The sequence below is a fragment of the Apteryx mantelli genome, chromosome 6 (genome assembly GCF_036417845.1).
Source record: "Apteryx mantelli isolate bAptMan1 chromosome 6, bAptMan1.hap1, whole genome shotgun sequence".
NCBI classification, from domain to species: Eukaryota; Metazoa; Chordata; class Aves; order Apterygiformes; family Apterygidae; genus Apteryx; species Apteryx mantelli.
The window spans coordinates 11,844,871-11,916,655 of record NC_089983.1 but is presented as its reverse complement, the minus strand read 5'-3'; the positions used below and the strand labels follow the sequence as shown (position 1 = coordinate 11,916,655).

The 71,785-nt window shown below is 41.9% G+C and overlaps 1 protein-coding gene across 1 annotated transcript; it reads left to right on the top strand.

The window, feature by feature from the left end:
• Positions 1-11,234: 11,234 nt before the first annotated feature.
• Positions 11,235-45,742, top strand: PTH2R (parathyroid hormone 2 receptor). The gene is made up of 14 exons (XM_067298503.1): positions 11,235-11,309; positions 11,840-11,887; positions 18,267-18,369; positions 21,877-21,987; positions 22,073-22,194; positions 22,902-22,999; positions 26,707-26,893; positions 27,791-27,944; positions 31,825-31,885; positions 38,574-38,640; positions 39,984-40,078; positions 41,751-41,889; positions 43,463-43,504; positions 44,324-45,742. Exons 1-14 carry the CDS (start codon positions 11,241-11,243, stop codon positions 44,699-44,701), a joined length of 1,674 nt encoding a protein of 557 aa, XP_067154604.1. The 5' UTR covers positions 11,235-11,240; the 3' UTR covers positions 44,702-45,742.
• Positions 45,743-71,785: the final 26,043 nt, after the last annotated feature.

Below are 71,785 nucleotides of genomic sequence, written 5' to 3'. Positions count from 1 at the left end.
TTTCCAGTGACAGTACCTTGTTTGTGACTTACCTAAGTCCTCAGAGTTGTACTGGACTGTGATCTAACTCGTGCACAGGGGAAAATGTGCTCCACCAGGGTGTAAGGACATTCTGTATCTTCACTGTTGACACTTCACTGCTAAAACACCTGGTAAACAAACCTTTTAAAGGTCATTTTACTGTGGAAAATTCAGTGAGCAGCCATTTTAAGAACAGAAGAAACTAAAAAATTAACGTTGGCAGAATTGGTTTATTTTAATTCTTGACTGTTATTTTCCTATAAAACATAATAGCACTGGATTTATTTTTAATGGTTCCTTTTCTTTCCCTATTGTACTTATCCCTGCACTTTGTACTGCTTTGGGGCCCGCTCAACTGAAAGGCATTCACTACAGTGGCATTTTTAACAGAATTACAATGTACATTAAGGATTTATTTTTCAACCAGCACTGTAACTTATATCAAGCATAACACTTGCATCTACCTCTCTGACCAATTACATTCATTTACCATGTGACAGTATTTGCAATATTTTATTTGCTCTCCACCAAAAAATTTAAAAGACTGCCCACAGTTCAGAAAAGCACATAATCAATGCAGACTATAATTTTGAGTCATTTACTCCTTTTTAGGGTGTTTTTAATACAGTACATACCATTATCTGCAGTCTTCACTGTTTACTTGAAGATATTTCCATAAAAAAAACTTTCCTCCCAGCTTTTTCCAAAATGCCCTTTATGTTGCATTTTATAGCACTGTATTTACTGCATTCTAATATAGTTAATTTCTATTCAACAAGCTGAATAGCAAACACTGTTAAAGTGGGAAAATCAGTGGTAGATTTGGGAAGTGGCACAAACACCAAAACACCAGCATTGTAGGAGCTGTGAACCAAGTCTTCAGTATGTGTCAATCATCATAGTACATGTTCATGGCATTAAAAAGGCAATCAGTGTTTCTACATGTAAATATGAAAAAATCCAAAAATTCATGAATAAGTAAAGTAAGTGGGTGACAGCTAATAAACTTGTGACACTTTATCCTGCTGTTTCAGTTTGTGCTTTTGACCACCAAAGCAATGCTATTCCTCAGACAAAACTGGGATACTGTAAAAAGGAAGATTATCTGAAAGAGGAAGACCTCACTGCTGGTAGCTCTGGAGAGCCTTTTCAGTGAACAGTCTGAAAGCCTGGGATCGAGCCAAGTGCTCTCCTATCACCAACTGATACTTTCTGTTCAGTTCCAGAGCTTCACCAGTTTACATCTGGATCTTCCAAGCTTCACACTCTCATTTTTCTCACCTGGAAATGAAATAATCTCTTGGCAAGACTGTTCCAGACATTTTAAATAATATGGCAGCACTATACAACAAGCTGGGAAAGACAGAAAAACATTGTAGTCAGCTGAAATGGAGAGAGTATCTTTAGGAGGAAGAGAATATGATTTAGTAGAAAAGGAATATAATTGCAGTAGTTAAAACTTGGCTAGAACAGATGTCATCCTTACTCTTCGCAAACTCTCCATGGATTTGTATTGGTCCCTGAAAGTCACTGGGACCTCAGTTTTATGTCTCATCTGACATATGGCACTTCTGCCAACTCAGTATCTCATAATTACAGTACACGTCTCAATATATTAAATCCAGTGGCAGTTTGTTCTCAACATGTCTGTGATCTACAACCTGTGACAGCACATTAGCTAATGCTAACTTAGAGTGATTTTTTTTTCATATCGATGGGGGGAGCACAGCTTTACCCACATGCAAGACAATGGCAGAGATTTTCAGGGTTGCTGTAGGTAAAATATTTTAAGTGTTTTACCAATACCCACAAATAAACTTTTTATTTTAATAAGTATACTTAGTTTTAATGTGAACAGCAGTTATATTTGATATAATTTTGGGAAAGAATTGTCTCAAATAAATTTGTTGCAAAAATATAGAGAAAAAAGCAGTGAGTACCAAAAGCCAATAGCGCTATACTTTTTCACAAGGTCTGATTTAAATTTTAGAAGTTTGTAAGGAAAAAGAAAAAGAAGTCAAGGATAACAGAGATTTCATTTACAAAAGAAACAAAAATTTTAGCTAGTTCCAGCCACATGGAATGATTTGTATATGCCAGGTCTCCTCTGCAGGATGAGATCTCTGGATTTGACTGAACTGATGTCTCATAACCACCTGGACCACAACACAGGAAACTTTCATATCTTTTGCCTTGGTGAGCAGAAGTTAAAGGAACCAATTACTCTGTCTTCTAACTGTGATTTCGAGATTTTTTAGCTATCAGTGAATTTTGCATGTTGAAATGTGTTTTATTTACAAATGAAACTGTGTATCCCACTCCTCAGGGAAACTGGAACAGTGCGTCTTACCATTACCCTGATTGGAATTCAAGGTCAGGTACAACATAACAATTCCTTTTGAACTCTGTCACCCAGAGTTCAGACACTTACAGAAGACAGATCGTAACTCATTTGCAGCAGGACCATGGGGAGATAGCTGTCTGAGATATCTTACACTTGTTTTTTGTAGGAGCTCAGCTGTGATGACCTCTCAGGACTGTGGCTTTCATTTGGGTTTTGCAAGCAGGAAAAAGCCAGGAATGACGATTGGAGCAGAAAGTTTAGATTCTGCTCTGAATTACAATGGTGCAAAGCAAGATTAGCTTTACAGAGCACATCTGGGCAGAAAGCCTTGAAATACAAAGGAGCTTGCTGGGCTGAGGGCCCGGCCCTAGGTCTCCCCAGCACTGGATCAGCTCCTTGCTCACAAAGCTGGATAAAGGAGGTTGTATTATGTTGCCATGTAATTCTGCTGCTCCTTGCAGCAATGTCCCTTATGGACACTGTCCAGTCTAGATGTGTTTGGAGTAGCCTTGGCCAGTGAACCCTGAGAGAGAGGACTCAGCCTCTGGGAAAGAGATCTCAATTTTTCCTTTGGGTTGTGCCATCACCAAACCACCTCCTGCGCCTGGGTTGTAGAGAGATACGAGAGTAAGGGGAGCCTCAGGCTCTGGGAAGACCTGTTCCCTCTGCCTGGCCCTAGAAGTTTCCAAGGATTAACAGCAATCCTATCTAGCCCAGCAGGAGCAGAGAAAGTTTTAAGTATGAAACTGAGTTTGAAAAAAATTGGTTTGCTTGTTTTCAATATGTGTGAAGGATTTTTCTTGCCCTCACCATTTCTGAGGCTCTGTTAAAGTATGGATGATAAGGAGATGGATTGTGGTGGTCCAGCTCAGAGGCAGGCCCAAGCTAAAGAGGGCACCGTGACATTCTTGTGCAAAATGGGGATATTGTGTGATTATTACTGTCCTTTCAGATCTCCATCAGGGCCAAAGCCTTGCCTGCCCCTCAGGTCATGTTAGTATATATAAAGAGCCTTACCAAACACAAATACACACAAATACAGTGGGGATGGTAAGCACTGCTGCTCTGGCTCAGATTGTCCTATCTAGGCTAGTTTGGGATCTTATTTTCAGTGCTGGGCTGAAGATAATCTTCAGTTCCCAGGCTGAGGGCAGTGCTCTATCCCTGTCCCTGCACTGGGGCAGCCCTGCCCCAACTGCTTAGAGTCCAGATTTGCACGCTGGATGGACAGCAGGAGAGGAAAGCAGAAGTGCAAAAGGGTCATATAGCCATACGGTGGCACAGAGCTGAGCTGAGCAGTCTGGCTGGTTTTTGCACTGTCTGGCAAATACCAGCAACTTCAGATGGAGTGAGAGCCCCCCTTCTCACCTGCCAGATAAGGGGTATTTCATTATCGACCTCTGTTCCTCCATCTAACACAGATCTAATCTGTTTAGAAAGCCCATTAAACCCTTGGCTTTTCTGCTACCCCATGGTAACAAGTGCTCAGGCTTGCTATTCATGCGTGTTGCTCTGTTTCTTGAGGATACATGCACAGACATTGCACTCCCATGTGTATCTGATCTCCTATCAGGCCATCTTGCTTCCTCAGTGTAAATGAAGTTAAGCTGTGAATTATGATTTTAATTAATTTTTACACTGACATATCCCAGATTCAGATCCATATTCCACGCATAGCTAGAGCAATAGGTTTATCTGAGGTTAATTATGTTTTAAAAATACTATAGCTGCACCTAACAAAAGTTGAATTTTCTCTACATTCAAAGGAGACAAGCGTTTTTGGCAGGAATTCTGCATAATTTGGTCTTTAGGCAAGAGTAAATCAATGCATCATTCATTTGCTGGAGGAAGCTCTGTATCAGTAGCAAACAATAATATGATATTCTGCTGCACTGTGTATTGTTACTGGCATTTATGAGCTTGTTGGCTATTACCTCTAGAAGTCAGCATTGTTCACTCAGATTTGTATATAGCATATTAGAAAAATCAGTTAATTTTTTGTGCACATCTGCAGGGGATCAGCATATGTGAATCAAGTATTCTAGCCCTGCTGTAAATGTAGCTAAGTAATCAGTCTAAGGGAAATCAATAATCCAGATCCCATCTGTTAGTCTATATAAAAACATACATATACACTTGAAATGGTTAGCGTGTTGGTGACAAAAAAAAATCTTTTTTTGTTTCTTTAAATTTAAAGAAAGCTTAAAACTACTGGTGCACATCATGTGAATTCCATTCCCTGAACTGCACAGTGCTTTCAATTCCACCAGCATAAAAGAAGGCGGCACTCAGCATCATGCAGAATATGGTTCCAAATGCTGCATGGGCAAACAGAAAGGAATGAACCCTAGTTTATATCATTCAAACTCAGGTGAAGTGTGTTCCAGAAATAAGATTTCAAAGTTAAGGCAAGAAAGAGAAAAATAGATTTTGGCTATATGACCTTCTTTCTTGTCCTTTCCAAGCTTTATGCAGACACTATCTACTAAGAATCCCTTTTGATGCCAAATACATTTGCAGAGCTCCTAGATCAAGCCTCGGCAAGCAAACTGCATGCTTTAAGATAATGTACTAGAATAATTATCTAAGGAGACTGTGTACTGTTAGGTTAATTCAGAAAACTGACAGTGTAATTTTAGCTAAGATATAATACTATCAAACAGCTATCTGACACAGTTGTGTAACTGCTGGCATTGTATACACTGTTCAGTTACCAGGACATGGGAAATGGAAAATTAATCCATATAATCTGTTCATGTCATTCCATACTCAACAAACTAAAGAAGCCTTTTTTTTTTTTAATAGATCTGTGCTTACAATCTATCTATGAGCTCTGATTAGAGTTTTTCCTACAACTGCCACCTTTATAGGGCTTCTCTCATGCTGCTTCTTCCCTTTTGTGCGTTTGTACCTTTGAAGCCTTTTCTTTGGATAAGGCATTTATAACTGTCACTAGTAGGATTTATCTCCTCTACCTCACTGCCTGTTTTTATGAAACTTACAGAAATTTGATATTTGTTTGTTAAAATTGCTTGAAATTGGCCAACTGGTTCAAATGTTATTGGAGAGAGGGAGTGGAGAGTACGAGGGATAGGCAGACAAACAGCCATATGAGGCAGGCAGACGTGCATGCACACGTGCGTGCGGTGTGTACACATCAGCCTTGTTTTTCAGGAAGCCAGTACAGGAAAACATTACTCAGGTTGTGATCTCCCTGCAGTTTCAGACCCCACACCCTAATGTCAAGCAATTACATTAAGATAGCCCCTATTATTCAACAAATCAACTCTTCCACTGTATTCAGTCAAATCTGATATTACTGAAACGTTTTGCAGCTTCTTTTCAACTTTCCATCTTGCTTCCTACCCCTATGAAGCTGTCATGGCTGCAGTAGCTAGAACTGGATCTCATTAGTTTTACTTTGCTGTCAAGAGCACTGCCCAATGAGCATGGGCAGTTGCACTGCCTCACGCCCACGGATATCAATAAAAATAGCAACAGGCTTGCAGTGACCTGTGCCAGTTGATAATCTGTTTAGTGTGTAGCTAATTTACACCATTAGAACTAGCGTACCGAGTCACACTGGTGATACACCTAGGCTAGTAATGTTTCTGGTGGCATTTAGCTGCAGATGTTTAGGAAAAGAGGATATATGTATTATATACAGAGCATGTAGGCAATGATCCTTCCCCTAACTCATCTCCCGAGCTGTCAACTATTAACGACCTTCATGAGCCGAACCACTGAGTTTAGCAGTCACCAGTGGATCTATCTTTTGTGAATTGGTCTATTCCCTTTTTGAGCCCCCTTGCATTTTCTGTGTCCACAATGAATTCCACTGTAATGGTTACACAGGAGAAGCTTCCTTCTGCTTGTTTTTAGCTTGCTGTTTTACAGTTTCAGTGGGGCCACTGTTTCGTGCTGGGTGAATAGAGAAGAATTCCTCATTTGTTTTCTTTGTACCATTCAAGGTACTTCTAGCCTGTCTCCCTTAGGAGCTGGAGAGTTTAATTCCTGCTCACCTGGAAGCCACTCCATACCTCTACTCCTGCTATTTGTCCAACCTGTATTTTTTCTAGTTCTGCTGTAACATTTTCTAAAAGGACAACCAAGCTTAACACAGTAGCCAATATGTGGGAGCACCACAGATGTACACAGTAGCATAATGGTAGTTTTTATTTAGTTCATCTTTTCTGTCTTTGATCTAAATCCAGCAAACCCACCAAGTATTTAAGAAACCTCTTCCACTGCAAAAGTGTTCTTCAGTGGCACATCCTGTGAGTTAACTCTACCCATTTGGCATCTGTGCGCAAGAATGAGCATCCTATCATCTTCACAGGAAGTTTTCAGGTAAATGTCTGCATCCCTGTTGCCCCAGTGAAACAGACTGGACTCAGTCATTCTTTTGGCAATATGCAAGATAGAACAGATTCCAGCTCTCCTGGTCATCCTTGGGCTACAGGAGGAAGGAAATAGCAAAAAAACCAGGCTTTCATCATTGTAGTCAGCAGATCTATCTGCATCCACAGAGGGAGCAAATTTACCTTGCAGGAAAGTACCACTTTACACAGGTCTCACTGCATAGACTATCCTTTCATGACAGGTCTAAACAAAATTAGCTTCCTCAAAAGCGGCCCAGTTAGAATTCGTGACAGATCATTCCACAGAGTATTGGTACCCAGACCATACCTAGGGAAACCAGGTCCCTCTTTGCTGCCCATCAACACATTTCTTTGTTTCTCTTTCCTCTGGGAAGAATCATTGTTACTGATGAACAAAAAAGCGCAATAATAGAGAGTCTGAGAATTTCTAAAGAATGGCACCTTCGAACTGAAGGTTCACTACTTCACTCTGCTGTTCACTTTATTCCCTAAACAAAATTCCTTCTTGATCAGACAATTTTGGTTTTGGAAAATGAGCTCTGGCTCAGCCTTCTGCTGACTTCATTGTATTTGAGAAATATGTTAAAAATCTGTGAAATGTAACAGATACTCTGTTAAAAATGAATTGTCTCAAGAGTTATTGCAAGAGATGGACCTGAGGAGAATGGTAACAAAACCCAAAGGAAGAGAAATGCTGTGGAATGGGCACATAAAAATGGTTAGAAAGTGGTGACTTATAATGACCAGACCAAAAAACCAGTTGTGATTAGTTAGGATAATTATATTTCCCTGTGGAAAGACAGGGGCAATCTCAAGTACTGTGCAGAACAAACACATAGATCTGGGTCTCAAGAGGAGAGAAAGGTATCTGCACATGAGGGGCTGCCTGCAGCAATGCAGGGCGAAACGAGCTAGAGATTATTGCCCTCCCATTGCAAATTAACAGCAATGCTGAATGGAGGCATGGCATTGTCAGTCTGCCCGATAGCAGCTTTTTTCACTCATTCTGCATGGGTACAAGCCGCTGTAAATAAGAATACAAGATGTAGGATGAGAAGGATACAAGCCTAAAATTAATGTCGGTGAATTATAGGAACATCACAACTGAGGCACTCAGCTGTTCAGCTTCAGGAAAAAAGGTACTCTTTCTCCTCACCTATTTTGTCTTGGTGCTGGTGGAGGAATTCCTTCAATTGAGACTGCTATCACAAATGAGAGTTTGGAAACAATTTCCCGTGTAATGCAAAACAGACTAAGTGGCAAGATCTTTTTGCTATTTTATGAATGCAGATTCAACGTACAATTTGGCTGTCAATCTTGTCTCAATATAAACCTCCCCTTTACACTTGCATACACAAATAAACCTGCTTTTGCAGGTGCACCAAACCTGAAGAGATTTTCATAAGTGACATTTTTAAGCTGGTAGTCCCTGCAACTCCTTGCTAAATCAAGAAGAAAGAACTATTTGCACTTTTAGAAATATGCTTGGTTGTATAAAATATGAAACTGAACAATGTGTGTGAGGAGAAATTTGCTTGAATTGTGATGAACCATCTCTTTAAAGGAGCAGGGAGGAAGAAAGTGCATGCTGCTTTGTGTCTTATGGGCGGCCTGTTCCCCCCAATATAACTTGTTGGGGCTAGATCCACAAAGATGTGGAACAACTGCTGGAAACCAACTCTTCCCACAGGGCTGAAGAGGCATGCACCTACTCACTGTCACACCAAGCAGAAGCACAGTCAGAGCATGGTTGCTTGACCCACAGAGGAAACATTTCAGGAGAGAGATTGAGGCAGCTACTACTCACGTGAACTTCTAGCGTTGCACCCGCGTCATGCCACAGCGTCCTCCCTGTCGCTGCTTCCTCCTGTGGCTGGGTTTGTGTGGAGCCTGAGGGGCTAAACCCGCTGGGGAGCGCATACCACATGGGAACCCACCAGGGCCAAAGCCCCTCTGTGGGTCTAGCTGCTGGGAGCTGCAGGAGCTTGAAGGTAGGCCTGCGCCCCAGAGCCCAAAGAAAATCAACAAGTCCATGCGAGAACCCAAAACCTCTAGGCAGGACCTGCCATTTTCACTCTGCAGGTGACTCCAGGTAAGGAGGATTTCACCGCTGGGGGCTTACTTACAGGCACCTCAGTCTTTTGGTAAAATTTCCACCAAAGTCAGTCTGCTTCCCATTAATCAAATGGGAGTAATGCCAAAGTATGTATTGCAGGATTGCGTCTTTTGGGACTTCTCATGGTGATTTCCCCTAAAAGTAATTAATTACTTGCTGTGTTTAGCTTGGATACAAAAACAATCTTACTGCAGGGTTTTGATGTCTTTATGAAGAAAACTGACTCTAATCAGCTTATAATGCCAAAGACAGAAGCCAGCTTCTATTTTATTTTGAAATAATTATACAGGACATTTATCAGCTCTGTTTGGAAGAAAGGCTTATCAGCATGTTTTGTAAAACAGTAATAAAAATTAATTTAAGGATAACATTGTTTCTAAATCCCCCACAGAATGCCTGAGTTCCTTGATGTGTAATTGAATGAGCGTTTGTACTAATACAAGTCAGATCATGTGGACTAAAAGGGTTTGCTATGGTGTCAGGAAGTCACACTCTCTGATGACAACATTCACTTACTTGTCACTGAAAATAATAAATGGGAAGTCCTATTGTCCATAAAAACAGGCATGAGTCCATTAAGGAAAAAAAGGAATGGGATCTATCTGATAGATCGCAGACTCAGGCCCAAGAAATCTACAGCCCACTAGATGGTTAGAAACAGAGGACAAAAGATTATAGCAAATGTTTTCTACCTTTTGTTTCAGTTTGGAAACTTCGAAAGCATCCATGCCCTTGTCGAACAGCTCTACAGATAGCCACAGAGGTGAAGAGTGTGAAGGGGGAGCAGAAATCCTTGAGTTTATCTTTAAAATCTCTCTCTTGTGTTCCACTTTTTTCAGGTTCCAAAGTGAACATTTCTTAGAGTCCAACCAGTCCTGGACACCAGCGGTAACTGGAAGCCACTGATGCCTCGCAACTCACGTGGCTGTGAGTGAGTGAGCGCTACACATGAAGAAGCGTCTGGATTAGGAGAGTGGATTCCTGCCTGCCTCGGGCCAAAGCGCAGGCAAGGCAGGGGAACCTCTGGAGCTCTGGCGCAGAGGGCACGGTGTGGTGTTTGCAGCCCTGCTGGTGCAATGGAGCTTCTTCTGTGGTCAGACCTCACATGCTGTCTGCGGTGCTCCCTTTACGCTGTGTTCACTTTTGTTTTATTACATACAATGCCCAGAAATGGAACTGCGGTTAGATACTCTTAAACAATTTTTCACTGCAGTCCAAGCGAGTGACATTGATGAAAGAGTCTGAATAAAGTGCACTCTGAGCTGATCCCAAGAACATTTGGATTTAACTGGCTAACTACTGTATGCAGAGTGATGTCTTCTCCTTTTCCTACTTACAGAAACAGAATAGATGACGAAATACTTCCTATGTCCTCCTTTATCTAATTAGTTGATAAACTTAGAGGCCTTCAAATATTAGATCCAAGAACTCCAGATGCTTTTATTAGAGCATTAGCTATCAAAACACAGGGTAGAAACCCAATGTACAGACTCTCTACAGACAAATGTTTCCTGAGTCTTTTCAAGTAATGCTATTATTTAGCAGCTTTGCCACACTTCAGCCTATGATGTATTTGTAATACCATTGCTACTGGATGCTTGCACAAAGGTTTCTATATGATGGATGGAAAGTGCCATTCGGTTTCATTTCTTAATCTCGGACGTCTCATAGTCTTTCATGAGATCCTCCTTCACAAGCACAAGAAGCTGGTGACTCTTCTTTTGCTTCTGCTCTCCTTCCCTTACTTTTTATTGTTTGGTTCTTTTACTTGAGATTTAATACATCCTTTCCCTGAATAAGCATTTAGGCAAAATTGTTGGGATTCACATGGATGTTACTGTAAATATTTGCTGCTCCAGAAAGCAAGGAGGACAGTGAGGAAAACTGAGTATGAATTGGCAATCAAGCAATTAAAATCAGTGACTGAGTTACACTGGCTCAGGACCAGGGCCTACTCCCATCAGAGGGGAAAACAAGGCAAGCAGCACCAGAAGTTGCACTGCTGTCTGGGGAGGCAACTGGGAGGCAGCGACTTGGCCAGGGCAAAATCCCACCTCCAAACCCAAAGCGTGGCCAGGCCAGCGCATGGCGGGGCAGAGCCGCTCTGCAGCCCGGGGGCGGCTCGGGCCTCACAGCAGCACGGATAAAACCAGGGGAAGGCAGCCCTACGGGTGGGTGGTCTTGTTGCCGCGCCGGCGGCCAGTCGGTCGGGCTGTTAGGGAGACCGTTAGTCCGTTAACGGTCAGGACGAGCGCGCGGGAGCAGCGCGCATGCGCGCGCGGTGGGCGCCGGCGGTTGGGGATGCTCGCGCGCCTCGGCGGGCGGCGCGGGCCAAGTTGCGGGCGGGCTGCGGCGGGGAGAGCGGCCGGCGGGCGGCATGGCTGCGCGGGGGCCGCGCGCCCTGGGCTGGCTGGCGCTGAGCGGGTGCCTGCTGGCCGTGGCGCAGGTAGGAGGGCGGGCAGCGCGAGGGGAGCCGCGCGAGGGGAGCCGCGCGAGGGGAGCCGCGCGAGGGGAGCCGCGCGAGGGGAGCCGCGCGAGGGGAGCCGCGCGAGGGGAGTCGCCGCGGCCGTTGCCCCGGCCGGCGCTCGTGTGGCGGCGCGGGGACGGACCGTTGCCTTTGGGCGGGTTTTCTGTGCGTGCGCCTGGAGCCGGCGGTGGTTTCCGTGCTGAAGTAAAGCGTGGCTGGGACGGTCTGCCTGCTCTCAGCCCCGTGCCTTTTAAGAAGGCTTTAAAGACTCGCTTTACTTTCTTGGAGACCGCGCTGCGGCGCTGGGGGAGAGCCTGGCGGCCCCCCTTCGGGTCTTTCCTCCCTGGCTGCGCTGTGCTGCGCTGCTTATTTTACGCACTCGGATTTGCTTTGCCCTGAAGTGGGGGAAACTTGCAGTGGTTAAGGACAGTCGGTGAAGTTGGGATTTTTTCAGGGCAAGTGCTTGGGACTTGTTCTGAAACTTAAAAATCCAGCTCTGTTCTCACCAGGTCTACTCTGAAGTGACTTCCTCGTACAGACTTCAGGTGCAAAATAAGGTAGGTCTGATGAGCTTCATTTCACGGAGTCTCCCTTGCTCGGTGGTCCCGGTCCCTCCCTGCTCGTCTCTGCTGGGCATGGGCTCTCGGGCTGGGTGCCTGGGGGCCGCTGAGCGCTCAGTGTGCTTGGCCCCAAGATGCACGTTATGCTTGTGGGGCAGCATATGGATTTACTTACTGCTCAATAGCCCTGCCTGTAGCAGAGTTTCTGTAGCGCTGTTCTTCATTCAAATCAGGATTAAACCTGCCTTTTTGAAGAACGGGCTAGACTTTGGTACAAGCACAGAACCAAATAGCCTTCAAAGCTGGACAGGATCAGGCACCTTCTTGGAAATCCACTAGGAACCTTTCAGAATTGGCATCAGGGAGCACCTGTTTGCTCCAAAGTGTAAAACACTCTCAATTTGAGCAGAGACGATAAACGGTGCTTCCTGAAAAAACAAACAGCATAGCAAAGGCAAGATGAGGGATGTACTTTGTTGCTGGTTGCGCAGTGTTTCAAAAAGAGGAGAGCTAGTCTGGCTATCAGGGTAGTGTCCTAAAACCTCCAGAACTCTTCTGAGTGTAAATGCACAAAAGCTAGAGGACACTAGTGCATTAGCAATGGGTTCCTGAGAAGTACCTCGTACAAGGTTACACAGGATTCCAGCCCACCTAATGGGTTTTGGACTTCTTTGAATATAGGGGCCGGAAATGGGGGAATGTATTTCTCTGAGTTTGAAGTGTGATGGATGTGCAGTGCTCATGTTAGTCCATGAGCAAAAAAGACCAGTTATTGCATTCTGTCTTAGGTCTTCAGGCACACAAGGTGAAAAACTGGTAATTTGATCTTTCAGTGATTATTTTTCATTGCATGATTCTACAAGGAAAGGTTACTTTCTTTCTGCCTCCTTCAGGTTGGAGAGGGGCAAAGGCAATGTCTACTTTTATACTGATTTTTCTGGAGTAAAATTAGTTCTCAGTATGCTTTTGGGTCAGAAAAGGCATTTTCTGCTTCAGGAAGGATCTGTCTTAGCAAAGCGGAAGCACAATTGATGGCCTTGACTGTTTGCTAGAGAAGATAGGTTATTAGAAAACTGCAGTTTAACAAGTACCAACCATACCTCAATTAGGATATGCTGATTACTGTCACTAACACTCCTAGCCTGTGGCAAATGTGAGGTGGAATGCACTAGTCTGGGTCTAATTCACTGACATTTAAGTTACTGTGTCTTACCTCATGCTTGCTGCTGTCTTCAGACAGTGCAGCTTGTCTGCTGGCTAGTGGCTTGTTAAAACATAATGATCCGATCACGTATCGGACTTGCAGCCCTGTGCTTAAGAAAACAGTATCTCTTTCAGTCGCTGTTTGCTTTTGAAAAGTGTACTCCAGGAATGACAGTGATGTTGCTATCCCAATTTAGACCTGTCTCCAGAGATCCCAGTCGGAACAGAACACCATTCTGCTAAGCAGTGAACAGCCAGCATGGCCCCGGAGACAATCTTTGTCTATAGACAAAATGAACAATGCAAAAGTTTGTCCAGCTCATAGGCGAGGTGGGTGGAAGTGACTGAAGAGCACATATTTTGCTGGTGTCAGCGACCACTCCCCATAAAAGGCTTCCTATCCCAAGCTACAGGGAGATGTGTTGAGGATGCTCAAGGTATGTGGTAGAGTTCAGTGCTGAGCCTTGATCTTAAGACACCATGCGACTCAGCTATGAAAGACTTTCTCTAGGCAGAGTGTCACCATGTATTAATGCATGCTAATGGCATGCTACTGTGTTTAAAAACAAACAAACAAAGAGCCAGGGAAAATGTGTTAAAATAACACTAAGTGGGTAAAAGGGACCTAGGAACTTAAATATGATCAGGTAATAGAACTGAAATTTGTCTTACCAAAGAGTAATACACTTCTAGTTCTGCATGTGTGTTCTACTCATTTCATGGTAAAAATAGATTTCCCTGATCACAGAACATGTATTTTGAAGGCAATGTATGCATATTCTCCACGTTTGCTGGTTGTGTAGAAAAAGTCCTATGTAACTCTTCTGTCCCAAACCTATCTGTTCAGTGCTGGGCTAAACCATTTTTTGCAGCCACCAAGAAAATACAGTGGCAACTGAGTTGCTTTCCCTTTGTGTAATAGCTTTGACCAGGGTGCTTGCTTGTCTTCCACCTTGGTAATCAGATGGTTTTGTAAGTATTGCCTTTTGTCGTGTTACCTAGCATCGTTAACTTACTATCTTTACTGAAGCCAGCAGATGAGACTCATTGAATGAAAAGCAAATCCTGCTTAAGATCCACCATATCCTTCCCTAGCATTTTTAAGGTTAAAGTCCTCTTTGAACTGAAGCAGCAGCATGGAGCTTTCAGTGGGGCCCCTTTTTTGTTCTTAATAAACACAGGTGGTGTGTGGTTAGCCAGCCTTATTCTGCAGAAGTCCTTGTTGCTAACTGTTAGCAGGTAATGTGTTACTCCCTAGGAGAAAAAAAACCCCAAACCCTCCAAATTCTCTGTAAATCTTTGCTCCTGGTGAGCTCAGCAGCAAGATGATAATAGTTTAACACCAGTGCTGGCTTGGCAGCTGTGGCCAGGGGGCCTCATCCCTTCTCTGTCCACCTCCTTAAAGAGATTTGGAAATGTCTGCCACCTTTTCCTGTGTTCATGAGTCTGGTGCCTGGACTGACTGACTAATGCTCTAAATTCTTACCTGATCCTAAGAAAAAATAAGCCTGGCTTCTGGCTTATTGCAGTACAGACCATTGGACACCTTCTTTCTGTCTCTAATTGGTTACTAAGTAAGTGCACTTAAAAGAAATGGCTGCAAGTACCATAGTGGAGTGAGGAAAACAGTGCTATTCCAGATAAATGAAGCCCTATATTTGCCTTAGCTTTCTTTCTTTTCATATGGCTTCCTCTCTTTGGCTCCATGCATTCTTCCTTACTAAAACAGGCCAGGAGTACTCATGCAGCCCTTCAGCTGAAGGGATGTCTGCTCTGCATGGGAGAAGCAGTTGAACATGAGACACTTTCTTGTTAGCATGCAGTTACAGTTGTGACTGAGACTGATCTGTGAATGACAACTGGACAGTCATTGCAGATGAATGAAATACCTTTAAGGTGGAGTTGTGGAGGCTTAGAATAGAAATGATCCATAAAATACTTTGTTCTTATGATGATATGGTTGCTGAGCAACTTATCTCTTAGTGAGCCAGCTAGTCTTTTTTTGTTTGTTTGTTTTAAGAAAAGTAAAAGCTGGGCCTGATGTTGTTTTTGCAGTGATAAGATAACATTTTATTCTTCTATATACATTTCTAAAGTTACCTTCCACTGGAAATCATGATTATGGCAAAAACCAGTGAAACTATGCTAATAACCTGGTTCATCTTGCCATTGAGGAAAACACACTGTAAATGTGGGAACCTTAATCAGTGCTATTGATGATATAAGCCAGTGTCATTCCTTGGAGTTGTTTTAATTCGGAGTGATAGGTCATTATCTAATGACCTTCTGAAGAGGTTTAATAAGCTTTTGCTTCCTTAAGCAGCTGTTGTCTTGTGTGTCTATTTCCTAATAACTTTTGAACCTGTCAGCCAAATCATGTTTGGCAGGACGGTTTCTGCATGAAGCTTGTGTGGATTTTGTGACAACAAGCAGCTGGAGCAAGGAGAGGAGAGCCTGCCGTTTCCCCCCCCATTCCCCCTTTTGGACAGCACTCTGTCAGTCTGCAAACTTCGGAAGAGATGCCTGGCTGTATAGGAGAAGGTGGAGCTTACATCATTGAGATGCTAAAATCACAGAATGGTTGAGGCTGGAAGGGACCTTTGGAGATCATCTAGTCCAACCCACCTGCTTAAGCAGGGTCACCTAGAGCATGTTGCCCAGGACCCTATCCGGATGGCTTTTGAGTATTTCCAGGGATGGAGATTCCACAATCTCTCTGGGCAACCTGCTCCAGTGCTCAGTCATCCTCACAGTTTTAAAAAAAGGAAAAAAAAGCTTTTTTTATATTCAGTTGGAATTTCCCGTGTTTCAGTTTGTGCCCATTGCCTCTTGTTCTGTCACTGGGCACCACTGAAAGGACTGCGTCTGTCTTCATTGCACCCTCCCTTCAGATATTTATACGCATTGATAAAATCCTCTGAGCTTCTTTTCTTCAGGCTGAACAGTCTCAGCTCTTCTCAGCCTTTCCTCATGTGATAGACATTCCAGCCCCTTAATCATTTTAGTAGCCCTTCATTGGACTTGCTCCAGCAGGTCCATCTCTCTTATACTAGGAAGCCCAGAACTGGACACAGCTCTCCAAGTGTGGCCTCATCAGTGATGAGTAAAGGAGAAGGATCACCTCCCTTGACCTGCTGGCAACACTCTCTCTAATGCAGCCCAGGATACTGTTGGCCTTCTTGCTGCAAGGGCACATTGCTGGCCCATGTTCAGCTTGTCCATGAGGACCTCCAAGTCCTTCTCTGCAAAGCTGCTTTCCAGCAGGTGAGTCCCTGGCCTGTTCTGGTGTGTGGGGTTATTCCTCCCCAGTGGCAGGACTTTGCACTTTCCTTTGAACTTCATGAGGTTCCTCTCTGCCCATTTCTCCAGCCTGTTGAGGTCCCTCTGAATGGCAGCACAGCCCTCTGGGGTATCAGACACTCCTTCCAATTTTGTATCATCAGTAACCTTGCTGAGGGTGCACTCTGCCCCATCATCCAGATCATTAGTAAGTTGAACAGAATCATTAGGTGAACTAACAACATGATACAAACCTCTAGGAGACGAGAATTCAATAGTTCTTGGTTCATGGAACTAGTTTCTTCAAGCCATAGTCATTACAGACCTGAGATCATAGCATAATTTCAGGGTTTTTTCCACATGTAATAAGTTGTCCTTGCTAGATGACACCAATATTTTAAACTCAAATTCACCTGAACAGACCTTGTGGCTTTGGAGGGCTTGATTCATATGGTGTTGAGGCATTTTCAGGTGTTTGGGGGAGTTTGCTGTGGGAAGAACTCATGTTTTGACTCGCTTTTCACAAGTCTATTCATGTAACCTGTCCTCTAACTATAGAGACAGTCTCCAGTACTGCTTAGAGATGTCATTGCTGTGCAAGTGTATAAATAAAGAGATTACCAAGATGTGCCCTTTTATTTCTTGGAACCTAGCCATTGATTTTCTTAACAAAGGACAGTGTTCTCAAGCTCCCCATGGTGCTACATACAAAGAGTAATCCACTTCACTTGCCTATGGGTTCCTCTAGGTAATTAGTAGGGATTAACTGGGGAAAATACAGTCCACTATCAGGTTTCAGAGAAACTCTGCAGGATTATGCTCATTGGAGCCACTTCTCTCTGATCACTTTTTTGGTTGTTTTACTTCCCAACGTTCAGTTGCTTTTTTCCTTTCCTTAATTGTTTCCAGAATATTTTTATCTTAGAGTGACTCCTTTGCAGTACTGAACTGGGTGTATTTTCCTTTGAGGTTATCCTGTTGAAATAAAACTGCTGAAAGCTCTGCCTTTACCTCACCTTTATGCAATGGACAGTTTGAGTTGTTCAGTTGTATATTGTGTGCATTCAAAGCAGTCCAAATTGATCCAGTTATCCAGAAGGAGGGGAGACTTTTGCCATGCTCAAGTTGAGCGTAGTCTTTAGAGACTGCAGGGCCTGGCAGGCCAGAGCAAGAGAGCAGAGGCTGAGATGCCGCACAGGGAAGCGACGAGCAGCCAGGCAGGTGTCAGAGGCCACACGGAGGGCTGCCAAAGGTATGGAATGGCTTCTGTAAGAAAAAGGGGTTAGGGAAGAATTACTGTGGAAAGAAACAGTTTGGAACAGGGCATTGTAAAAGTCTGCAAAATCATGAGTGGCAAGGAGCGGGTGAATGGATGTGCAGACTGTACACCTTCTCATCTGACACAAGAATCGGGCTGTTTACTGAAGCTAATGGGGCCGGGTTCAAAAGCAGCATTTCTGCTGTTCCTGAAGCATCCACTTCTGGTCATTGATAGAAACAGGACACAGTTAAATGGAGCTTGATCTGAGCCATGTTTCTGTTACCTTAAGAACATCCCAGTGAGCAGAGGGGGTCTGGGAAGAGTTTGCCACTGCTCAAAGTCACTGAGTTGGGAGAAACCATATGGGGAAGCAGCAGCCTGTCTGTGTGAAGTCAGAATGGTCAGGAGGACAGTTGGGTATAAACCCTTTTCTCTTCCTGTGTTGGCTGACCTTGTCACTTTGCACTTTTATTCTTAACTTTTTTTTTTTTTTTAATTACCCTAGTGTGTATTCTAATAACATCTGGTTTTCTTGAATTTAAATCCTGTCCTTTTGGGGAAAGTCTTAACACAAATATCTCAAGACTGTAATCAAGTCATAACCTGTTTTCTGTGGGCTTTCCCCTTCATCAGGTTGATTCTGATGACATCATTACCATGGAGGAGCAGATTTATCTTCTCTTGGAAGCCAAAGTTCAGTGTGAACTGAATATTACCACCCAGCTGCAGGAGGGAGGTAAGATGCCAGATTAAGTGACTTCTAATTCTTATTCTTTCCCCTAAGAATTTTAAGATATCAAATCCTTCAAATGTATCAGCTAACACAAAGGGTAAAGGAACTGACAATGGAAAGCCCTAGCTTTCCGTATTCAGCACTTGCTTAGGGACTTTATTATTGCATGTGTGTGAATGCAAATAAGAATGTTTTTCTTCTCATATCTTGAAAAGAAGAGATGGTTCTTCAGCCTGTGCTTCTGTGATCAAACTATGCAATCTCTTTAGCTTAGTGGTGTGGTTATTGCTTGAATTCTTTGATGCACCAGAGGTGTGTCCTTGCTGTCATATGCCTGTTTTTCATGCAGCTGTAGAAGACCTAAAATTCTTTGGCATGTTTTTTTTTTTGGGTTGCTGTTATGAGGGTGTGTGCTTAAATCCTGGGAGTTTTTAGTCTGTGTCTGAAGTAGAAAAAGAAACCTAAAATGTCCCTGGAAAATTCATTAAAAACTTAATTTTCCCTGGCTTTACTACAGCTGTTCAAAAGGATACAATTCAGCTAGTTATGGACACTCTGGAACTGTAACATATAGGGACTAGAAAGAAGTAGAGTTTTCTCCCGCTCTCTGACAAGTAGGGCAGGGCAGCTCAAGTATTTCTCACCTACTGTTGTCTACCCCGTTCTGCATTTGTAGGTTTCTGTCTTGGCTCAAGTCACCAGTTTACAGCCCAGGATGGCCCATGGAAGGCCCATGTCAGGTGCCACATTAGCAGCTAAGACACAGGCGGCTGAGATGTCCTTGTAGATGGTACAGGGAACCTCTGAGAGACTGGCAGCACGGCCCAAACTGATCTCACTGCTCCTGCTGTTAGACACTAATGCTTTTTGAACACCTTAATTTAAAGCTGGTTCTCAGATGTCTGTACAGCACAACTACCATACCCTTTGCTGAAGGAATGAGGGGACTGAATATTTGACAGAGTTTTCCATTATCCAAAATGTCAATTGCTGAGGGTAGTTGTTATATGACAGCACTTATATAGTGTTCTTTCCTCTCTTTGTCAGTTGCTCGATGACTTCATTTCACAAGTTCTCCCAGTCTTTCCAGTTTCTTGGTTTGTGTAGGAATTGAGTTACCAAGTTTCTTGTGTGTACACCCCCCCCGCCCCCAATCACTCAAATTACCTTACTATAATGCTGTTGATTTCACCAGCCAAAATACAGACTAAAGAAATGATTTCCTTGCATGTATTGTTCTGCAATCTTGCACTGGCAAGAAAGTTGCATGTCAGTGTTTTGTACAAGCCCAGTGTCTTACAGTGTATAACCCCACTTACATGCTTGAGCAATTTTCAAAATACTGAGAAACATTTGGAATTTACTAGAACAGAGATTCATGCTGAAGACTTGAGATATGGAGCAAAAGGATTTGGGGGAGAGAATAAAGTATATTTAGTCTTGCTGATATTCATTTGGTTTCAGTTAATTAAGAAAACATGATTGCCAGAGGTAACAATATGTATGTTAATAAAGTTTAGTACTAACCACAGTAAATCTGCAATAAATCATACTGCCCATGTCAACCACAATGACATCACTAGTAACACTAGCAGTATTTCAGAACTTTTTTTTTTGGCCTTTTTTCTGAAGGATGCATGACCAGGAAGACAGCTATATTCCTGTTCCACTTTTACTATCTCTGAATGATACTTCTTAAAAAAAGGCAAACTGTTAGTCTTTGTCCTGGCATGTGGGAAACATTAGGAGAGGAAATATTAATGGTATTAATTTAGAGGAGATTAGCAAATCATTAGCCAATTTGTCATGCACAGAAGGTCACTTGACTTTTTTGGTTGTGCCAAATAATTAATCTAAACAGCTCATGTATGAAACAACTGTGATAAATGAACTACTTATTGAAACCTGTGCCTGCTGAGGGAATTACAGGTAAAAATGATATGAAAAAATCAAACTACTTATGCATGAGCATAGCAGTGTGCAAACTTGTTTGCCAAATGACAGCACAACAGAGATAATGAACCAGAATTTCACTTTTAAGTGCTAACCTGGATCAAGGATGTGTTTCTGTAAGTCCTTTCTTAGGAAAAAAATTAACTGCCTAAGTGCTATCCTAGTTAGTGATATATGTGTGTGTGTGTGTATACAGACACTTTTTAAGGTGGTATACTTTTGGAGACATCCTTTTCAGGACAGTTGTTTCCTCAAACTTGCATTGGTAACTATCCCTCCAGCTCTTCTTTGTACGTAAATATTTCTAAGTCTTGCTTTCTTGTTGTATTTTTTGTAGTAGTGACTGTCTGTAGGACCTGAAATACAAGACATTCCAGCAGATTTTCTCTCTATTACATGAAAAACACAAGAATGCTGAAGTAACTTCTGATTACACTCAAGTGTATTTCATTCATAAAATAGCTTCCTTTATCCACCCAGAAAAGTCCTCTGACCTATGTTAAAAGAACGGGTTGTTTATCTGACAAGAATATGAAGCTTGTGTCTCTCAATTTTTAGAGAACTTGGGTATTCAGGGTCAAGTGTGGTTTCATTTTTCTATGATGGATGGCTCAGCATCGACAGCATAAAGACAAAACACCACCATGCAAATGAATGTAATTTTTTCATGTCAGATCAAATTAAAGATGCCTGTTTTACTCATTGACTTAGTGAGAATATCTAAATAGATTAAGGAGAGCAAGAGAAAAAGGTGTCTTTATGGGGCAGAGAAAAACATAATTCTGTGGTGGGAGAAGTCAAACCTGGATGATGTCACACTTGCCGGGAAATGGATTAAAAGAAGGAAGCACAGTAAAGTTGAACGCGCAGATTAGTTGCAGCAAGAGTAGAGGCCTACAGAAAACTGGCAGTTCACTTGCTCTGCAGTGTTTCCTTTGTTAGCGCTCCCCTGTATAGCACAGTCTTGACAAACGCTATGCTGATGACACCAACTAGGAGTCGTGGAATCACTGATGTTGGAAGGGACCTCTGGAGAGCTGAGCCTCTAGTCCAAACTCTCTGCTCAAAGCAGGGTCACCTAGAGCAGGTTGCTCAGGGCTGCGTCTATTTGGGTTTTTGAGTCTACAACGATGGAGACTCCACAACCTCTCTGGGTAACCTCTTCCAGTGTTTGTCACCTTCACAGTAAAAAAGTTTCTTACGTTTAAAGGGAACTTCTGTATTTCTGTTTGTGCCCATTGCCTCTTCTGCTTTCACCAGATACCACAGAAGAATCTGGCTCTGTCTTCTTTACTCCCCCATCAGGTATTTATGTACAATGATAAGATTCCCTGTCCCATGCTCTGAGCCTTCTCTTCTTGAGTCTAAATGATCCCGGCTCTCTCAGCCTCTCCTTGTATGTCAGATACATCACTTAATCATCTTAGTGGCCCTAAGCTGAAATATTTTGTGTCTTAAATAACAAATTTGAACTGAGCATAAGTGCATGGTAAAGCAAGATGCATCAAAGGCTTGTGTCTTACACACTCTTATTGTCTGTTTCTGCCCTTTTGTCAGAAGGAGACTGCTTTCCAGAATGGGATGGCCTCATCTGTTGGCCAAGAGGATCTGTGGGAAAAATGTTAGCTGTTCCATGCCCTCCTTATGTATATGATTTCAATCACAAAGGTACAGTTCCTGTAATTCTGGACTTCATAAGCAGAGTGAAGAACCTAACTGAACTAACAAAGCTTTGGGATTTTTTTCCTTTCAGGAGTGGCTTTCAGACACTGTAGCCTCAATGGAACATGGGATTTTGTGCAGAGCTTAAACAGAACATGGGCCAATTATTCTGAATGCCTTCACTTCTTACAGCCAGAAATCAGCTCAAGAAAGGTATTGAATTTTCTCAGGTACTGATAAAGCTACAGAGTTTAGATAGAAAGAACAGACATCATATTGTGTACAGTTCCTATTTTTTTTGCGTCTTTCCATATGCTGTTAGTGTGACTGACTTTATTGCATAAGTGAATGTGTTGATGGGAAAACAGTGGTTTTTCCAAAGTCACAAACCGTTGAAGAGACTTTGCTAACATAATGTAGAAGTGAGGGAAGCAGGGGGTACAATGAGCTTAAAGATAAACCTTATTCACTTTGAAATGCTTCTCACTACCATAAAATGGATTTTAAACACAAACACTAGCATTCACTGAAAAATCTTCAGTTTCTGTGGCTGTCAGCAAAAAAATCTCTCTTGTAAGTGCAATATAAAGCCTTCAAAGGCTTCTTCCCTGATGGCTCACAGCACCAGAGAGCCAACTTAAAAAATAATCCTATGACATTTTCTTGAAGGCAAAATCTCTTTTGATCTAATTTGGCCAGTATGAGGCACCCTGATTTGTGAATTCTGCATGCTTTGGACTAGCAATTCTGCATAGCTTTCTGTTGTGTAAGGCTACTGTAAAGGGAGTTAAAGCAGATGTATAACCTGCCAAATAAAATGTGTTTTAAGAGCTCCTTGCTTTTTAAAGGAATCTGGTTTGGTAGAGACCATGTGACTTCTGGTGCAGCACTTGTGGAAATGGTCCTGTTTTCTTTTCCAGAAGGAATTCTTTGATCGCCTCTATGTAATGTATACTGTGGGATACTCCATTTCCTTCACTTCACTGGCAGTGGCTATTTTCATCATTGGCTACTTCAGGTAGGTGAGTCAGTTCCAGCTGTAGAGTTCCATTTCTCCTTTTCCTTTGTAAAAGAAGGACACATTCTTTCCTATGGGAGTTAAATGCTTGATCCTTTTTATGTCTGAGATGCCAATAGGATACTCTGTATATGGAGTAGTATGTGTATGGAGTAGTTCACTGCAGACACTATTTTTTCTTTCTTGAAATACTGTTATAAAAGAATATATTTGGTCTGTTCAATCTGCCAGTAGCAAGGATTTGTTACTTTTCAGAACTGTGGATGGTGAGAGAAATGAGCTGGATATTTTTCCAAGTTTATTGGTGTATTTCACAAAAACGTAATTTTAATATGGCAGTATGGACTTGTCCACTGAAGTTACTGCATCCTATTGTGAAGAGGGAGGCATTCAGTATTAGATAATTTGTTATTTGGGTGTTTGGTTGTTTTGTTTTGTTTTGTTTTTTGAATGGGGTAAAAGAAAAACCCATAAAGCAGAAACTGTGTGAACAACATCCCAGATTCATGAGACTAATCTTCTTCTTGACTTAGAGACAGATAACACTGAAAACTTCTGCTCTTCAGTAGCTGCATTGTGAATATCCCCACTTGCAGAAGGTGAAATTATAAACACTTCCTTGTATTTTCAAACTTGGAAATGTCAGCAGTCAGGCTGTAATAAATCCATGTTTCAGAGGCTGTCAAAATCAGGCTGGTGGATATAAATGTTTTGCAGTCATGTTACATTAGCAGATAAATGGTGAGGGAGCTGAGGCACTAGAGCTAATAAAGTTACATCTGTCTCCTTGGCTAGGCCCAAATGGCTATAAGCTGTGTTCTGCACGCTCTGCAGTGGAGGTGATCTGCAACCACTCTGAAGCTGTTGAGACCTGTTTGTATAATACTGAGTCTGAGCTGAAGCATCTTGCTGCTCATCGGTGCCCTGTTAGCACAACTGCGTGGCTTCCTGACTGCTGCCGGGGCCTACCTGCATCTGCATGTCATTGGTACAGCATTCTTAGGTGCCAGAATACCTCACTGAGTGGCATACAGGACCTTGTTTTGGGTGTGTGGATTCCCTCTGCGATGTTTGGGGAAAATTAAGTGGCTCAGAATGAGTCTTGAACAGTTAGCGCTCTGAAAAGGTGATGCATAAAGTTAACATGTATGTTCTGAGGTCTGAAATCCTACTTTCCAGGAGCCATCATGTTGGACAGAGAGAGGCATCTTTGTTCTTTTTGCATTGCCATCTCTGAAACTTCTCCAGAGCATACTGTGCTGTGGAGAATTGAATTGGGTTCAAACTTGTGCTGAAGACAGTGCCCAGACTCCCCCTCCTCTTGGTGAACTTGCACAATGCAGAAAAATTCATGGGTGCTGGTCCAGAGCAAGAACAAATCTGTTTCTGGGCATGTTCCCTAGGAAACTGGGCAGAAAGGAACAAGCTCTGTTTATGCTTAGAACTGATAAGATACAAGCTAATCTCTGCTGAAAACTTGTGGGATCAGGTGTAGTGCGATGCTAATACAGAGTCTTAGGCCTTTTAGTCGTCTTGGGGTGCTGGTTGACTTGATTCAAGCTTCCGCAGAGTGCACTGTACTGATTTTTATTCTCATTAGCCTAAAGCTCAGGCCCTTTTTGGAGGGGTGTGCATGGGAAATTTTCAGATCCTAGCCTCTGTTTCAAAGGCTATTTATTTTACCCTGAATGCTCAATGGATAAAATGAGGCAATTGTGGATGAGCGCAAAAAAAATCTGCTTCAAGGCAGCTGGGGAACTCTCTTCAAAGTACAGGTCTTAGGCAACTGCTGAGGGATTAACTGCCTGAGTTTTGCCTACATCTGACTTTAGGTGCTTCAGTGGGCTTCAGGCAGAGGAGATCCCAGCCACCAATCCAATCCAGAAAGTCTCAAAACCCCTAAGACTTGCTGGGAAAGAGTCTTCTCTGAGGGACTGTAATCACAAATCAGAAAATCTGTTAAGACAGAGCAAGGTGGACTGGAATCCAGAGCAAATGAAAACATCTGGCAGATCCTATTACTTCCCTCTACAATGAGCAGAAGTGAGTCTTTTCCAGAGCAGAGTGGTTCCCCAGTCAGTGGAAAGAACTGAGCCTAAAACAGGTAGCATGCGTGTCCTGTTCTGCAGGTTAGAGGTGTCTGTCTCTGCTGACTGAATATGGAGCTGTGGCAGGTATGTTAGGTAAACTGGATGCCTTCCACCCAGGCCATGGACCTAAATTTTGGTGAAGCTGTCTAAGCTAGCACCTTGATCCAGAAGCACACTTGATCCTTGAATTAAAGAGAACAGCCTTCATTTATAGGAGTGGGGCAGAGGAATGATGGTAGCAAAAGTGTCAGCCAGCCGATTATGTAAACAGGGCTTCTTGAGTGCTGCTGCTTGCCTTGTGCTGTTTTGTGATGGCTTCCTGTAGATGCATCGGAAGCAGTAGATTTGAATGCGGCTGTGCATTCATTCAGGGGAAGCTCATCCACAAGAACAGATAGTTTCCACTCTAATGAGAAGCTGCATCAGGGTGCTTTTATATCCTCACTGTCAGGTCATTCTCAGTCTCCCAAAGGACCATTGTTACTGGTATTGACTCTTTAGGAAGCTTAAATGAGTTGGTCTTGTTAGATGGACCCTAATAGTCATGAATTCTTGGCAATTTTCACTAATTGAGAATGAATCTTGTTTTGTTGATCTTCTGGTTACAGTAAAGCTCTACTTCCTTGCTTTAAACTTTCAGATCACCTAACCCTTGGCATCAGAAAAGCCAGTGAGAATGACACAGGAGATGTAACATATTCACTTGAAATGTGAGCAAATGAGGGTTTTTGGAGGAACAGCAGGGAATTAGGCACCAATTTTCCATTCCAGTTGAATGGAGCATGCAGATTCCGTAGCTTCCAGGCCAAAATACAATTTTATATCTGAAATAGTCAGTAGAAAAAGTCTCAGAATGGGAAACTTAATATCTTGGCATTTAGATCCAAATCTGTGACAGTGCAGCTGTTTGCCTTTGAAAGGGAGGCTAAAGTTTTGGGGTGAGGAACAGCAGGAGGTGAGTGGGAAGTTGTTTTCCATGCTCAGTTTTACAACCTCCTGGTAAAGTATGCAGACCTGACAATCTGAAGCTTGTTTTTGCAAGCTCCCCTACTGAAAAGTTAACGAATGCCTTGTGGTCTTTGAGGTATTCTGAGTACTTGCCCAGAAGAACTTAGAAGATGCATAGTTTTTGCTCTAATAGTTTTACTCTTAAAAGAGGAAACAGCTACACTTGCATGGTCCCTGTGTGGGCTGTGAGCTCTGGCATTCAGTACAAAGCAGTTGGAGTTGTTGGTTAATCTTGCCCTTGCTGAACTCCGTGGCAATCTTGTTAGACAAATCTTGCTCTGCAGATCACCTTTGCACTTCAAACAGCTGCTGCTTTCTGCCTTAACAGAATTCTGATAAAAATGGGGAGGTTATTTACAGAGAGATCGGCAAAACAGAGCTGACTCTAAATCACTTTAGCCAAAGCCATCAGCATGATAGCCCACAATTACAAGAGACTGCAAATCAGCCTTGCTGGAGGACCCTCTTTATTTTGCCATTTAAATCTCATTTTTCTTGTTGGAATTTTATCAAGAATTCCTCAATTCCAGGTTTTGCAAGTGTCCTTGGAAGTATTTGTTCCTTCTTTTTAATAGTTTTTTTTTTTTTAAACAGACTTTCTTTCCACAGGCGGCTGCACTGCACCAGGAATTACATCCACATGCACTTGTTTGTCTCCTTCATGCTAAGAGCTGTCAGCATCTTTATCAAGGACAAAGTAGTGCATGCTCACCTAGGGATCAAAGAGCTGGACTCCCTACTGGCAAATGATCTCCGAAGCATTACAATAGCTCCTTCTGTGGACAAGTCAAGATATGTAAGCAGTATTTATCATTGGTGTTAATGAGCATGTTAGCTAAGTTGTTTGTATGTTAAGCTGTACTGCTTTGAAAAGTGGATGGAAATGAGTAAGGGAAATTAGATCAGGCTTTCAGGCAGTGTAAATCCACAGTGGAGAACTTGGTCTGTTTGGAAATGAGATGAAGATTCTGTGAAGCATCTATATCAGGTGGGCTCTGAAGTCCCACTTTTGAAAATGAGGCAAGGGCTTTAAGCTGTAAGAGTTGGGTTCCTAAAGCTATCATGCATTTTCCAAGGGTTTTGGATAATGAAGGCAAGAACCAGTGCCTAGTGAGATGTTTTTTCAAAAGCATATAGATGACGGAATTGAATCAGTCTGGTACTTCTGAAAATTCCCTTAGATTTCCTTGCTTCCATCTAAATATCAAGATTGAAAAAGTGGGACTTGGCTTGTGTTGCTTAGGAACTATACTTGAAAATTGCCCCCCCCCCCCAAATGTCACTGCTTCCCAGCCTATGCTTGTCAACGATGGATTTGTAGTACTGAGGATGAGACAGTCTCTGTATTGCTTATTTGTGAGTTGCCCTCCTGATGTGACCACCTGTGCTCAAGTGAAACCTGGTGTTGCAGCAGCAGGTTGCTGGAGGCTGCACTGGCACAGTAGTTGTGAGGCTCTGGGCAAAGCTTGTGTAGAACCCACCTGCACAATGCCTTTTAGGGCTGAGCGGCTGCGTCTTTGCAGGCTTTCATTTGGTCCTCCACTTCTCCTGAAGATATAAGAATAGTAATACATGGGAGCTTGGTTCCTTTAAATGCTACTGTACATAAGACATGACAGTCTCAAAGCACTGGTGGTACAAAGACAGGTTGCTGTATTCTGTCTTGCTAACTCATTATAGTTTTGCTTGACAGGTTGGGTGCAAGATTGCTGTAGTGACGTTCATTTACTTCTTGGCCACCAACTACTACTGGATCCTGGTGGAAGGCCTCTACTTACACAGCCTAATCTTTGTTGCTTTCTTTTCGGATAGCAAGTACCTCTGGGGCTTTACCTTGATAGGCTGGGGTAAGGCACCTGGGTTTCTCTTATGCCTTTTTTGAGGCAGAGATGGCTTTGGGAATGCACCCTCTCTGGGTTTCAGTGCATGAAACTTTAAAGCATGGCTGACTGGGTTACATTATCGTCTGTGTCACTGGTTTCCTGCATGGCCTTCTGCATGTCAGCTAGCTTCTCTGACCCACCCTGTGAAATGGTGAGAGTCCTACATCTTGAATTTGTGGGATGTTGAGATCAGAAGCAAATCCTTCTCAACCCTAGCACAGGGTAAGAATATACTTTGGGAACTCTGTAAGTTAAACTAAGAACATGTGCTCTTAAGTGACTGGAAATGTCCTGTGCTCAGTCCTCTACAATTGCTCCGTTGGTGATGCATGTCTCCTTAGATCACTTTGTGTCCTATTTTTGCCTCACCATTGACACTTCATACCTTGTTTTACGTGATTTCGAAACAAGATGCTGTAAATAGAGGCTTCCTTATAACAAGTACCTCTGGGAAAATATCTGCATCAATAGGTGCATATGCATATACTGCAGTCCATAGTCCTCTTTCAGGGAATTGTAGCCCGCCTTTGAAGGCTGGTGGATGTAGTAATTGATTAGTCCTTTCTCTTACAAACTGACAGAATCCCATTTGTTTTTAAAGGTTTGGTCACTTCAGTTAATTCATGCTTGAGCAGGCTTTTTAACATGTTCTTCTAGCCATCATATTGTGATCTTGCTTATAATTCATGATCTCTGTGTTCAAATTATAGAAATGCTTGATTTGTACCTTCATGGAGGAAAAAGGGAATGTTTCTGGTTTTGATAGTTTGTACTCAGTCATGGCTCTACATAACATTCATTTACTCTTCCTGGTTTAGAAGGGAAAAAAAAATTTTTTTTTTCAAGTGGGATGCTTTTTTAGGAAAAACTCTAAGACAGTGTCTAAATGGAGTTTGCTTGATATTTCTTGCATCGAAAATGAGTAGAAAAGTAAGTTTTCCATGCTGTAAGAAATTCTGATGCTTCAAACCTTGATTTTTGTTTTTTGTTGTTTTTTGTTTGAGGTGGCAGTCTTTGTTGTTGCAAGAATCTTTCTTGCTTTTTGATCAAAATATTGGTATTACTGAACCAAGAGATCTGAATTGATCTGAAACATCTGCTTTGGAATAACTTATTCTTTTAAGCTGCATCTTTCTCTACTTCGGCATTGCTTCAAAGAAACAGGAGTTCAAGTAACTCGGGTATTTTTCGTTATGGACCAAATAGTCTAATCAGATGACTTTTTTTCGTCATGTGATCATCCACAGGCATGTGACTATCTCAGCATGGGCTGTGATTCTCCAGAAGAGAGAGACTGCTTCTCTGTGGGAAATAAAGTGGATAGGTGGACCTCAGGCCTGTTGAGCGATGAGTAAAGGAAGAAGTGTATTCCTGTCAAATAGTTGCAATGAGATAAATACCCAGATCATTAAGGAGCTAGTGTTTGTGTGAAGATTCAGAGCATGCTTTTTGTCCTGTTTATGGGTGTTTACCTCTAAAAGATCAGTTATTTAAGTCAGCCTTTGAGGGTGAAATCAAAGCAACAGAGGTTTTTATTTGACTTTCACATCACTGTTTGCTGGATTTTTAACTGGGACCCATAGTTCTCTTTCCTTAGGCAAGAGCAACAGCTAGTGAGCAGCTGGAATTAAAGAGTAATTTCTGTGTGTGGTGATCTCCAAAGTGGTGTGCATGCAGGTCGTGTTTGTGTTGTCCTGTAGCATCCCTGTATAGCACAGTGAAGGCTAATTGAGAATGCACAGCTGATGTAAGGGCTTTGGAGGCTCTGGACACCCTGTTTGCAAGCGTAACTGAGTACGAGCCCAGCGAATCCCAGGAGTCTGATTTGCAGTGCCTGTGCAGAGCAACTGCATTGCATGTGAATAACACTTTTGGCTCCATCATTGGACCTAATGCCCGGTAGTTGTGGGGCCACTCCAAGCTCTATGGACCCGACTTTCAGGGAAGGCTTGTAGAGTGACATGCTTCTCGAGCATCCTCAGGAAGGTGCCTGCTGTCCTGTGACCAATGAGATCAGTGAAGTTTTTTCTGGCTGTCCTCCCCTTCCCTTTCTCATAGGTGTGAACAGATTGCTTCACTTGCTGATCATTCTCAGTAGTTCCTTGATAAGCCACCTGTGGTGAATTCAGCTGGCAAATGTTTTGTTCTGTTAAATAGTCATGTGTGACAGACAGGAGCAATGTTTCTGGTCTCAGTGTTGCAGCATCCCCAGGAAAATGAAGGATTCTTCTCTTATCCTTCATTCTCTAGTGCCCATCTCTACTCAGTTCCTTTCTACCCTCCTGGCATTTTCTATTTGCAGTCTACTACTTCACTGATTTTGAAGGTATTGCTTGGGATGAATGAATCTGGGAGCATTTGTTCCGAGGACAAACATTCAGGCATCACTAGAAATCAGAAAGTATCTTCCTTCTCTGCCACTGCAAAAGGTTCAACAGAACTCAGTGTGACCAAGTGGGGCTTATGATATATCTAGCCTCTACAGAGGAGATAGTTTCTAAGAATGTGCAGGCTTTCAATGAGACTAGAAAGCATATTTCTTGGAATAGTGAAGCTGTTGTAGAGATAAGCTTTGTCCTTTTAAAGCTTAGATTTTTTTTTTCTTTTAAAAAATGCTGAAGAACTCAGTGTGGTACAGTACCATATTGCTGCAAATAATTCCTATACCTCCGTATATGGATTCAAGTGCAGTCACATAACTGATGCCATTTCCATTAACTCAAGGGAGGAAGTAATTTTCATTAGAACTCCAATTTCCATTGCAACTCTACTCTAGCTACATCTGTGCAAATGTATTACTCTCCTGAACCTTTCTCATTAATCAGAGTTTTCCTACATATTGCATCTCAGAAATCAGAGCTTTTTGAGCTGATAAGATTATGAAACAGAAGTATTCTCCAAACTGCTGTATTTCCCTGGCCAGTGTTCATTTTAAATGTTAGTGTTCAGTTTTCAGAGACATTGCTTCTCACTGTGGCCCATATGATCCATCCATGTACAGTTAGCTAGCATGTGGTTCCATTCCTCTCACTCATGCTATTAACACATGAAGTAAAGGTTGGAGTTTTATGCTAAACGTGTACAAGCCTTGCTCTGACTAAAGAGCTCCTCTGCCAGTGGGAGGGGTAAATGCAAGTTTCTATGAAAACTGGAAAGTTAGGTGGCTTTGCATCTCTCACTGACGTAACAAATATTCTTCCTTCTTTCAGAGACGTTGCAGCTGAAATTTTTTGTATTCATTTTGCTGAAGTCAACAGCAAAAATTGCCATTAAATTTAATGGGAGCATCATGGGGTGTTATATTTGTCCCTGACTGTTGTTAACCTTGGTTTAAGTGGGTCTTTGTTCTTTCAGAACCAAATTGACACGACCAGTTTACCTTGCATACTGGCAAAGAGCTGGGAAGCTTTGTGATTTCTGTGTTGGGCTGGGCGGGCTAAAACCACAGAAGCATTTTCTTTAATGTGATTAAACAGTGAAATTGGAGTCTGAGAGCTGATAAGAATGAGTATGCTCACCAGCATCACTGATTTTTTTTTTTTTTTTTTTTTTTCCTCTAGGTAAGATTTGTTCCATGGAAATTTGTGTGCTCAAATTTTCAGAAGTAGCTATACTTTAGGACTGAACCTGGGTTGATCTAGTTTTTAAATGCTGTTTTTTAATCTTCCTGTTGAATATTGCATTTGGCTTACCGATAATAACTTTATTTCCTGACGGTGTGAACTTTTGTTGAAATAGTTGCTGTCCATTAAGACAGGCACAAAGTTTCTTTTCTGTCTGCTTAGTTGTCACCCTGCAGGTGACCCTGTTCTAACAGCTGTCCATTGACTCTCTTGTGTCACAGGATTTCCAGCTGTCTTTGTTGTGGCCTGGGCAGTGGCTCGTGCAACAGTAGCAGATGCAAGGTAAGCAAAAAAAGGATGAAGGAGATTTGGTCTGCTGTTGCTAGCAGCAGTTGGACTTGTTTCCATCTTTCAATTTCTGCGTACTTTGTCTAGCACCTGCTCTCATTCATACTTACCAAAATTGTTACCTTAATCCAAAAGGTGTAACTTGTTCTATTGTCTTAGTGATGGAAACCTGAATGGAAAATAAAAAATAACAGGTGTCTTTGAATAATTCAGTTGTGTTTATTGCAGGGAAGCATGGTTTAAGATGGTCACTATTTTCTTTAATATCCAGTTGGAAAGTTAACTTCAATGGTTATATGGCTGAAGAAAAGATAATCCCAGAAGGATAGGTGGTCAGAAACCTGCCCCTAAGTAAACAACTGTTTGGCCCCTTTGTACCTGAACTGGTGCCCAGTATGCATGGCCTTCACCAACATCAACTCTGTCCCTAGGAAGCCTTTCATAGTGACAGACTATACTTCCAGCCCTGGAGTATAGCCTGCATGTGAACAGATCTAGTGTGCTGCAGGATGTGATTATGGATCCTGAAACCCACCTCATTCGCTTACGCCAAGGTTGTGTTTTTGATGTTTATCAAAGGTTGTGACAGCTTCCATTAGTTGCTCTGGCTGTATGTTGGTGTCAGTAAATTCATGGTACCAGCCTTCAAGCAGTGCTAGATTTGCTAAGATTTGCTTCACTGTAATTTTGTGGAACTTAAGTGCTTTAATGATTTTCTTGTAACTGTTTTGGACAATGAACTGAACTGTCTTTTCTGTTTAAGAATCACTTCTACATACCTTTGATTCCAAGGATACAAAAGTATCCCTGTGGGATGTCTGAAATGAGAAGGGGAGAGGGAGGCACTAGAAGGGAGAGGCAGAAACTTGAATAGGGCATGGGATGTTGAAGCAGTTCAGGCGTTTGCTTTCTTGCTCTGTGGAACAGCAGGCTGGAACCAAAGATAATGCTTCTTTGAGAAGTTTTCAGGTTAACAGGATTGTGTTGAAGTCTTTAAAGGGGGGAATTCCAAAACTAACAGGCGTTTTCTGTGGCTGTAAATCAATCCTGCGACTAGCCATCATGACCAGCATTTTTCGAACTGCTATCCGTTCCCGGCCCTAATGTTTGAGGGAGGTTTCGAAGCTTTCCCTCACCCCTCCTTCTTTTGTTCTAGACTTAGTGTGCCTTATGGCTCAAACATCGTACATACCGGGACTTGAAAACTAAACATTTGCCCGCAGCATAGTCATCTGTCCGCCTTGTTTTTTTTCTCTTGACTTGTCTTTAATGTTAGAATTGCTAAATAATCATTAGACTATCAAGGCAGCTGTTTTTCAGATGCAGTGAATACTGCAAGGATTTACAAGGTATGATATTATACCATTCCCTGCTTTAACATGCAAGAAATGATTCTTTCCTTTTCTCCTGCATATAAGTGTCTAAGGCTGCTTTTCGTGGGATGCCATTACTAACAAAAGTTTTCAGGCAATAGCAGTGGTTCAATACAGTTTATTACCAGGTATCAATTTTACAGTTCATAGGTGCATGCTGAGGACCCAGCGCTGGATGTGTTTCCTTACTTCTAAGAGTCTTGCAATGAAGTGTACTTGGACAAATATATGAGTGTTGTGACTCCAAAGGACTTTGAATTACTGGAGTATGTCCAGATAATTGTCTAAAAATGTTGGCTAAGGGTCTTGGCTCATCTTTCTGCTGCTCTGGCCAAGGAATCTGTAGGTGGTTCTGTCAAACTCTGGAGTAAAGGCAGACCCTGCAAAATGCCAACCACTGTTCCTGGGAGGATCTGCAGCACTGTGATTAGGAAGGTGAGAAAGGGATGCTTTCCTTCCCCAGCTGTAGGAATGCAGCTGAAATGCTCAGCTCTGTGGGCAGTAGGGAGGGTCTCCTGGAGAGGATTCAGAGCACTGACTCTTCTGCAAAGTGCTCCAGAGAAGATATTTTTCTCCTTTTGACCATTGGTTATGCAGGGAGTCTGTGGAAATGGCTGTCCTTATCTAAGCAGTGGGCATGGATACTGTCTGCTCTGAGCAGCCTGTTATGCCTCCCTGTTTATTCCAGTGCCTTCAAAAAAGGCAGACTCTAATACTGCATTTTCCTCTCCTCTTCTTCTCTAGCCTCCTGGCCAATGAAATTGGCACCCTTATCCCAACTTTACCAGTTCTCAGGCTTTAGGAGCAGGCTGTGCTTAGGAAAGCACCACACTAGGGCTATAATGAGAGGAAGAGTGCTCATGTAAGCCTTTCTTGCCTTATTGGGGTGGGGTGTGTAAAAAGGACTCAATACTGAGCTCCTTTGCAAGGGAGGTTTGGGGCAGTTGTTACGTGGTGTGGTTGTTATACTGTCCATGGAGAAAAGGTTGCATCTTACCACTGTGTTTCTAGCCACTCAGCTACCTGGTCAGAGGGGTAGGAAGAAGGACTGCTTTTCTAGTCAGTGCCTGCAAGAGTCCTGAGATCAGGACAAATGGGTCTTTGAAAACTTAATGTGTAGAAGAGGAGCCCTGTGTTGCTCTAGCTAACCCCTGTCTTGGAGGCATGTCAGATTATGACAATGTCATCATATGAAGGAACCTTGACAGGTGACAAAACCCTAGCTTCACCACAGCATATGCAAGCAAGAGTAAAATAAGCTGTTCTGTGAACAGTGGGGACAAACCTGCTTTGGCTGTGCCTCTGGCTTGAACTGTGTGCTGATAATCTAATGAGGACTGAGCTAACATCACCCCTCTCCCTAAGCATAGTTGCTCTGAGGGTCTCTTTTGTCTAGCAGCCTGCCTTCAGAAAACATGAAGAAAACATAGCATCCTGGAGCCTTTTACCCTCCCGTTTTGGCTTCGCTAGAACTGGCCAAAGAATTAGAGGTTATTAGTGGAGATTGTGAGAAACACGGGTACAGTTTGATCACATCAGTCTTGTTTTTTAAACAATTAATGCTTTAAAAAGTCTTGGAACTCTCGGATCTTTTTGATGCTTTGTAGTGAGAGCTGTTGCACTTGACAACTGTAGTAACAAGGCTGTAAAATATGAGGAGGCAAGTGAAAAATCTGATGGACCAAGGAAAGGCAGAGACATCTCTTAGGAGAAATAAAGAACATCTGCTGCTTTTATGTTCTGACCTGTATGAAGCTTTGAAGTAAATCTCATGTAATGAAAAGTACCTGTTAACTTTTACAGGATGCAGTAATAGAAACTTACCTTCACTCTTCGCTCATATTCGGGTGTCAGTCACCGTTTTGATGTGACATTGGTGAAAGCAATGCCTTTAAAAATGCCATCTTGAGTCACATCCAGATGTCAGAGGGAGAACTCTAACAATGCCAAAGGCCTGAGTCTGCAGCCCTAGTTAGGGATAGATTTGTGCTTCTAGACAAGCATATATGTATTACCCAGCTGATGAAGGTACATCTAACTTTCACAGAGCTGTGTAATCCTGTGTGGAAAGGCAATGCTTTGAGTTCAAGATCTCTTCCCTCTAGCAAAACACCAGCAAAATGCATCTAATATGTCCTTGCAGAATCTGTGTCTTGCCATGCTGCTTTCTAGAGTTAATGTGGGAGCATCTCACCTTTTATCAAAATTGGGATTACAGTTAAAAACTTGGCTATCTCTATTTCCAAAAATGTCAATATGTAACACAACTGAAAATAAAGAATACTTGACAGTGCAGATGCTGTCTACTTTGATTGTTAAAAAAAAGACCATAAACCAAGGCACCAGCTTTTCTGTAAACTCACTTGGCTAGGAGCAAGGGTCACTGATAAGTGAAATATAAGGGACTTTATATTGCCCTTTGATAGGGAGCTGTGGGTGAGTTAGCACAGATGCTTTATACTGTTTGCATGTTGCAGAGGCTTTTTTTTCCCTCAAGACTTGCTAGACCTAGTTTGAGTTGATTTATCTTTTTACCCATTTTCTTCCTTGTGCTCAGATGTTGGATAACAGTTGGTAAGTGTTGCAACATAATTGGGCAAATATTGGAAAAATGTTACCATTTTCAGGCATATTGCCATGGCTTGTAGTTTTAATAGAGAGGAATTGATCCTGATTTTGTGATGTTGGTGTATATACAGAATCACTCCACTAAAAAGTACATCTCTATGTCCATCTCAATGTAGCATGAGACAGTTGAAATTTTTAATGCACAGGATATGCTTCCCCTTTCCAGCTGATAAATTATCCCAGGATGTTTTCCACCTGGCAAGATTGGACCCAGTATAAGACAGAGTCTGTGGTGAGATGATTTAGATAACAGTGCTGCTGTGTTCCACTGGGCCCTACATCAACTGCTTTGTCAATAAGAAGTACTGAATCATGACTAAGATTTTTGGGCACAAAGCCTGAAGTTTAAAGAGCTATGTTAAGTAAGGTCAGACAGAGCGATCTACAGCACTATAGCACATACTTCTTAACTTGCTACAGTCATAACAAAGAAAGCAGCCTTTTTTTATGATAGCTAGGACACTAAGAAAAGTCAATTGCAACTGTTAGTTTTGTTGCATAAATCAGTTCATATGCTCAGATAACTTTGCATGCACAATCTGTGGACATTTTACAAATTGGACAACAGAGTGTGGCTATTTCAGAGAATCCAAGTGTGAGGTCGGCAATCCTGGAGATGGGAAGTTGTCAGTTAAGTATGTGGTTCATGGACTGAAAGGCTTAAAGGCCTCTTCTGCTGGAGCAATGTCTGTTAATTCTTATAGAAAATAACTGCTCCAAAAAGGTGGTTTTCTGCTAAGACTTAGAGGAAGTCAGAAGAGCGTTCCCCCTGGCAGTTACAGAGTAGTCAGCTGTCAACTTGAGCCTGGATGGATGTCACCCACTTCTGCATGTTGCTCATTCAATTGCAGTCAAAAACAAACAACTTTGAGGGGCAGCAAGCCATCAAACTTCCTGCTCAATAAATGACTCTGCTCTCTAGGGAATCCAGCCTGGCTCCTTTAAAGAGAATTGCATCCTCTTGAAATAATGTGGAAATGCAGATGCATTTAAGGAAAGAACACCGATGTTTAAAGCCTCATTTTTAGTGGTGAAGTTTTAAATATGGAATCCCTTTTGGAGGCACAAGGGTGCATGTTTTGATTTTGTTTTGTTGCCCCCCCCCATGCACACTTTAAGAGCTGATGGCTAAAACATGAGCTCATTCTCAGCCTGACTTTTTCTTTAAGTCGGGAGACAGATGCCAGATGAAGATGCATTTTTCCACTGTTGAGCATAGTTCCCCGCAGAAGTCCCCTGCTGTTTGATACTTTCCAGGGATGACTTGGCAGCCTCCCTGCTGAGGCTCAAAGCTGTGATCTTATCAGCACAAGCTGCTGTGAAGCATTTACCATCTTTTCCCATTGAAAAGGAGCTAAGGAAATACTCCAGTCTCTACTAGTTTTTAATGTCCAATTTTCTTTCAGTGCTGCATCTTTTTGTGCAATACAGGTTCATAGGAAAGCAACATCTTATGCAGTAGTTTGAAACATGATGCCCTGTAGTAATCCACTGGTACCTTAATGTTTTTTGCCATGTGCATGAGTACATGTCGCTGTCTTGCTAGTGACAGCAAAAAAACCTCCAAGGCTGGATGGAGAGGGCAGAGGTGCAGGGGAAAAAAATGGAGGATTGTCTCTTAGGGATGTAGCATGAGAAAACAATCCTGATGCTGAATGTACTCTTCAACCCTGAAGAGCTGTGTTGCAGGAGCAGAGCCAATAGGGTATCCTCACTTGTTTAAAGGAGTTTGGTCTGAGCAAAGTTTCCCACTGTTGCCCTTGAATACAGTGATGTTTAGCAGCAAATGTTCATTAAGTTGGAGCTTAGGCCTATCTTACGGCATGTATTCAACTGTACAGCAGTATGACAAGCAAGTGCATAGCAAATAGTCATGTCATGCCTCTTGTCAAAATGTTTGCTGATTCAGGTCTCACATTTGTGTTTAAAGTGGTTGCGGAGAAAATCTGTGCTCAAAAAGTCTTTTCTCAGTGAACTGTGCAGCAAATAAGGGTTGTGTCATTTGAGTTTGTCTTTTTGGGGAATGTTAAAGAGACAAACTCTTATTTCCTCATTGTTTATCAGAAACTGTCAAAACTAGGCATGGTTGCTAATACAATATTTCTCCTTTTCCCTCTGTTTCTTTTAATTACCAACTTAATAGTTTTTTTTTTTTTCCTCCCTGTGGCTTGTGGTTGAAGACTGACTCAGAGTGTGTTTTCCTAAGGTGTTTTTTTGTTTTTTTGTTTTTTGTTTGTTTTTACTGTTTTAAAAATAACCTTTACATTTGTCTGCAGACAGTGGAGAGCTAAGTTTTCCAGTGGGGCTCGATTCTGTTGGGGGATAAAGCTTTAATGCCCAGTGTGCAGATAGATTACTTTTGCTTTAGGAATATTTAAGAATGCCAGCAAGAGATGACACCAGCAAAAAGGAACTGCCTGTCTCAGTGCAAGACATCTGGGTTTTTTTGTTGTTGTTGTTTGTTTGTTTGTTTGTTTGTTTGTTTTTTCAAAGATGATAGCATAGACTTTGCTAATACTGAAAGAACTTATTCTTCCTGAGATTTTTGGCTAACCAAACTGGGAAGCACACTATTTCCCATGATTTTCCTGATGAACAAGGCCTGTTCTTGGCCAAGCTTTAAAATAATAATTTGCTTATTTATGTTGTCAGTAACTTTTAGGTTTCTTTTGCAATTGTAGGTGCTGGGAGCTTAGTGCTGGAGAGATCAAATGGATTTATCAAGCACCAATTTTAGCAGCTATTGGGGTAGGTTTTATACATGTCTCGGTGTTTTTTTGAAGTTTCTTGACTTTGCTAAGGGAAAATTGTGGGAGATGAGTTTTGTAAGGAAATGATGGGACCATATTCTGAAGTACCTGAAGAGGCACACTTAGAAATAAGGCGATGTCTTTTGTTGCATCCAAATTATGGAATAGCCTGCCCACATTCTTTATCAGTTCATTGCACCCAGGTTACAGAATAGGTCACTTGAATTCCCAGTGTTTTTTTGCTCGTAGCAAGATTTTGAGTATAAAAAAGAATGCACCATGTTTGTAAAGCTGAGAATTAGTTTAAGTGAAGTCTTAACAGTCTAACCAAAGATTTATTATTAGCCCTATTCCAATGATCTTTTGGTTCAAATTCTGTACAACTTAAACCTTCTAGTATCTACTCCTCTTTCTGGTCTGAAGCTCACCTTGCTATGGTTGATAGCTTCAGTGTGTGTTTTTATGCATGTGCACGTGTGGGTGTGGAGGGTGCTTATGGTGAGTCATCAGCATCCTGAGTCCTTTGCCAGAAGGAGTATGGTGATGATTTCTTCCTTTTAACTGTAGGATCTGCTTGGGGTCATTTTTAGCTGTTTGCTAATACACTGTTCACTTGGCTCTTTCTTCATTGATCTGCAAGTCCACATTATATCCAAATTCGTTTAGTATGTTGTGGTTTGTTCTTGTGGTGTATGTTGGATGCTCTTACCACAACAACGTTCTCACTAGAGATAGATGAGTTGATTACTAGAGTGTGATGTGACACAGTGAGGTGGGGTAGTGCTTTGAAATGCACGTACTGAATTTGTATGGTATATTAATGCAGAATTACATGTTAAAGGAGTTCTGCAGGTAGGATCCAAATGCTGTCTTCTTGCTACAGTAGACATGAAACAAACCTTTCTAGTCTATTGTATTCCTCTTCGTTTTTGCATCTGTTTACCACTGCAGAAATACTCATATCAGAATGAATTGTTAAGGACTATGCTATGGCTATAGTCAGGAAAAAAAAAAAAAACCCTCCCCCTCCACACAGTTAAAATTTCCTTTTCAGAATAGCCTAGTGCAGGGATTTTAGGAATTTTATTGATCAGAGCTCACCTTGTATATGAACATGAAGGCAGGCCTTATTTATTAGTCATTTCTGGCTGTTTGAGAGTAAAGGCATAAGTCTGAAGAAACAATACAGCACAGGAATGGCCTCTTTTAGCTGGTAAGTGCCTGTTCTTTGAGTTTGCTGTTCTGCAAAATCTCTTCTGTATACTGAAGTTTGCAAAAATACTGTCAAGATTGCTAAATGTGTTTTGTTTCTTCTCTTTGCAATTTTTCTTTGTTTTATAGCTGAACTTCATTTTATTTCTGAATACTGTACGGGTTCTGGCAACTAAAATTTGGGAGACGCATGCTGTTGGCTATGACACAAGAAAGCAGTACAGGTACATCCTCTGGACAGGATTTTAAAGACTAGGTCTCTAGTAGTTCTGGGTAAAAACTTCTTCAATACAGGATGAGTCATGCAGAAGCCTTCATAAAGGGTGAATCAGCTTCATGGTCAAAATACAGTTTCTGAGGAACTTCAGGGTTAACTAGTCTCTGTGCTGTAAGATCTAAAGTGCAAAATCTTAACCTCTTTGCTGTAGAGGATGTGGTATTTCTTGCACTCGTCCTGTTCTACCAGCTGCTAGAACTTTGGGTATTTCTAAAGCTAAACTAAACCAATTTTAGGACTATAACCACAGACAAAAACTCTTGTATGATTCTTGCAGAAATGTGCTTTCAGCAATTTATTCTTCCCTGATGAAAGCTATCAGCATCTCTCTGGATACAAGTCATTATGTAAAGCTTACCTCTTTCAGATACCCAATAGGAGTGATATGTCCTACCAATAAATACATGTTTTGATGTATATATTGAGGGAAATGACATGGTGGTCCTTCAGTTGAGATACTGATATTTCGCTTTTTGATTCTTCTGACACCAAATTTGCAACTGTTTCAACAAAGTTCTTATCAGAATTTAAGAATGTATTTTAATAGAATGCTGGAAGAAAACTCTGTATTGAGGAATAGAGTAAATAGGTGGGGAACCACGTTCACAAGCTATTATGTGTTAGGCAAGGAAGTTTGCCAGCCACAAGAGGGACTAGACACTACTGTTTTGAAGGGATAGCGGTAGGCATGTTTCACTGAGAGGTTTTGAGATCTCGAAGAATCTGGTCTCTGCTGTATCCCAAACCATCTTTGGTATGCAGTGTGGTCATACTCCACAATATAACTTTCTTTGCAAAGCGGTTGCCTTTTCCATTCTTTATAATCTCTCTGCTAATTTTTAAAACCCCTCTGAAGAGGCTGTTCTTCAAGTTATATCCAGAACATGTCTGCACATAGTCTTCACCTTACTTGGGAGACAAATGTAGATGGTTTGTGCTTTTAACTTCAAGAATTTCAAAGCCTCTTCCTCATTGAAATTCTTATGCTCTTCAGTTGATTTCATTTACTGCTTCCCTGCTGACGTTTTTCCCTCTGGAAACTGAAACCCTTAGTTACAGGTTGGTATGTTTATCTTCCATTTAATTTGAACAGAATCAACTCACGGTCCATTGATTCAAGGTTATTTTCTGTGATAGGCTGTCTATCAGTATTCTCATTATTTATTAAAACTCATGTTCTGTTTCCTCTAGCTAAATCCTCCTGAAGCTCATGAGCTTTTAGACCTTTCAAAACAAGTAAAGAGAACTATTGATCTTTGACGATAAAGTGTAGATGTCCCCACAGATCTAACTTACTAGTGATGCATTTGTCTGCTTCTGCACAAGAATCTTTAACTTCTAAATAGTTACTTAAGGATTACCAGCTAATGTAGATGGAGCTTGAGCTGAGGTATGTTTAGAGAACAGAAACAAATCTAAATCTTCATGCTTTGTTTTAGATGTGTTGTCTCATTACAAAAATACTTTTTGCATTGGGAAAATGACTTGTTGCAAGTACTCTAAGAGGTCAGTATGCTGAGAGTGGAGGGGGATAGGAAGAGACTTAGCTTAAATACGTGGTTTCCTGGGGACAACCCCTCCTTAAGCATATAAAAAAGGAACTCTTATCTTTCTTGCAGGAAGCTAGCAAAATCCACCTTGGTTCTCATCCTGGTCTTCGGTGTACACTATATTGTCTTTGTGTGCCTACCACATACATTCACTGGGCTTGCTTGGGAGATCCGCATGCACTGTGAGCTCTTCTTCAACTCCTTCCAGGTATGCAAGGCAGCAGTGGACTATGTTATCCACCAGGTATTTTCTATTCTGCTCTGGGCCCTGCTCCTCTGCAAGAATTCACAGCCCTCTGTGCTATAGTGCTTCTGTCAGCAGTGTATTGTCACCTGTTCTTCTCGAACCTAGGAGCAGCAAGAAACTGGTTATTTTATCTTTGCTCAAGGTGGAAGAGGAACATGCTGTCTCTGTAGGCAGTTTGCCACAAACAGAATTATGGCTTTGTTACTGTGTGTATTTTCTTTAGGGACACACAATTAGCATGTGGTGATACCATGTTAGTATGCTGGCCTCATTTAATGAGCTGTACTTTGCAAATTCCCTGATTTGAATCTCTTCTTAGAAACATGCATTATTATTTTTATTGTGTCTCTAACCCATGCAAGTCTGGTGTAGATGCAGGGGGACACTTGACCCACATTGTTCACTCTGCTTTGTGCAGCAGATTGGACCAAGTTATAACATTTGCAATCAGATATATTGAGTCTCACTCCCTTGTACGTTCTTTTAAAGTCCTGATAGTACACAAATTCAATACCACATCTGTGGGTTTGTTTGTTTGTTTTTAACAAAAGGCATGCATTAAGATGGGAGTCTCCTCATTTGCCCCTGAGAATTTCACTTACAGCAAGTAAATGATATTTATGAACAGGTTTAAGTATTGAACATCTGAATTTGTATTCTTCTCTGGTGAGGGTCTTTCTTTATTCCTTGAGGAGATGATGGCTCCTGGCTATGGTTAGGGAATATGAACATTTCTGAAGTATTTTTACACAGTTGAAGAATGTTAAAATGTAGCAGTTAGCTATCCTTACTGATTAAGTTTCAAGTCTATAAATTGTTAGAATTCTTTAAGGGTGAAGGAAGGGTAAGCACATCTCTGGAAGGACCTGCAGGGAGAAAGTGGGTGCATCAGGAGAAGCTTATCCTCGGTGCCTGTTGTCTGGGAGAGACAAAGAGGACAGCGGGCAGTGCCTGCAGGCTGGTTCCCTGTAGGGTATAAGCATTCAGTACTTTTTAGATGAAAGAATCATAGGCCCCTATGAGAAATGGGAAGCCCTTGCAAGGGTCTCACTTTAGACTGTGCCCTTGCTCAGTCCTTCCCTCCTGCTACCTGCTCAGAAAGCTCTAGTCATTGTCACTTTCTGCAAGTGGTTGTTCCTAGGAGCCATGTCTCTCTATTAGCTGTAATGGGGGTTGGCAGTTTTGCAATGGTAGTGTTACAGACTGTTTTGCCCTCTCATGAGTGTAGGTATGTCATTAGATGCTCAGTAAGAGCAGGGTAGTGCTGCCAGTCAGCAAAGGGAGTGCTGCTGACCTCTGGCTCAGGAGGGCCGGGGAGCTGGAACATGGTGAGGTGAGGGTCAGCTGCTGCCTCTCCAAGTAGCACACTTACCAGCTTCTGGTCCTGCTGACCCTGGTGTTCTAACATACTTCTCTAGGTGCAAGTAAAATAACAGATTTAAAGCCTTAAAGGAATTTGCAGATAAAACTAGGAGGTTTAAACTTGACAAACCTTTGCATGTGACAGTTACATCTTCTCCTTTATTATCCTCAGGGTTTCTTCGTTTCTATCATCTACTGTTACTGCAATGGGGAGGTAAGTTTTGAACACAGAATTATTGGAGTGGACCTCAAAACCTAGAGCACTGAGTAACAGAGAAGCTGTTCTAAGAAAATAAAGGGAAATGTGTGCAAGGTCCCTTTCACTGCCAGAAGCTATACCTGGCACGGGAGCAGCCCCAGCCAGAATGAGGAATTTATGACTGCCCAGTCCTACTTTGGTATCACCTGTGTTCCAGAATGTGACTAGTAGATTGAGAGATGTGGAGGCATACAGCTCACTTAACCTTTTTGTAAAATCTCTGCTTGGTTACAGAACAGCTACATCAGTTTGTACCTGAAACTTGCATCAGGAATAGAATAACTGTGGTGCAAATAATGTTTTCTTTTGTATTTTGAACACTGTTGAAATAGCATCGTGAGAAACTGGATGAAAAAGCAGGAAGCCAAAAAAAAAAAAAAAAAAAAAAAACCCCACCTTCCAGTTATCACTGTACAGAGCGACATGACACAGGGAAGAATGTCTGATCTGTCATGGGAGCGTTAACAATTGAGGGAGAGATTCTCCTTATTTGCTCCAGAACAGATTGCAGCAGTGCCAAATGAGGTACCATATGACAAACTAAAGGGACTTAGATCCAGCCAATAAGTGATGACATGTCATTGGGCTTTAGGGTCTTGTAAATGATTTTGTGACTAACAATACTTTGTTAAAGAACTGATGGGATGTTTTTGTAGGCTGGGGGTCACTCATGCAAGGGCAGGGGGGGTTCAGGTTGATGTTCTGTAGGGAATGTTGTTCAAAGCTTCTGCCTGTCTTACCTGTACTTTTAGATCTGACTTTTTCCCCTGGTAGGTTCAGACTGAGATCAAGAAGACTTGGACAAGGTGGAATCTGGCTGTTGACTGGAAGAAGACAGCACCATGTGGCAATTACAGATATGGCTCTGTTCACACCCACCTGACCCATAGCACCAGCAGCCAGTCACAGATGGTGGCCAGCTCCCGTTTGCTTATTTCTAGCAAAGCCTCCAGAAATACCAGTAGGCAAAATGAGCCACATGTGAATTTGCCTGGGTATGTTAGAAGCAACTCTGAGCAAGACTGTGTTCAGCATTGGGTTCAAAAGGAAGGTGGAGAGAAAGAGCTGGATGATGCCTCTCTGAAGGAGACTCTTATGCTTCAGAATATCACTACGGAGGGGAGCAGAGGAGAAATGGAGGAAGGGCTGTGAATGCTCATGGCTGTTCATGGGTATGACTGACATAGCACAGGGTGAATCATCTCATTGCATGGGATAAAAAGTACCAGTCTGCTTTCTTGAGCTGACTCTGTTGCCAATGGTGCTCAGTTTACAGGAACTTCAGTTCTACACACTGCTCTTGACTAAGCAGAATGGTTTCTAAATTGCAAGTGTTGAAACCACAAAATGAATTCTTCTCTCCAGGCTTTGTATACGATAACACCAATTATTTTGACATTGGCATGTTCTTTATAGACCTACAATGCTTGTGTTTTACTTCAGTGTTGGATAACAGAGACATCTTCTGACACTTTTAGTAAATGCTTTGGGGTCAAGGAACAGTGACTCCTGCATTCCTTTTAGAGGAGGAGCAGGACAGACACTGTGGCGTGAATATAACCAAAGGGATTGTTTGAAATTTGGACTGTCCTCCCAGGGATGCACATTTTCCATCCATTTCTTGTGAATTCTGATCTCAAGCTTGGAATCACTGGATTTGTTCCAACTAAGAATTGTTTGGCCAATGCTGCTAAGTTCTGTAGCTCTCTCTTCATGAAAATGCCAGTAGGTGTTTATTGCACAAAACACCAAGCTATGAGGCTGGTCTCAGCAGGCTTCTCTTGACAGTGGCAGGAAGGAGGGTTCACAGTGGATTGAGGCCTGGAGCTGAGCTGCCTCCTGGAGGAGTGTAGCCCTCTACATTGGCTACGGAAGTAGCTTACACAAACAAGCCTCCTATGGTAGGTGGTGTAAATACTCCCTGCATCCAAGGTGCTAAGTGCCCTGAATTTTCTTAGCACACAATCCCAAGTGTAGTCAGTGAATTCTGTAGTGAATTGGGAACATGTGGGAATGCTAGAGAAATGTAGAGACCTTCCATGACCTCCAGCAGTGCTTTTTAAGGACTCACTTCAAGTAAAGTCTGCTTATGCTGTAGTGAAGAAATACCTCCTACCACAGGCTGCCATCTGAAAGGTCTCTATGTTGGACAGCAAATGTTTGTGCCTAATAAATCAGTTATGTATTGGCCAAGGTTGTGATCTATGAGTTTCTGTTACATAGAGCTAGCGCTGTTCCTCTGCCAAAAAACAGAACAGGGGATGATACCAAGGTCCTTGTCAGCTTCTTAACTGCTGTTGGCCAAGCCTGTGGACAGAGATAAAATTCATTCACTGGCACAGATGAACATCTGTGGGTTTGTAAGTGATGGAGTTCTCCATTGAGAGTTGGGTCTTCCAGGGATAACTCTGGATTTTTCCGGTTGCTTCCTTCTGGGTTACCTGTTCTGCCCAGCTTAGGTTGGTTGGTTGGTTTGTTTCAGCTTGCCCTCTAACAACCTGTGGCATCAGGTGGAAAAGTAGTACTTAAGTTGAGAGGTGATTTGATGCAAGCATAGAAACAAAGTGTGAGAATGTGGGAAAGCCATATGAGATGAGGCTCAGCAAGCCTAGCATACTGTTTTTGACAGTAGCCACTATTAGAGAGCAAGGGAAGGGCTATGAGAAACCCCAAGTTTGGAGTAATTCTTCCATTCCTACATCATCCCAGGTTTATGATGGATGATCTGTTTTGATCTGCTTGGAGCCAAACTGAAATGTTCAGTTGTCACTGGAGGATTTGTCCTCAGCAGGTTTGGTTGGTCCTCTTTTTGACCCCTTGATTTTAATCAGATGACTACAATCTCTTCACCTTCCATCCTGTTTTAAAGCCAGGACACCAGGGTAAGTGCATCTTGAAGAACTGGAACATCTGGAAGAGAGATGTAGTGAAATGGGGGAGAGTGACACCTGGCAAGGTTCCCTGGAGTTGTTTTCACAGCCAAATATTCACAGAGGAGTTTTGAATCATAACAGTTGGAAATTGTCAGTGTGTTGTAAAATAACTACATCATTTTGCAAAGCTTGAAGGGGGGACAATGACTGTGGGGAAAGCTATTTGGACAATGGAATCCCCTGCTGATTTAAACCTAAAAATGGAGTTAAATATCTAAAGATGCTATGAATTTGGTGTATGTTGAAAACAATAGCATGAGCTACAGCTTGTTCCATCTCTTGAGGCATTAAAAAAACCCCAAACCTGTTGTTTTCAATATACTCTTCATTAATTGCTTTTTTAGTTTTCTCAAGGAAGTACTGTATTCTTGGCTTCCACAGTAATTATATTTCCTGTCTTGTTTCTGCACAGGAGACATAGCTTCACATCTCTATGAAGTGACATAGAGCTGATGTTGTCAAGTAGTAAATGACTTCAGGAGCCAATTACACTGATTCGCTTGCTGTCATTGACGTATTTTATTGAGAGGATTTGTTCACTCACACAAGATGTTGTGTCCTTTTTTTTTGCTGTTTAGTTATATTCTGGCAAGGTACCTGCGCTTTCTGCCTCTGTGGGTCTACCAAATCTCTTTCCAGAGATCATGAACCATTCTTTTTTTTTTTTTTTTTCCCTATAGTGTTGAATCTCCTGTTGTCTAGAGAAAGAATGAGGTGTCATGACAAGAGATATGGAAGAACATTTGCATCAATTATAATGCTAACTAGCTCAAATCTTCGTAGAGGCATCTAAAAAGCACTGTATGTCAGGGGCAATACTTCTCTAACTTGCAGCAGAGAGTTTAAATGAACGCAGATTTACCAAAGAAAACTCTTCCATTTGTTACAAAACTTATTCTAGGTTTGAGATTTTGCAGTGTTTGATTTAGTGCTGAACATTAGATGTTCTGTAGAATACTGGAATTAGAGGATTTCAGTGACATCAGCAAGCTTTGGATCTGGCTCTTCTGCTGCCCCAGTGTTAAATGCACTTCATCCTGCACCTGCTTTCCACATTTTCCTTTTTTGCTGCTTTCCCTATTCTCAGCACACAATATTGATTGGTCAGTGTGTTCAAATGCTGCTCCTGTGTAGTGTGATGCATAGGATAATACCATCTTTCTCTCTTGGATATAATCATGTAGGAAGATGTGGCTTTCCTTAAACATCTGCAGTTTTGAATGTGAAAGGGGAAGAAATTCCATCTCTGCTTGTGGTCAACAGAGCAAACAAAGTCTGAGCCTGAAATTTTGTGTTTGGGGGAGAAACGGGAAAACATCTGTACAGTGAACAAAGGTGTTCTGACCCCCAAAATTGTCATTAAGGGGTTTAGTTTTTGTTTTTATATAAACAAGCAAAAAATGCTTTGTGTTGCTCATGTATGTCCTCATGGAGAATGCCTCTTGCCCAGTTGTGGCTTGTTAGAACTCCCCTTGTGAGAAGTTTCAGTCAGCTCTGTGTAGCTGATTAAAAGATCCTCCCATTCATAATGAACTAATGTTGCATATCTTGTACCACAACTGTAGCCAACCTTTGCAGCATTTTTTCATTTGCAGCATTTGACAAAGAACTTGGGTCTGGCACGTGCACAAAACTAGCTGGGCATTTTCATAAGGTTTTCAATGGAAAAAAATGGCTATTAATGAAGCCAAAGCTTTTCCTGGGAAGGATTTAGCTGAAATAAATACTAAGATACATTTTTTTCTACATTTACAAATGTGAAATTTTTCAAAATTAAAATATGTTCTTGATCTGAAATGACAGACTTGGAATGAAATCTAAGTTCTTTTTTAATTTCTTTTAAAAACCTTGAAACAATGTTTTAACTCGAGCAAAAATTTTTCAGATTCTACAGAGTTCATGGACACTTCTGTGCATTTAGTTTTATTATCCTAGTTTGAGAGGAAACATTTTGACATGGCAAAAATCTCGGAACTCTGTAGCCTGATGTCCTGCTTAACTCTAGAATTGAGCTCTGAAAGAGTCAGCATATGTTAAGTCTCCAAAAGTGAGGTAAGACTTTAGAGATTGTTTTCATTAGTAAATCTTTACAATACTGTAGAGAGAGATCAGTGCTATTAGTGCCTTTCAATAAAGTTAAGCACAAAGGGAAATGTACTGATTTAACCAAATACCTACCCTAATTAACAGACACCAACAAAACAAACTAGAGTTCATCTCCCATTCTGATACTCATAATTTTTCATCTAAAATAATCCAGAACCAATGTTAAATGTTGTATGTTCCTGTCAGGGTAAGTTAACAGCACCCATTATCATGTATGCAATTAATATGTACATATGTTTTTGTATATGCACAACTGCTAAAACAGGGGGGTGTGTGTATGGGGGGGGGGGAGTTAAACAGTTCTTCAGACCCAAAGCTAAATAAGCTTTGGATAATGACATGAAATTGAGATCCAACAACACTCCCTTCCCCCACCCCCTGCATGGTTAATGGTAAGCCCAAGTTGTAAATCACCTTCATAATCTGATAGTGAGTTTATTTTGCTGTTACAGTCTTAAGAGCCTGTTAAAGCAAAGTATTTGTTCTGATTGTCTTGGAACAAAAGCTAGTCGCTCAACCAAGCCCATCTGATTCTTGCTGCTTTAGTTCACAGGATCTAATCGGGTAAAAGTTGGCAGGCTCTTTCTGCATCTCCCATTCTCAGCAGAAACGTCAGCTGACTTCTGATAACTGAAGGCTTCTGATTGCCTTTCCTCTGCGAGCAGCATCAGTCTCTATTTTTAAGAACTGATTTATGTAGTAGTTCAGCTTTGTCATTCCCTTTTTTAAAACTAAGCACGCTTGCTTCTGAACTTCCTGGGAGAGATTAATATGGGACCTCTCAGTGCAGTTATCACGGTCTTGTAGTAATTTTTTTTTTTCTAACCTGTGTTTTCTTAATATGAAGTTCCTATCCATCTTACATATGAAGAAATTGACTTTTCCCTCTGGAAAAGACATCTCAAAAGCAACCAGCATGACACCAAAAGTTGTGACATGCTTTACCTGGGCCATGATTAACTTTGTCCAATGACAATGTAGTATCAAGCTGTTACAGTGAGTGCTAGATGCAGCTTTCCTGTTTCTCCCACTAGCTTCAAACTGATTGAAGCTACTGTGTGCTTAGCTGATTTGGGAGACAGCCATACAAATGGCTTTGTAAAGATCCCCGCTTTTGTACCTTCTCTGTGGAACGTGTTGCGCTCTCTGCAGGTAAATTTTGTAGAGCTGGGGCTGTGCATCTGCATATTGAAGGCATATATAATGTTCTGGCTATTATGTACTTAGTCATCAGTACAAGCTGGTATGTGCTGCATTCTCAGCATTAGTTCCAAAAATTTAGTTGCTACAGGGCTCTCAAATGGCAATTTTCTTAGCTGGTTTCTGTGTAGCAAGAACCAGCACTAACCAGTTCCTTCATAGTATGTAGTTTTTTCAAATGACTTTGAAGTAAGCAATGGTTTTGTGTGTGTCCATTAATGCATCTGGGTGCCATGAATAATTTGATCTGTCCTTGAACAGTGAATAAGATATTGATTCTCAACCTATTTGGGTAACTGCCAACTCTCAGGTTACCCTCAAATTATGTTTTGATTCTGCATATCAGCTACATATCACTTCCAGACTTCATAGATCACTAGTTGCCTGCAAACCACTATGTGGGAGCAACTGTACAGGCCTCCTGGTACTGGCCACTGTCAGTACATTGATACTGGACCTTGGGGCCCTGGTTACCCAATGCCCTGTATTGCTGTGTTTAACCTGTCCCTGAACCACGTTTGCACAGAAAGCGTGTGCCTTGTGCATGCACTTGTGCCAATTATAATGATGTTTTCCACAGCAAGGGGTAGTTTGGGTGAAAGTTAAACATAGGAGATACTTCAGCTGTTGCAGTATAGGCAAGCAGGAGCTGTGGTGTGAGGAGCCCCAGGGAGAAAGAATAAAGCTTTGGTAGTGGAAAATTGTTGCAGTAAGTGCTATTAGGATGACAGAACTGGCTTAACGTGTAAATATACAAGCTGAGTTGCAAAATCTCTGCTTAGTGCCATTCTGAAGAAGCAATTGTCTAGGCTTAGCAATTACAGCCTAACCTTTTAAGTGCTGAGGATGACTTGTATGGGAAAACAGCAAGTGTATAAATAGAAGAAAAATGTGAGAGGAGTATAAAAGCTGATTCATGGTAATTACCGTATTGGGAAGTTATTCTTACAGGAGGGTGTGTTTTGACTGTCAGAAACAGAAGAACCCTGCCTTCAGCTCTGAGGATTTTGTGAGCTTCATCTATAAAGCTAACAAAGAGAAGGTGGGAGGAGGATGAACAAAATGCCACCACTGAGGTTTAAACAAAACCAAAAAACCCAAAACAGGTAAGAGTGACTGAAGCTGAAGTAGTAAATTGGAGGAAAGGGCAAGTTTAATGAAACGTGGGAAGACTGAGAGAAAGAGAGACATAAAGTAGTATACTGGAAGCTGTATAGGCCAAGATAATAGGGCCCGCCTTCTGTCCAAAAAAGAAATTCTGAAGCTAAACTTGAGCTTAGCCCATTGAACAAAGACGTATATGTGAAACTTGGAGCCATCTATGCCAAGCTCAAGTGGGGTGAGGCAGGAAGGGAAATACTAGCTTTAGTAAAGAACTGTGCATGTCTTCTAGCTCAAAAACTCCTCTTGGCAGTACTTACTGGCAGAAGCCCCATTTATGCAACCTGGCCTTCATATTGCTTGTTTTCAAGTGTATTCACCCCAGTGTGTAAGTAGTCCTGCTGGAAGGCAGGTCAGCTAGGACAGGAGACGGTTGCTTTCCATCGGCCAAAGCTCAGGAGGCATGTTAGCACCATCACCCTGTTCAGAGATGCCTTTCCCAGCCAAAAGCAAATGATAATAACACTTCAGTGTCTGAATTTGAATGAAAAATGAGTGAAGTGGCAATTTCAGCCTGCCCTCAGACCAGGATCCTCACTAGCTATGCTGCAAACCTCTGCTGATGAATCTTTGAGGGCACTCGCCTGAGCGCAGGGTGGGGTACCTTGTGCATACCTGAGGACTTTGCTTATCGCTCATGTCCTCTTTTGCATGAACTAGGTGGAGTGGGTACTGCTGGGACTGAAAAGACAGCACAATAGTCCAGACCTTGAGAAATTGTACTGAGCTCTGCTCTCCTCAAGCCCCTTGTCAACACGTGTAACCAGTAGACCAGTGCCTGAGAGCAGAGGTAAAGGAGCTCTGCCTACTTGTTCTCAGCCTGTTCTCTCTGTCATGGCAGATGTGAGCAGGTGGTCACATTCTGCTCTCAGGCCTGTGAAAGGCTAATATATTTATCAGAGATCTTTGCATTGTTCCCAATGCTATAATTAGTTTGTCTCACATTTGTATTAAATAAGGTTTAACCCCACAGCACATCTGTGGGGTAAGTCTTCTTTTGGAGATGGAAATCAGATGCAAAGTAAAGTGGTTTGTCCCACATAGCAGAGTCTGTGGCAGAATGAAGAAAGCACCATCCTTTGCTAAGGTGATAGTCTCCGTTTATACTGATGGAGGGAAAGGCATATTTTGGTGACTGTATTAATTACATAGCAATAACACACCAGGGATGCTGGTGGGATGAGGAGCAGCCATATCTGATGAAATAAAGCTGTTAATCCCAAGGGTTGAGTTAACACCTACATGAATAGGGAGATAGGGAGATGATGATACTGAGCTGATCTGTTTGGCTAGTTTGCTCCCAGCTGCAGTGCCTACCTGCAGGGAGGTGCAGAAGACTACCTTCCTTCCAGAGGAGCTCTAAGCCCTCCCAGCAGCTTTTGGTCTTCTCTCTCATCACAGCAGAAGCAGTTGGCTGGGTGTGGGAGGCAGGAGGAAGGCACTTGTTAGTCCACCCTAGAATAATGCAACAGATACTGCAGAGCTGAAAGTCTTCCTGCATGGAAAGGACTTTAGATGACTCCAGGACTTTGAGATCAGAAGATATCTGTAGGAGACCTTCCTGCCTGCCTTCATCTCTGAGCAAAACAGTACTTGAAACTGCAGTAGGAAAAAAGAATGGAAAAGCAGATATGTGTGACAAACTGCATGGTGAGATTTCTAGGGAATGTTTGTTTAGCTGCAGCATATTTCTTATGTAGGCTGAGAAGCCAAGTGTATTTAGAAACACATTTTGGAGGGATACATGCAGATCAAGAAAAAGGAATCTGACTTGGAAACAAATGGAAAAAGTATGCTTTTGCAGTAATTTAACTGTTAGGCTTACTCAGAACCTCAAAAGTCTGATCTCCTTGGACATGAATGGGGCATTATGTGCCTTATGTTAGCTCTGAGGAACTGCATGTTGTTCAGTACCCCTTTGCTTTATATAACTTCTATCAAGAGTGGAAGTTGCCTGGTGTAAATCACCACAGCACACCTGACATATTCCAGTCTCTTCTTACTGTTATGAATAAATGTCAAATGGATTAGACACATTTTCTGAAGTGCTGAGTAACCTCAGAGTTAATGCAACTGCAAATTTGTAAGACAGAATAGCCAAATAAACTATAAGACTTCAGGAATGCAGTTACTTGTGAAAGTAATTATGGAACATAGAGGTGTCAGATGTAGGGTTCAAGGAACAGGTGCAATTAAAGTCACGTTTCTCTTTAGCTATGCATGAAATCAGAAGGGATCCCTTCTTCCGGGTTTCTGCTTTGGAGAAAATTTTTTTTGATCTTTTCAGGGCCCAGAAGTTCACAGTTGATGCAGGACTGCTGAGGCCTTACAGTCTGGCAGGAAAACTCAAGCTATTGCCTTGGAGCCCAGCCATCTGAGATGTTGCTCTATCCTGTTGGGTAGGAGCTATGAATGACCACAGCCGTCTATGAGGAGGTCAAGGGAAGGAAATTAGTGCTGTTTCTTCTTGCTAGCTGTCAGAGGGAAAGGGTAGTCTAGAGCTGAGTTGTGCAGTTTTATGTGGTACCAAGAAAGGAGAAGGATGCCTTGGCTGCAATGGAGATGGCTTACAATGTTGTTCTAAATCCCTCATGTCAGAATGGAAGGGACTGAGGGCCAAATGGTCGAGCAGTGAGGTATGTGTTTAATGACTAAATGCTGAGAATGGGGTAAGGGAGGCTGCCAGCACTTTGAGTATCAGCCTACAAGAGTATACCATGCCTCAGCATGATCCTTTGCACCTGGTCTAGGCCATGACATTAGATACTTGATGTGTTGTCTGGGAAAAGTTAATGTAAGAAATGTATAATGTGCTGCTTGAGAAATAGCTTGTTGTAAGCAGGGAAGGTCCTGGATTGTACTAATGGCTCTCATTCAATCCCTGTGTATCTAGACACTTCATAAGTGGGGCAGAGGGTGGGTTTGGTCTTATATGCTGCTGTAAACTGTTCTCTACAAAAGGGTTGATCCAAATAAGCAATACAAAGTAGGAGGCAGTGGGACAAGTTGAAGCTGTTTTTGATATATCAGGAGGTGGGAGGGAGGGGACGTGAGCTTTCTGTTGTTACTTTACCCAGGTTAAAATGGGTTGGCCCTCTGAGAGAGCAGAGATTGTGGGGTCATGTTTAGTGGGAAAAGAGGCACAGTAGATTTGGTCCTAGAGTAAATAAGCACAGGGAGGCAGACAGGACTGAGCCATGGGTTGCAAGAGAGGATTTTTCCTGGCATGGTGAATGAATGCCTTCTATGTGCAGTGGCCTGATCTTGCTGTCCATCTAATGAAATGTTATCGAATAAACAGGCTGTTGCTTGTTAAATCCATGTCTCTCACCCTTAGTTCTATGGACTTTGCATGAGATCACTTAAGTGGTGCTAGTTTGAGCTGTCTCTGCTTGATTACAGCATGTTTTTATAAATGTTTTCCTGAAAAGTTTGGCTTTGCCTGGCTCTGACTTGACACTGCATGAAAACCCCATTTTCCTAGAGGAGGAGGATGCAGCCGGTGCTGATTCTGAATGTCTGCATTGCTAAAATCACCTTTATGAAGTGTATGGTAAGAGCAGAAGCAGGGTTCTTGCTTCCAATTTAAAGAAAATTAAAAAGATTATAGGTGAAATATATGGGCAAAGACAAAGGAACTGTAAAGTTTTTCTGCAAGGAAGCCTCTGTCATCTGCATTATAGCTTGTATGTGGGCGTGTTTGGGAGCAGAAGACATTCTCATTCTCTAGTGTTTTGTAAAACCCAGGAAATGCAACCAGCTCCAGAAATACAGAAGTACACAAGAATGCATTCCTTTTAAGGTAATTGCACCTGACAATTTTCCAGGGCTCCTTAACACCTAGTCCCCATACTACTGAGATATGATTCTAGGCAATGCTGGGAAATGCATTAATAGAACTGTAGAAATATTTCTGTTGTGTTCACTGTGCACTGTATAAGCACTAATCTAATTTTCTGCAATTAACTTGATTCTTCTCTTTTGAATATATTGCTAATTGTCTTGGCATATTTACAGAAAACAGTTTGTGCTTTCTGTTGGAAAACACTTCTTTTGCAATAGGCATCTACATGATATCCTGTCTTCATCAACAAATACAATTTTGAGATGCCCAAAGCCTGTTCATTTAGTGAGTTCTCAAGTTCAGTGGTCAACATAATCACAAAAGATGCTAGCTAACCCTGCATTAACTGCTGTGTGTTTAAGTGGGAAGTGCAGGAATAGGGGAGGCCTAAAGGAGTGAGAAATTACTAAGACCAGATCCATTTGGTATTAACTAGCCCTTAAGGAATTTAAAACATAATAGGAGAAAACAGACCGCTCATTATGCGTACTTTGCCATGTTAGGGCAGAAATGCTTAATACATCTGGTCTGTTGGATACTCAGGGCCCATTCAGACAGCTGTGTATACCAAGGGGGAGTCCTGGCAGAGCAGCCATATGACCCAAGTTATTGGTGTTGATTCTGAGGTTAAAAGGACATCTGCCAGCACTGAGTGTATGAATAGGAGATTAGCAATTACAGAGATGGCTCTTTGTGTATTTGCTTATACTGGATATACTGTGTGAGATATTAATGTCTCTGTTTCTAAAAGGACACCCTAAATTTGAAACAGGGCTAGCTGAAATGATGAAATGATTTGAGAAGGGAAGAAGCTGCCTAACAGAGCTTGGAGAGTGCGATCTTTCACTGACCGAGAAGAACACCAAGGGGTGATCACACGACAATGCAGCAATACCCCCTTGAGTAGAGAGCTATGGTGCTCAAGGAGTCTTCGTTATGGTGGAGACAGGTATGATACAAGAACTGAAGGCTGGAGGTTAAAGCTAGATGAGCTCAAACAAATTTGTCTCTGAACTCTCATGCCAAATAAAATGCCCAGAAGCCCCCAAGGGTGAATAGCTGATGAAACACATTACCACAGGGAGTGAGTGATTCTCCATCTCTTGACATTTGCTGATTCAGAGTGGGTGCCTTCCTGGAAATGTACTTTAGCCACCTCAAGTACACTTGATACAGGGTAGCTGAGTAGGATGAGTTATGTGGTCTTTGAGATAACTGATCTCATATTAACTCACTTATGGCACCTATCTAGTAACACCCCTGTGAATCTGATCACTTCATCAAGGCAAAGTGGTTGTGAACAACCTATAGGCAGAGATTAATTTGTTAACTTGTTAGCCAACAGCTGCAAATGCTCACTGTTTCTCAGAGCATGTCTCTGGGAACAATAATGGAGTAATTCAGGGGCCTAAGCATCAGTGTCTAAAACCTTCAAACTGGCACAAGGGTGTCCTGCCCTGCTTCCAGCTGCCACTTCAGTGGGTGCATTTCTCTCCCTAAGTCTTGTGTCCTATCTGCCAGCCCCTGTACATAAGTTTCAGAGACCCAGAGGCATCTACAGTGTCACTGAGCATCTGTGTTTAGGTACTTGAATTTTTCTGTGAATAACAGCAGACCATTATTTAGTAGTCCTTAGTAGTACAATTGATGAAAGGGTCACAATTCACACTTAGTTTTGCCAAGCTGAATACTCAGCAGCGGGCCAGTATCTACAGATAGTTAAGAATGAACATGATTGAACTGAAGTCATTAACAGCACATCTGTACTGCTTTGTCTTACAGTTAAGCAAAGTGCTTATAACATGAATGGTGGGGAAATTTTTCAAGATGAGCATAACTTACCTAACATGAAAAAATCATTGCTGTGTGTTGTCTTTGCAGTTCCAAGCATGTTTCTAGCTTTAACACAGTTATGTTCCAAACATAGCTGCATTTCTGTATTGCAGCCTAAATCATTGGTGAACTCACAGATTGTGAGAACTTGAGATCTGCTAGTACATAAGGCTAAAAAGGTTGTAACGATCGTGTGAAATCCGTGATGTTTATATGATTCATGGTGGGTTGTGCAGACTTGTCAAGTGGCAATGAGAATGTAGTTCAGCTGTGTATTACATGCCTTTTTCTTGGTTTCTTTTCTCTGTCTAAAAATCTTGCCCTGCTTTTTCCCATTGCGGGGGATGTGTGGAGAAAAAGACAATAGTTACGGTGGAAACATTAGCAGTAGTTCAGGGTACAGTTCGTGTTTTTTTTTTTTTTTTTTTTTAACAAAAGGTACAGCACTTGAATGGTGGAGAAAGGAGCAAGAGCAGATTGAAACAACCAGGGAACACAGAGGTGTCAGGGTCTCTAACAAAGAAGTGATGTTCATGGCTGAACATAACTGTAAATGACTCCACCACATCTCCAGTCTAGCAAACAGTCATGATTCTCACCAGCAATTTGTGCCTCTCTCTTGACTGACCGATCTATGCAGAGGACAACAGCTGATCAGCTCGTGGCTGGTGGTTCTCAAACCCCAGGCACTGACAGTGATGATCCTGTGGGGAACGCTGTTCCAATGCATATCTTTCATTTTGCCTACTAAAAATAACTTTTTTAAGACTATGAAAGATACAGTAAGTGTGCAAAGCTGTCTTTCAGAGTTAGGAAAGGTGAGAACTAAGGTGGCAGTTGCCAGTATTTTCTGTCCTTTTGTGCATATGCATTACAATACAACATTTAACCTTATTTAACTGGTGGGATATGGGTTGATTTGACTTTTTTGAGCAATAGGCCAGAAATGAGTTTATGGAGCAAGCATACTTATAGGCTTTGCAACCCATTCATGGAAGACTCAAAGGGAAGAGATTAGATTAATCTATATACTATCTGCTGTGAAGAATTTTGCCTACTTCTCTGTAGCCTAGATCCAGTAAGGCATGTAACCATTCACTTTAGTCTATCCATGCAAAGGCAGTTGGAGGCCATGCTAAGTGCATTAATTTCCATTGGACATAAGTGTGGACCTGAAAAAGGATACATTTCTTGATCAAGTCCTTTATGATCTCTGTTCTCTGGAAGCTGACTGTCATGGACAGGCAGCCTTGTAGAAGAGAAGCAGAGTCTCAAATTACAGGCCAGCCCTCCTTATTCCTGCTGTTTTGCTAGCAAGGCTGAAAGAACCGGTTCAGAGTATCATCATACCTAAGCAGAGAGCACTGGGGACTCCACAGAGTAGATGTATACACCTCTCTTTGCAAAAAATTAATAGGGAAACTAATTCCTCTCTTCCTGATGTGATTCTCTTGGATTAACTCCTGCGCTGCGAAGAATGGCAAGGAATTGCCTTCCCCATGCAGGGCATGCATGCCTGGGAGCTGCACCTTCTGCAGTAATTTGTTGCTTAGGAAAGATTTACCTAATTGCACAAAATCGAATCAGCTGTTTTTCCTCCCTCTCTCAGAATGTCAGTGCCTTTGTATCCCAAGACTGTGACTCATGCATCTATGAAGGCTTGTTCCCCAAATCCCAGACCTAACCTAGAATTTCATTCTGCACTGTGTATAGCCACATAACCATGTTCCCCCTGCCCCAGCCCATATACTTTCTGCCATTTAGGATGCCCACGGCCACTTCGTGAGCAGTTGTGGTCATTGTTATATTATATGCCTTTTGTAAAAGACTTCTTGGAACCTCTTAACAGTTCTCAAAGCCTTTGGAACTCCTTTAAAAACAAACAAACAAACAAAAAAAACCTTTCACAGCTGTTTTTCTTCCCCAACACAGTTAGCATTTCTACCCACATCAGTTTCTGTTCTTGTTTTACTGAATTTTAGAAAATATAAAGCTTATTTCAGAGGGCAGAGCAACAGATTTTATTTGACCTATGAACTTAAGTGAGGAAATACAAGCATCCAGGGAAGCTTCCTGAACGTATTTAAGTTTCCTAATCGCTGCTTGGCCCATACACAACTTGGAGCTGGAGTACAAATATTTTGAGAGTTAAGAGCTGATGGTGGGAGATTTAAGTAGTCTCCGCTTGAAACAAGTGTGTTATTAAATATGGTTCAGATCCTGCTGGTTTAATAATGCAGTTAATGTCATAAAGATAATATGATCCTCATTTCAGTTCTGCAAGAAACTCTCTAGGAGCTCTCTGGGTTCACTGCTCAGTGCTGCAGGAAGGGGGGTTGGTGGTTTGCAGAGAGGAGGAGGAGCGGAAGTTGCCATAGCTCAGCTGGGAGATGGGGGCTCCTGCTACTGCTACACAGTCTGATCCAGAGGAAGAACTAAGAATGAGCTGCCCCCAGGGGCACCAGCCAGAATAATGAGCGTTTGAGTCCCGTGAGAAAAGGGACGGGCTGGCACTGGTGTCATCTTTGGCCAGAGCATGACTGTGCTCCTAAGGCAGCTGCAGTGCTGGCACACGTTCAAGAGTTGACTGAAGTCTCTGTGCTATGTAAAGGGCTGCTGAGGACCTGACCTGTGTCCTGTGAGTGTTTTCCAGGCTTTGCTTTAGGCCAGCTCTAGTCTGCTCTTGTAACCTAAACTCCCCTTGGTGATGTGACCAAATCATTCAGTCTAGTTTCATCCTAAGGGAGTCTAATTTGAGTGCCTTGAGGTTGCTCCGCAAAGTAAATCAAAGTGCAGTAGTTGGGGACAGTAGGGTGATTGCTTCAAAAGCACACCCCAGTCTGAACGAAAGCACTAACTCAAGGGGAGCCTGCGTGCTCTGAATGCCTCTTGGCAGTGCTGCTCTGTCTCTGGTTTTTTACCTTCATGTGCTGAGCTTCCTAGTTCTTCATGATGTCTCACTGTTTTACTATTTTTTCTAAATTTCCAGTGGAGAAAGGAAGATTTATTTGCTTTAATCTATGAATATGGAGGATGAAGCAAACTTCTGCCTGCTCCCATGTGCTAACAGTATGAAGGGAATCTTGCTAATTACATTTTTCAAACTATGTTACTTAGGTTTTTTTCTGTTCTTCTCTCAACCATGGTGCTCACTTGATTCTCCTTCTTCCTTAGCAGATATTTTCACTATTTACATGTTACAGCAGGGGGTATCTAATCTTTGGGTGTAGGTGTGTGAAAGACGGACAGCACATCAGTATGAGTCAGTAGAAACATTTTTTTCATACATATTAATAGCAAAGACAATCGTATTTTTTTTAAAAGAAAATTGTGAGCTTTCTGCTGTTGTTGCTCTACTTGATTTCACTTGATTATCGGTCTCTGCAACTTTTACTCCCTAGTGTGATTACTGGTGTGATATGCTTTGGATGCCCTTTTCACCCTCACCTCACTCTATTTAGTCTGGTTCTCCCCCTTCTTGTGATTTGAGGGCATCTTCTCTTCTGATGGGCAACTTACTGTGCCAGATAAGTCAGCAACGAGGACCAGACTGGTATTTAGATCAAATGGAAATTTATCTCTTCCGTTATTGTAATTGCTAGTGCTGTTTAAACATTTTGTTCTAGTGGTTTTGCTATTAGAAATAGCACACTCTACAGGTGATATTTCAGGATCCAGGAAATGAGAAGTTTAACTTAAGTCAGGCTGATGTTAGTATGTTATCCACAACCACCTTCTCCTGTTCCTACTCTTCAGCTCATGGCCAAAGGGGGACATTTTTAATTGTATTGGAGTTTTTCACTGAGGGTAGAGTCATAGGAGATATTCCATTTTCTGTTTTGGAAAATGGCATAATGAAATACTGAACCTCTTGTGATGATTTTGTCAGCAGATACTGGTCTGAGTGGCATTCTTGGAGCTGAATCTAATTTTTTATGTCCCTACTACCTGGGGGTATTTTTTCTTACTTCCTTTGGTCTGTGTCTTGCTTTAGCTTAAACAGTGAATAAGCTATGGTCGTCTGTAGATCCTGATTTTGGTATAGGCACTTACATCTGGGTTTGGACAGGCTATAAATCCCTTCCAGTCTGAGATCTTTTTTTGACAAACCAAGTTAGACTATAGGGATATCTAGCAGATACAGGAGAGGCCTGACTGATAGTATTAGACCTGTGTCTGTAAATGTGACAATAGCCATCTCCTTGTAAAACACTCTGAGATGTCAGGTCTTGATAAATTGCCTTCCTCATTTTTATTTCCAATAACATTTGTGTACATGTAAGAAATAATGAAAATAAAATACTGGCACTGCTTATGCACACTTTGTGTGTGTGTATATATGTGTAATATTTAGTATTTTATATAGTCGTTTGGAAACAAAATCCATGTTGATGTAGTGCCATCTATCACTAAGCATGTGTAATGCAGATTGCACACAGCAATGGTGTATGTCACTTACAGGAAAGTAATGCTGAAAAGTAAAGAACAGCTCTCCTCTCCCACATATCCCCCCAGCAGTCATAACTTAGATTTGCTGGCAAATCCCCTTCTGGTATTTTGGAATACAGATGCTAAAGGATGTGGTATATTCATAGACCTTTTGATATGTCCACGGGAAGTTTCTAAGAAGATCCCATATAGCCATACAAAAAAACTAGTTGTTTCTGACAGTAATCAGAAACATTTTTTAACCCTGTGAAAGGAATCTCACTTCACGAAGTGTAAGCTGAACCTCGCTTTTCAACCATGCTTTGGATCATTTCTGAATTGACCACCTTCTAAGCAACACTTAGAAATGACTTTTTTAGGCAAAAATTAGCTTGGTAGCTCTTATTTTAGAGGGTATTTAATAATATTGCATGGATCTACAGGCACAGCAAGTTAGTGAGTCTGATGAAGTTTATTTTTGTATGTATGTGAAGAACCAATCTCAAATCAGCCTACTGGCACTCAGCCAAAAAATAAGGGGGCCTATTTTGGCTTATCAAGGGAGTGAGAACTCTGCCTTTTTCCTTACTGATTTAAGGCTAGAGGTGATTGGAGATGGATAGCATTTACTGATCTGTTAGTGACTTCAGGGTAGTGCCACTGACTTGTGTATACACATTAAATTAAAAATTAGAATTAAAATAATAAAATAAAAATAGAATTAAAAAAAAGACACTGCAGTTTGAGTGAGGGGTTGAGGGGTTGTGAGTGCAAGGATCCCTTGTTGCAGGGAAGGATTGAACCATCCATTTCTGGGATTTCCTGTCCCTTGTATCTCTTTGGCCTACATGTTCAGCACCCATCTCTTTTCCAGAGCCCATGTCCAACTGCAGCGCTTGCTTTCTGGGGAGGTTTTGCCTGCATTTCAGGTGGCTCTCAAACTATTTGCTTCCTACTTTCTGGAAACATTTTCAAAGCAGCTAGTTTGGAGGCTTGTTCTCTACTTGGTGTTAATCATTGCATACTTAGCAAATGTTTGGTATGGGGAAGTCATGCATGACACTAACTCTCTGGTTTTCAGGCATAATAATTTGGTGAGTGCAACTACTAGTGGCAAATACTTATATCCCATGGTGCTACCACTGGAATATTTTGATCAGATTCTCTGAAACTTAAAAATTTGGTCTTTTTTTTTTTCCAAATAAATCTTCAAATTAAATTTGCCTACTTCACCATTATCTGCCAGAAGTCATGTGAAATCACAGTTTGATTGGCTTGAATTTGAAACTAGGCCACAACTACAATTTTATTTAGTTTTTTTGTTTCCTTCATACTTAGATTCAGCTATTTTTTCACCTCTAAGCAAACAATAAAACAAAGTGAGCTGAAATTCCTGTTCATGATAAGAAAGGTAAATGATGGGTTAAAGGGGCCATACAGTTTTGTGAGAGCTTAACATAACCAAAAGTATTTTCTGATATCCTCTTGCAGTGAAGCCAAAAATATTTGAAAGCATAGCAGCTACATGGCAGGACACAGGTCTCAACACAGAACACAGCTGGAAGAACGGTACCCCAAGACACTGCTGTTCCCAGCACTTTCTCTGACTTGAGTTTCATGTGCTAAGCCTTGTCTATGACAAACTTTATAAGATAGGCCTGGCCTTAAGAATTTTATTTCAATTTTATGTCAAGTATTTCAAGAATTTTGGAAGACCAGGAGCAGCTAGGATTTCACCAGTAGAAAGAGTTTAATCCCATCTGGTCTTTTATGAAGGCTTAAGTCTGTGGTGTGTGTGTGTGGAGGGGAGTGTTTTTTGTGTTTTTGTTTTTTGTCATGGTGTTTCACATGAGGAACATCTCTGGGAACTGGATAGTACTTCACTGGGAGTTCGATGATGGTAGAAGGCATTTGGAGGAGGTACAGGGTGTCCTGCTGAATCAGGTCATAGCCAGGGCCACTGCTTGTGGCACATCTCTTTGGTTTCCCTGCAGTCACTTCTGTGTGGCAATTGGTTGTCTCCTCTGCTGAAGTGGCAAAGGAAATAAGGAGGATGCAAAAGGAAGGAAGTGACGGTGCATTTATATTTACTTTAATATCTGTTTGCTTATAAAGAACTGGGCCGTCCCTAACCCTTATGCATATGCACAGGCTGAGAAGCAGCAATGTTTCAGAATATTCTTAGCTGCTGCCTGGTGGTGATTGTGTTACTTAACTCCATTTTCTCACAGCACTTCTGTGGGCAAGAGAAATCCAGAGTGGGAGGGAGAAGCTGCAGAGTTTTTTGCTCTTATTGCAGCATCCCTACTGATAGATCTGGCCACATTCAACAAATGTAGTCCCTTGCATCATCTCTAGGGCTAATTCAGCTTTCTCCCTCCCCTAGAGTGCTTAGGGAAGTCCAAGAATGCATGCAAGCTGACTGATGCCTGAAGTAGTAAGCAACGGTGTTAAGGAAGAGAGAGACAGGGCTGTTGTATTCAGCACTGAAATTAGCCTCCTTCCTTAAGATTGTCCAGCAAGCATAGAATGAGACCCTGCTTGTAAGGAAATCCTAGTGCAGGAGGGATGTTGCAGGTCTGTGATCAGCCAGGGAGCAGGAAAGATGGCAGGATGTTTGGGCCAGCTGGGGTCTCTGGTGCTGAGGTGAGATGCGTGGCTTTTCCCTCTGCTTCCCATTGCTAGAAGATTCCAGCTAGCTCCTCCACTGAGCCAGCTAAAGCCTCAAACATGGGAATCCAGCTAGGAGGAATCTTCTGGTAACTGCACTCTTCTGCTGCATAAAGCCAAGTGATTTCCTTTTTCCCATTTCTTCTCACCCGTTCTCCCACTTTGGTAGAGAACTGTCTTCCCAGAACTAGGAGATGCACAGCCTCGGACAGGCCTTCTCTACTCTGCCCGTGTGGCACAGAGAGCTCCGAATCACCGTCCACAGCTCACAAACCACCCCAGGCTGCGGTTCAGCCTTCTCCGGCAGTGGCAAGTCTGTTCCAGGTGTGTGCAGGGAAGGGTCATGTGATTAAGGGAAGCAAAGCTTTAAAACCTATCCATGTGCAGAAAGTGCCAATGTGTCACGTCTCTCAGCTGAGCAAAGCTTTTAAACACATGCTGACTTTAAGCAGGTTAATTGCACACTCCCTGATGTCGACTGCAGAGAAGAAATGCATTTTCTTACATAAATATAGCTAAGTCTGCCTTTGAGTGCCTCTCTCACTGAGTCATTAATATATTACTTGAAGGTCCACAGATGCCATTGGCAAACAAGGACCAGAACAGAAAAATGGCTCATAAACCAATAATAATGACAATTATCTCCAGTACCAGGTAAATAGCATGGCTTTACTACCATGGGCTTTCCTTTCTTCCTGTCCAGCTGACTGCACCATTGAATTTGACAAGGTATTTCTTTAGCTTTGATCATAGATGACCCTGAGCAGAGACTGAAGCTCTTGCAGTGATGGGTACCTTCTGGTGGGAGTGCTTGCTGTGGCGGTGTCTGTCAGCAGAGGTCAGCAGAAGACCTCTGTGCTGCCTGGCATCTGGCTGGGAGTGACTCACTTGTTTCAGTGTCTCCTCTAAGTGCTTTCGGGAGACTATGATTTCTTTTGCTTTGGAAAAGGGCTTTTGAATACGTGAAAACAGAATTATCTAGGCGTTCACAGTTTAAAAGAGTAAAATAAATTCCCAGATCACTAAAAATCTACTGTTCTGGATTTAATGAAGGGTGGGGTTTTTTTTGCATAAAGTGAGTGCTATACACTTTAAATTATGCATAAATCTATTACAGTGTAATCAGTGCTAAGTATATATGCCTATACAGAGCATACTAAATTATGTATCTTTCCTTAATATTTCATGAATAAGAGGTGTGGCATATGTTGATTTCATTTAGACCCCAGTTTAGCAGAGCATTTAAATATTTATATTTTTAAATCCATGAATCATCATGATGGGACTGTTCATATGCTTTGAGTTAGACAAGCGCTTAACAATCTGTTGAATTTGAGCCATAATGTTAATCAGATTAATATTTTGAACCAGTGCCCAAGGAAGCCAATGGGAGCCACTTCATCAATTTTACTAGGCTTTTGGCATTGTCTCTTGGAGTAGGATCCAGTTTTTATATATGTATAGAGTATATAACTCTGTGTGTGTGTGTATGTATATATATATATATATATATATTTAATGTAGGAAAATTCAAGGTAGAGTCCACTGAGAAATCGGAGTCTGTCCAAGTCTGGAGTTGCCTTGTATCATCATGGATTTCAGTAGCAATCTAAGAAATGAAAGAAAGCAATCTCAAAATGCCACCAGTAGCTGATTACTCATTCTTCTGTCATTCTGAAGGGTGGATGTTCCCTCTGCCCTCATGAGCAAAGCAGTGTCACTTTGGTAACAGAAACTTGTTTTCACCTAGTAGAATTTGTGTGGGATTTTTCTGTCTTGCAAGATATGGGGAAGATTAAGTTTTTACAAGACTGAACAAAACTTTCAAAAGTACTTCCGTGATGTAAAAATCTCCCTGACAGCCCAAGAGACTCAGGGCTCTGGGTGAACAGTGGGGTTGGCTTAGCTTGGACCAGCTGATAAGGTTAGGACTTCCAGCTGTTTCCCTGCACAGATGTCTGAGCTGGTTGTGAATTCGCAGTTCAGGCACTGTAACAGTTTGCAGCCCGGGTATAAGGTTATGCTGCACCAATTTGGCCATTTTTCTTATCCTGAATCTGCAGTTTTACACTAATGCTTTCTCTTTTCTAAGACAACTCAACTGTTGAGATACATTTATTTCTTCTAATGGAAAGGTCAGAAAGGATCGATAAGTCTGATAAAGCAAGCAGTTGCATTAAATAGGTCATTTAATTTGGCCTTGATCGTAACATTACAGAAGCTGTACTTTCTAGAATGAATCTGCCATACAAACATTAGCACACATCTAGTTTTCCAGGTTTTGTGAAAATTTTCAGGTCACTTAACATCTCTGACTCTGCCTTGAATCTTACGTTTCTTCCCCAAAACATATCAAAAATTTCACTCTAGAGAATGTGGCTACAGTAAAATCACTTATAGCCTAACATAAAAAAGCTTTAATTATGTTATAGCTGTGAATTTATAAAACTGATACATAGCTAAGAAAAATTAATCAAGTTCGCCTCATTGACAGTAATTGTCAGAAGTAGTCATTCGGGGCTGTCCATGAAATGTAATAAAAGGGATTTATACGTGCTTTCCAGAGTAAATTCCTTTTTACATTTCACTTTTAAAGTGTTTAAGAAGTGTAGGGTTCCCCTCCCCTTTTTATAGCTTTCGGAAACAAAAATAATTGATGTTCTAGGGTGTTTTCTTGTTCTAATTTTATCTTTATCCTACCAACTTTTAAAATGGTCAGATTTGGTGCCACTGCTACACCAAATCATGCTGGTTCATGGCCTGGCCTGTAGAATGATGCTGCTCACAACAGATGTTCTTCATTGCTTTCTTTATTAAGAAATAATTTAAAAGGATGCAAGATCAACAAGGAAGAATGGAAGGATGTGCTTCCCGTTTGTTAGGGTGATCAATCTTAGCATCAAAGAGTAAAACTGGGAGGGCGAGTTGCAAAAGGGCTGACTCTACCTGTCATACATTATACCTGTGTACAAACTACTGAAAAGACCTGTTCATCAGTTTCTGCCTCCCTGTGAGGTGTTCCAGTGAATTTAACTGAAAAAACAAGATTTCCCTGTAGTCATGGTCACTGGCTATCATTAGTTAAAATATTTGCCTGCGTGTGCTACACTCACCCGAGTCACCCAGTCCTGTCACGTGCCTGTGCCTGTCTTCAAGCGCAGGCAGCTGCCCTGGTGTTGCGGAGGTGCCGGTCGCAAGGGGGAAGAGCTCGGGGGCCAGCGGCCATGTGCCTGTTAGCTGAGCCCGAGAGCCCTCGCTGCCCCTCTAGCAGAGCCGCCTGTTACTCGCTGGGAGGACAGAGCTCACCTTTGCACGCTGCACGAATGCACGTTGCTTTGTGCAGTAAAGTACCACACAGGAAACATGGGCATAACCTAAAAGCCCAGTGAACTGATTTATGCTGAATAACTTTTTCATCCCTTCCATCACCCCCTTTTTTTAATCTCTCCAGGACTTAGGCAAAGGACAGTGGCTAGTGGTTTTACCTTTAATATTTGCAAACTACAGGCTAGCTGTGCTTTCCTCTTCAGCTTTTCATTTGTAAGTAGTAATAGTGGTTAATGTTTCCTTTTGAAAGCATGCCACACATGATGTGGCTCTTATAAAAGCAAATTAAACTGTGTTTTATTGCTTTATTGTTATTATATATTAATAGTAAGCTGTGTTGGTCTCCTATTTATTTTTAAAAATTAGAGGCGATAGTCAAGTCTGCATGTTGGCTAATGCATTAATATGTATGCAAATGTTGAGCCGTTCTGGGTAGAACATTGCCTCTAATGGATCTTTAATATTGCTGTACTTTGGTTGCATGAGGTGTTTAAACTAGTCCAGAACTTATCCACAGTATTAAAGTTTAGGGGTTGATCATTGTTTTTTCTGGCTGCTTTAGTAATCAAGTTTTATTGGGATGGTTTGTTGGGTGTTAGGAAAAAAGTAATTTTCAAATTGTGGCCATCAATGTGAACATATGATGGGTTCCAAGACCTCTGCCTCCAAAACTCTGCCTTCGTTGCTGCTCAACTGTATCTTCTGAGATCCAAAAATAGTTATTCTACTGAGACTAAAAGCTTTTCAGTTGGATGGGCCATGTTAATGTAATGTAAATGATGATAGGACAATATTTAATCTATTTCCTGTTCTGTATTCTTTTTATTTCCTTGAAAAACCTGAAGAGTGCTATTGAGCTTTTTTCCCTTTCCAGATAAGAAGATAAAGTCAACTATTTTTCACTTACTTTACCCTGGAGGGGTTTAGAATTTGTGGACTTCACTGAGTAGAAAAAATTGAGTGGGTCCCTGTATTGAGCAGAAACTTTTCTTCAATTCACTTCTGTAGATTAAGGAATTTCATTTAGATTTTAAGGATATATTTCATATGTCAGAAGCTGTTAAATATCCTGCAGCAGAAAATCTCAAAAGACATCCATTTGTAAATATGGTTCTCTTTATGTGGGGCAAGCAAGCTAGTATTTAATTCTATCATCTAATGGTATCAAAATTTAGTTACAGCTCCCTTTAAGATAAATTTGGAGTCTTTTATGCTAACACTAAAATCGGATCATGCCACACCTCAGGTCTGTCAGCTTGCTTTGCAAGATGTGTGAAGAGCTTTACACATTTACTGTAGAAATGCCTCTTTTATTTATTCTCTCTATTAGTTGGAAAGACCATTGAAGAAATGACTAAGCTTGATACATTGTTTAAATCATATACATTTTTTAAGGTCTCCCTACTAACAGAAGAATTGCCGTGGCTGTTTCAGACAAACAGCTGTGTAGCAGATGGATGGTACAGTGGACAGTACTGAATGCTTCAGGAAAGGGTATAAGAAGCAGAGAGAGTTTATAGAGGCCAATCTCGTGGTACTCCCTTCCAGCAGCTGGCAGCTCAGAGATGTCTGCAAGCTAGATAATGCATCTGAATCACTGTCTTCAGTAGTTGCTGGTGGACTGATCCCTCATGAATTTATCTATTCCTTCTTTGAACCAATTTAAGTTTTTCACCTTCGGAGAGTCCTGTGTCAGTGCCACAAATCAACTGTGTCTGTCCACATAAAGATGTCTCCTACTAGGCAGAGAATCAGCCCAAGTCTGATGTTCCTGTTAAATCCTATGGAAACCCTGACTGAAAGGAGGGAGAGCTGCTGGGTGACTGCTAATAATGCTAACTCCTAAATTTGAAGAGAAGAATCAAACTTTAAGCACCTATAATTGGAAACTTTTGTTTTCCATGGTAAGAATGAACTATGAATTTCACAGCTGAGAAGTGAGAGGGATAAAAATCAATTCTAGTGAGTGGTAAAATACATGATCTCATGGTTATGGCATTAGGCTGGAGATCTCTGTGGTTCCGGATCTGCTACTGAGTTTCTGTGCAGCCCTGAAGTGTCTGCCTGTCTCAGTCTGAAAAGGAGATAGAAATGTTATTATTGACCTAAAAATTACACAGTTCCCAGCCCATGGGAGCAGACTGCCTGGCCCACGTCAATGTCTTTGTCCTAACGATAGCTCTGAAAGACAAGAAGTTGGCTCTTTGACCCTGTCTCAGATGAAAAATAGCAGCGCAGGCTAACAAAGCTATTTACCCAAGGCAGGTAAGTGATGCAGAGAGCTGGGGGCTGCATGAAGATTTGAGTCAAGGCCCTTGGCTTTAGCCTGGCATCTTAACTACTAAGCTGCTGTGCCTCTCTGACCAACACTTTTGTAAGGCACAGGTGTGTTGTGAGGCTTAATTTATAAATGTCTGTAAATGTTTTAAGAAAAACAGAGGGAAGGTGATCTTAGAAAAGTGTATTATTCTCTTGGGCAGCAGCAGCTGGAATATATCAGTGCTGCAATTATATTTGATGATGCATGTACTTTGTTTCAGGAACACTGCCAAATGGCATTTTATTCATACCTCAGAGCTCTGTTCAGATGAAAAAAGTTAATTTCCATGCTTCTTGGCCAAAAAGTGCCTGCAGGTCCTTATACAACTTGACTGCACTGGGACCACGGTCTGACTCGGAGCAAGAAACACCATTCAGGCTGGTGTCATTAGTGGTCAGAGTTAAGGCTTTAACAAGTGGCTCTGACAAGGGTGAAGCTACAAGGGGTGCTTCCCCAGCCAAGATGTTAGTGGCCAGGACTAAATGACTAGTATGTCAATCAAGCCTGAGTCTGAGCCCACTCCTAAGACCAGGTCATCTAGATCTCTGACAAGCACTTCAGGAGAGTAAATCATCCCGAAAGGGAGGAGGCTTGACTGACAGAATTACAGTTCCCCTCTCCCCAAGGAAGGGACAGCTTTCAGTTAAATATTTGTTTACGAGTTAATTTTTTTTTTTTTAACTCTTCCTCATGATTCCTCTTTTGTCTCCAGGTCAAGTGTGTCAGTTCTATGGCTAGCTGTGGTTGGATCAGGATTTTTTTTCTCTTTTGAGTGTTACGAAAGCTTTCCCATCTGTATTTTTAACGTAGGGGATGCTTTTCCTCTTTTCTTTTCCCAGAAAATGAAAAGGCTTTAATTACCAGCCTTGCTGATTCTTTTTCTAGGTGAGACCCCTTCCACTGGTTTGTGTCTCAGTCACAGCAAGCGTGGACCTGGTGTCCTAACCTCACTTGCTGCTTTCGAGTCTGTTAGAGTTGATCTGAAGCCCGCTGAAGGCAGTAGAGGCTTTCCTAGCATGGCTGACCCAGTGCTGTTACCTTCCTACTGACTTGCCTCCCTGTACAACACCTGCTACAGAACACTCCTGCTACACCCTCATGCACATGCAGGTAGATGCATGTTTGTTTTTTCCTTTTGCACTAGTCTCTTGCTCTGCCGCGCCACCAGTGTTGGCAGGCAGGCCTGCGTATTAATTGTCTCGTTTCCCATGTGACACTTTCGAAGTCTGAATTTCTTTAGCCAAGTATGCACTAAGAGATGGGATCGAATGTAGGGATTAGCTGGTGCCAGCAGTTCAGAGCTGGTTGAGAGGACAGGTTTCCTGCGGATTAAATTGCCCTTGCCACATCATTCAGGCTGCCCAGCTAAAGTTACTGTTGCTTAGCTACAGGACTCTATAATAAGAGTCCAAGCAATAGCAGAGTGGGTACTGAAGCATTTCAAATATGACAAGACCCAAAGGATGCTCATCATGTGTGTACAGGAATATTACAGGTCCCATATGCAGAGATAATAGTGACCATGACTGTTAGCTTTTCTCTTATGTGTCTCTGGTTAAAGGGGAACATGTTGATACTAGCTCAGCTTTTGCTGTAGCTGAGTTGTTTGCCAACTGTGGCCAGAGACACTGATTTTTAAGGAGTGTGTGTGTGTGTGTGTGTGTGTGTGTGTGTTGGGGGGCAATTTTTGAATAAGGGTGAATATTGAATATGGTCTTCTGGGTGTTCTGCAAGGAAATGCCCTAATGACCTCTGCAGTAAGTCTCTGGTGCCTACTGCAATTCTATGGAAATATTGGTAGCTGCCATGTATTTCTGTAACAGAACTTTGTAATTCTGGGGGGGGAGAGGGAAAAGGTCTTTGAGAATGACCTACTGAAGGGATGTGTGCTGGAGCATCCGAGCCTTCAGGCTGTGCAGTGGCAGACTGACCACCAGAAGCAGTAGGGAGAGCTGCCTGTCTGAGAGCAACTGGATTTGCCTCGCTCAAAAACTCAATCGCTTTCACTCTGCTGGCGTTGTCAGTGCCACAGACAACTGCAGCTACACCACTACAGCAGTCCTTAAGATTTAGCCCCCTAGGAAACATCTGTGTACCCGTGCATCTGTCATGGTGAAAGTCCTGCTTCTTGCTGACACAGCTGCACCGCAGACCAGAGCAGGTTTACTTGTGTTCTGTCAGTGGCTTCCAGCCTTGTTTTACCTCTCCGTGTGCCTGACAGTCACCCCTATGGGGTATGGCTTGGGACTTTGAAGGAGCAGCTCCTCCCTGGAGAGCCCCTGGGCATGGAGTGGAGAAAGAGGCACCAAGAGGAGGCGGCTGGGGCCAGGGAAGGTCACCCTGAGAGAGCTCCTGTGGCCAAGCCTCGAGGACAGGAGCCCTCAAGGGAAGGACCTTCCTCCTTGGGATGGCCC

What these genes read in the sequence shown, in the direction of transcription:
- PTH2R (XM_067298503.1), top strand. Translation starts at nt 11,241, where the DNA reads ATGGCTGCGCGGGGGCCGCGCGCCCTGGGCTGGCTGGCGCTGAGCGGG. An exon ending in CTGTGGACAAGTCAAGATAT is followed by an intron (nt 26,894 to 27,790) that starts GTAAGCAGTATT and finishes TTTGCTTGACAG; the next exon opens with GTTGGGTGCAAGATTGCTGT. An exon ending in TCTTCTTCAACTCCTTCCAG is followed by an intron (nt 41,890 to 43,462) that starts GTATGCAAGGCA and finishes TATTATCCTCAG; the next exon opens with GGTTTCTTCGTTTCTATCAT.